This window comes from Canis lupus, chromosome 12 (assembly GCF_003254725.2).
Source record: "Canis lupus dingo isolate Sandy chromosome 12, ASM325472v2, whole genome shotgun sequence".
Lineage (NCBI taxonomy): Eukaryota > Metazoa > Chordata > Mammalia > Carnivora > Canidae > Canis > Canis lupus.
Genome location: NC_064254.1, coordinates 35,578,056 through 35,648,049, shown reverse-complemented (window position 1 = coordinate 35,648,049; position 69,994 = coordinate 35,578,056). Strand labels below are relative to the sequence as shown.

Here is a 69,994-nt window from a genome sequence, read left to right as displayed (position 1 = left end):
GGGTCGCCCTCGGGGACCCCTGGGTCGCCGCCTCGCGGGCAGCCTTCGGGGACCCCTGGGTCGACGCCTCGCGGGCAGCCCTCGGGGACCCCTGGGTCGCCGCCTCGCGGGTCGCCCTCGGGGACCCCTGGGTCGCCGCCTCGCGGGTCGCCCTCGGGGACCCCTGGGTCGCCGCCTTGCGGGTCGCCCTCGGGGACCCCTGGGTCGCCGCCTCACGGGCAGCCCTCGGGGACCCCTGGGTCGCCGCCTCGCGGGCAGCCTTCGGGGACCCCTGGGTCGACGCCTCGCGGGCAGCCTTCGGGGACCCCTGGGTCGACGCCTCGCGGGGAGCGTCGAGGGTCTGCTGGGTCACTGCATCCTGGGCAGGGGCCTTCTCTGAGCCTGCAAGAACAGTGTGGAGACTACCTATGTCCCCATACTCTTCCCACAAAAGGATTCATCGGTATGGGCTGGGGGTTGGGGTCCGGAACATGAGAGTACGGATCAACGTGGCCTTGTAGATCCCTTTGCAAGAAGGAATCTTTCTCCTGGACGGACCAAGAGGATGATGAGACTGCTACCCAGTGACATCCAGGAAGCATCAAGATCCCTCCCAAGGAACCCCACGGCAAGCCCAAGGTGCCCCTAACTTACCCAGTTCCGTTCTTTGTGCCCGGAGTTGGCGATGATAGTCAGCCAAATTCATGATCATCTTGGATACATCTTTCTGGTAATCAGGCCGACCAAATATAAAGATCTCGGCCTCGCCCTCGGGGTCCCACTGATTAACGTGGAGTAGGGTCTGGGACACACACTCCACGTGCGGAATGTACTCTGCTCCTCGGCCTGGGAAGGAAGCAAAGAGGCTGTGAGGGGTGGGAGTTGGGAGGGGAAGGCGGCGGGAGGTGGCCGTGCTGGATTGCAGCGAGGGCCACCGGAGAGGCGTCCCTGGGGGGAGTGGGGACCTCTCTGGCCACCCCTCTCAGACCCACTTACCGAAGATCGCTTCAACTAGCCATGCCTCGAGATGAACTGTCTTCGGACTCTTTAGGTACTCAATGTGGAACCAGTAGGGCCGCTTGGTGAGGTTACCGAGCACCGTGAATAGCGTCCCCTCTCTCTGCTCCAAATGCACGAGCGTCGGAAACCGCCTGGGAGTGGCCATGCTGCTGCACGCCTAGCTGTGCGGCTGCCAACCCGAAGGCCACGGTTGGGACCAGCTGCAGCAAGTTGCGGCCTGGCCAGGGCCTTATTTCAAGGGCTTTTGGCAGGCCCCTCCCCCATCCACGCCCTTTTCATTAGATTCCAGCCCTTGCCTCCCAAACCCGGAGGCTGGGGCTTCTTCCGGAGATGACCGAGAGCACCTGGTCGAGCACCTGGTCGCTCTACGTGGGACCATTGCTCTGGACCCTCCCATTTCCCCAGGCGCTGGGAGCGCCCGATTGGAAGCTCTGTTTGGAGAGCTGGCCTCAGGGAGGGGAGGACGGCCCCAGAAAGGTAGGGAAGATTCGAGGTGGAGACCACACCTTTTAGAGAAGCGAAATGATATGCACGAAGGCACAAGTGCTTTCCAAAGGTTTTAATGCGACCAGCATTCCTGAGGCGTTGGAATGACTTTTTCATGGGAAACCTAATGAAATACATCGAAAAAGTAAAAGCTCAAGGAGTTAAAAAGGTCTTCAAGGGCTAAACTAAGTCCCACTTCCTCCTGAACCCTGACCACTGAGTTCCTTCCCCAGAGGCCATCACATTTCCGAATCTTCTATAACCTGTCCCAGACAGCTGAGCACACCACCCAGCACCAAATGGTCTATGTGGCTTGGACACCAGAGGGGAATCCATTGAAACTTTTTGGAAACTTTTTTGGATCCACTGAAACTTTTTAAAATTCTCTAACACAATTTCTGTGTCTTGTTTTTTATGGTCTACCTTAATGCATTATCCATTAACTGCTACTCAAGAAGGTAAAGCTATATTGCTCTTGAATCAGTAGTTGAGGTGTTAGGCCCAGACCCAGCAGTGAGAGATCCCCAGAACTCAGGCTCATCCTTGTATCCTCCATAGGAGTTCTTTTTTTTTTTTTTTTTTTTCTTTCTCCATAGGAGTTCTGTAGGTCAAAGAAGTACGTGAAAAATTTATAGGTGTCTGTTAAGCCAAAAGTCTTGAGACCGGGGATCCCTGGATGGCTCAGCGGTTTGGCTCCTGCCTTTGGCCCGGGGCCTGATCCTGGTGTCCCGGGATCAGTCCCGTATTGGGCTCCCTGCGTGGAGCCTGCTTTTCCCTCTCCCTGTATCTCTGCCTCTGTGTGTGTGTGTGTCTCTCATGAATAAATAAATAAAATCTAAAAAAAAAAAAAAAAAAGTCTTGAGACCTAAGCAGAATATGAATTGAGAGCAAAAGAAGGGCAAAATTCATTCAAAGGATCACAAGATGGTTATAAATTCCTGTGGGTAGGCGGAATGATTGTGTATGTAACTGACACTCAAGGATCTGGGCTTCAAAACTATCCCATCTGGAGGTTATAGACTCACTAACCTAGCAACTAGAAATTGAATTTTAAGGTCCCGTCAGTGTTGCCAAGAAGAATCCAATCCAGGAAGTATTTGCATGAAAATCTCTAGTCTGAAATCTCTCTCTTACACCAAATGATATGGGATAATACATTGTTTCTTAGTTGGTGTAAGGGGATACTCACAGTTCTATGCATGTTGTCATTTTTGCATATGTGTGTGGTGTGCATGTGTAGAGATCTTTTACTTCGTCGAAGCTTTAGAATTGGGTATAGAGATATTTAAGAGAATCAAAACCATAGTATTAATAATTTTGTTTAAAAGGGATCTATCATTTATATAAAATCCTAGAATATGCAGACTAATCTATTATGCCAGAAAGCAGGGAAATTGCCTGGGGATGGTAATGGAGGGAGGAAGAGATGGGAAAGAGGCATTTGGAAACTTGGGGATAATGGAAATGTGAATTATCTTGATTACAGTGATGATTTCACTAGATGTGGTTTATATGTCAAAACTGGTCAATTGTATGAATTTTAATATAGTTTGTTGTGCTTCATTCTTCAAAGTGGTTAAAAAAGAAAGGAGGGGTGCCTGGGTGGTGCTATCAATTAATCCCCTAACTCTTGGTTTTGGCTCAGGTCATGATCTCAGGGTCCTAGGATGGAACCTGCAGAGCCTGTGTGGGGGTCCTGCTCAGTGGGGAGCCTGCTTCTTTCTCCCTCTGGACCTCCTCCCCCTTTGTTCTCTCTCTCTCTCTCTCTCTCAAATAAATTTTTAAGTCTTAAAAAAGAATCTAGGCTTATTAATAAGATAGTAAGTTTTGAAAGTAAAACTTGAAAGCTTAAGGAAGGACTGAAGGTTTGGTTTTTATGATTTTAGGAAATAAAATATTAAATTGCAAAGAAATCTCTATAAGCACTCTTTTGTGTGCATAGAAATCACCTCCAGGGTTCCAAAATAATAATAAAATAAAATAAAATAAAATAAAATAAAATAAAATAATAAAAAATAATAATACCAACAGCTTTCACCCTCTTCTCGCTTACCTATATATGTATAACAGATTTGGTAGCCTCCTAGTTCAGTAATATGATTTTGTTAGATCAGTGTTCACATTTATGCTATTATGATCTTGTAAGTAATACCTGTAGCTGCAGTAGTTTACTACAATTTCCTTTTTTTTCTCTTTTTTTTTCTTTTTTAGTTTACTACAATTTCTTGCATAAAGTTTTATTTCTCTAGGGCGGCCCGGACAGCTCAGCAGTTTAGCACAGCCTTCGGCCCACGGCGTGACCCTGGAGACCCGGGATCAAGTCCCACGTTGGGCTTCCTGCGTGGAGCCCGCTTCTCCCTCTACCTGTGTCTCTGCCTCCCTCCCATTCTCTCTCTCTCTCTCTTTCTCTCTCTCTGTCTCTAATAAATAAATAAATAAAAAATATTTTAAAAAAAAGTTTTCTTTTTCTTGATGTCATTAATCACTTTGTTGTTCAGGCGCTTTTCTTTTTAAAGTGCTTATTTTTCTATGTATTCCTTTATCTCCACACTCACCAACTGTGTAAATTTCTTCTCTGTACTTTCAAGCACTGCAGGGACTGTATCATTTCATCTTGACAGTATCGCCCCTTCAGTCTTAACTGCTCAAATCCAAGCTAGTTACTTTCAGGCCCACCCTGCTGTGTATTACTAAAGCCCTTCCTGGTGTTGGATCCTGGGCTCTTTGGATCCCATGACTTCCTTTCTTTTGTATGTGTGCATGTTTGGTTTTGTCCTTGTTTATTTTATTTGTTCAATAGATTTTACAGTAGTAGCAAGAGCATTTAGGCAGAAATTATTAAGTTGATATATAATCATCTCCAAGAGGATCCTCATGGTTTTTACCATACTGATCTTTCCAACTTTGTTTCTGGTTAGCTTCCAGGAATCTGAGGATGAGATAGGTGAATTGCAGGAAGGAAGAAGAAAATCAGAGGCGGAGTTGTGGGCACAATTAGTTCGGGCTAAACAAAGAAATAGAGATTGCAAGTTGATAACGAGACTGATGACACATGAACTAGAAGAATTTAAGGCAATTGTGGCAGTAGATGCTAATGTCTAATGTGCCAGGTTTATTATTATTATTATTCTTTTTTCAAATCATAGATTCAAGAGGGTTTTTTTTTTTAATTTTTTTATTTATTTATGATAGGCACACACAGAGAGAGAGAGGCAGAGACAGAGGCAGAGGGAGAAGCAGGCTCCACGCACCAGGAGCCCGACCTGGGATTCGATCCCGGGCCTCCAGGATCCCGCCCTGGGCCAAAGGCAGGCGCTAAGCCGCTGCGCCACCCAGGGATCCCGTGTGCCAGGTTTATTAAAATGAGAAATATTTTTTTTTTCGCTGGAACTTAAGAGCTGTAGGCAACAACAACAACAACAAAAATAAGCTTCAAGTGAATTTTTGAAATAAAATGTTTTCTTTCTGGAACCAAGGGGAAAGGTGGTTTAGAGTTTTGAAGTTCACTTAGAAACTTCATAGCTATCTGTTTACTAGCTATGATGTTCCTATAATTTTCAAAGGCTGTCTAATTGTTTTGACAGATAGTCTCATTCTACAGGACTTTAAAATTATGTTTATGACATATACAGTTATTTCATTATTGTTTATTGCCTCTTCAGTTTTGGAGTCTCATTTAGATAAAAAAATTAGCTTTAAAAAGGAATCTTCAGTACTAAAAAGGTTAACCCTTTTCATTGCTCTTTACTACCTGCCTTAGCCATTTTTTTGTCTGTGTCTGGGGAGTGTATGGGTTGGGGAAGGTAGTAGGAGACTTCAGATAAGGGGTAAGGAATTTGGACTCTCAGTGATAGTTTACACTGGCCTTACTTACCCTGGGCTTCATTCAGCCTGAGAATCCAGAGGTTGTCTCACCAAGTTCGTGGTATTTGAGGCAATAGTTTCATTATTTTGCTTCTCTTCAGAAAGAGACTTCCTTTCATTCCAATGGAGCCAATCTATTTTATTTTTTTAAAATGTTATTTATATTTTTAAAAGATTTTATTTATTTATTCATGAGAGACACAGAGGGAGGCAGAGACACAGAGGGAGAAGGAGGCTCTCTCGGCAAGGAGTCCAATCAATGCAGGCCTCTATCCCAGACCCCAGGATCACGCCCTTGACAGATGCTCAACCACTGAGCCACCCAGGCGTCCCTTAAATTTTATTTAAATTTAATTAATTAACATATTACACATATGTGTATTATTGGTTTCAGAAGTAGAGGTCAGCGATTCATCAGTTTTGTATTACACCCAGTGCTTGTTAAATCACATGCCTTCCTTAATGCCCATCACCCAGTTACCCCATCCCCCCCCCCACCCTCCCTTCCAGTGACCCTCAGTTTGTTTCCTATGATTAAGAGTCTCTTATGGTTTGTCTCCTCTGATTTTGTCTTGTTTTATTTTTCCCTCTCTTCCCTTATGATCCTCTGTTTTGTTTCTTAAATTCCACATATAAATGAGATCATATAATAATTGTCTTTTTCTGCCAAACCTATTGTTTTCTGAGGAAGAATGAATATTTTGAGGCCTTGCATGTTGAAAAATATTTTTATTCTATCCACACAGTAAATTGGACTTTTGGCCTTAGAATTCTTGATTGAAATAATTTTTCCCTCAAAACTTCATGCTTTGGGGCACCTGGGTGGTTCAGTCAATTAAGCATCTACCTTTGGCTCAGGTCATGATATCGAAGTCCTAGGATTGAGCCCCATGTTGGGCTCCCTTCTTAGTGAGGAGCCTGCTTCTTCCTCTCCTTCTGCTGCTCCTGCTTGCTTGTTCTCTGTCAACTAAATAAAATCTTTTTTTTATAAGATTTTATTTATTTATGAGAGAGAGAGACAGAGAGAGAGGCAGAGACACAGGCAGAGACACAGGCAGAGGGAGAAGCAGGCTCCATGCAGGGAGCCTGACGTGGGACTCCATCTTGGGTGTCCAGGACCACACCCTGGGCTGAAGGCGGCGCTAAACCGATGAACCACCCAGGCTGCCCAAATAAATAAAATCTTAAAAAAATAAAGTTGTCAGCCAAAATTAACCCTGAGAGATTAAAATATCCAATTATTTCCCTACTTAATAGAGATACTCAATGCAAAAGGACATAAACATTCTCTAAAAAAGAAAAGCAAATGAATTAAACAATAAGGAAATAAAGCTGGAGTGACAATGTTTAAGTCATATCTAGTAGACTTTAATGTGAATGGCATTAAGCAGGAAAAGATCTTTATGTGAGAACATGTTAATCATGTTGTACCATAGTGTTCTCTTTAAGTGTCTTAGCTATCCAGCTTTCATTACCAATAGAATGCAATGGTGTATGGCTGCTAGAAAGGGGTCCCAAGATGGCAACTGAAATTCAGATAGATTTTGAAATTTTTAAATTCTGATTTCATTGTTTATTTAAAGATGTATTTATTTATTTGGGAGAGAGAATACAAGCAGAGAGGAGGGGAGAATATGAGCAGGGAGAGGGAGAAGCTAACCCCCCCCCATGAGCAGGGGACCCAAACAACGCAGGGCTTGATCCCAGGACACTGGGATCATGACCTGAGCTAAAAAGATACTTAACCGACCGAATGAACCAGGCATCCCCCACTGATTTCATTTTTTAAATTAAACCTTTTTATTTTTGGATAATTGTAAATTCACATATAGTTGTAGAATTTTTTTTTTTTTTTAAGTAGGTGCCACACTCATGGAATCCAACATGGGGCTTGAACTGACAACCCTGAAATCAAGACCTGAGCGGAGATCAAGAGTAGGTCCCTCAATGGACTGAGCCACCCAGGTGCTCCCACATGCAGTTGTAATAAAAAAATACAGAGAGCTCCCATGTACTCTTATTCGGTTTCCTCCTATGGTAACATCTTGCAAACCTATAGTACAATATCGCAACCAGGATATCAACATTGATGCAGTCAAGACACAGAATGTTTCTATCATGAGAATCCCCCATCTTGCCCTTTGCTAGCCATACCCACTTCCTTTCAGTCCCCATCCCCTCTTTGATTCTAGCAACCACTTCTCTGTTCTTCCGTTTAATAATTATGTCATTTCAAGAATGTTATATAAATGGAATTATATAAACTTTTAAGATTGGCATTTTTCTCCCACTTACTATTATTCTGTGGAGATTCATCCAGGTTGTTTCTATTAACTGTTTTATTTTATTGTTGAGTAATATTCCATGGTAAGCTATATCACCGTTTGATTCACTTGTTAAAGGACATGTGTGTTGTTTCCACCTTTTTGCTATTACAGGTAAAGTTGCTCTGAACCCTCTTGTGCAAGTTTTTGTGTAGACATATGTTTTCATTTCTCTTGGGCAAATATGTAGGAGAGTAATTGCTAGGTCATGTGTAACTCTATGTTTAGTTGTTTGAGGAACTGTGAGACTGTCTCTAGAGTTGCTGTACCATTTTACCTTCCCATCAGCAATGTATGAGTGATTTGGTTTCTCTGAAACCTCACTTTAGGGTTGTCCCTATTTTTAATTTTAGTTATTCTGATAGTTGTGTAGTGATATCGCATTTAGGTTTTAATTTACACTTCCCTAACAGCAAATGATGATGAACATCTTTTCATTATTAGGCATCTGTATATCCCATTTAGTGAAATATCTTTGTCTTTTATTTATTGTCTAATTGTATTATTATTTTTTTTAATTGTATTATTTTTTACTATTGAGTTTGAGAGTTCTTTATGTATTCTTGGTATTAGTTCTTTGTTATATATGTGGTTTGCAAATATTTTCTCCCAATCATAGTTTGCCTTTTCGTCTTCTCAACGGATTCTAAACAAACGTTTTTATTTTAGATGAGATCCAATTGATCAATATTTTTTTAATTAATTTATTTATTTATGACAGACACAGAGAGAGAAGAGAGAGAGAGAGAGAGAGGCAGAGACACGGGAGGAGGGAGAAGCAGGCTCCATGCAGGGAGCCCGACGCGGGATTCGATCCCGGGTCTCCAGGATCACGCCCTGGGCCAAAGGCAGGCGCTAAACCGCTGCGCCACCCAGGGATCCCTTTTTCTTTTTTTTTTTAAATCCAACTTTTTTTAAAGTTTTTTTTTTTTTTTAAGATTTCATTTATTTATTCATGAGACACACATACACACACACACACACACACACAGAGAGAGGCAGAGACACAGGCAGAGGGAGGAAACAGGCTCCATGCAAGGAGCCTGATGTGGGACTCGATCCTGAGTCTCCAGGATCACACCCCAGGCTGCAGGCGGCGCTAAACCGCTGTGCCACCAGGGCTGCCCTGATCAATATTTTCTTTTATGGAACAAACTCTTGGTGATAAATGTAAAGACTCTTAGGTTAGCCCTAGTTCCAAAAGATTTACTCCTGTATTTTTCCCTAAAGGCTTTCTGCCTGTAAATTTTATATTTAATCTGCCAATACTACATAGTCCTTGATTACTATAGTTATATAATAATGGTTAAACTTAGGCAGACTGATCATTTTCCCCCCTAAAATTGTTTTAGCTATTGTGGTTTCTTTGCCTTTTTATATAAATTTATATAAATATAATAATTTATATAAATTTAAAAATAGTCCAGTATCTACAAAAAAATCTTGCTGGCATTTTGATAGGGATTGCATTAAGCCTGTATATCAATTTGGAGAGAACTGATAGAGATCAGGATGGAAGCAAAGGGGCTTACTCATCTGGGGAGGTATGGAAGCATCTGAGATGGAGAGAAAGTGGTTGGAGGTTAGACTTGAGGCTTCACAACCCCTTTGGAAACACACTACTTCCTGGAGGCTGAGAATGTAGGTGGATCCAGAAGGCACAACACTCTTTGGAAGTTGCTAATTGATTTCCACAGGCCTAGTGATACCCCACAGGTGTGTATTGTTTTACTCATACCATTTCTTCTTCTAACTTTTAAGTCAGGCTACATTATAGAAATGGGAGATTTCACATAAAAATCAGAATTGGGCAGATCTGGGGCTCAGAACCCTGTATGGCAATTGACCAATTGTAATTAATAGTCTCTTTTTTATTTGGGGACTGGGAGAAGGGATCTGGGGGAGTCAGGGATAAGGCAGGCTGTTTAAAGGATTCTCTTATATTGAAAAGGTATTGATTCCAAGATGTTAAAATGGCATGTATTGTTATACAGAGCTTGAAAGCACTCATTAGAAAACTTGCTAATTACATTTCACTTTTCTATTTACTGGTTTTTATCTTCTGGATGTGATTTTATTTTTATTTATTATTATTATTATTATTTTTATTTATGATAGTCACACAGAGAGAGAGAGAGAGAGAGAGAGGCAGAGACATAGGCAGAGGGAGAAGCAGGCTCCATGCACCAGGAGCCCGACGTGGATGTGATTTTAAATAGATAGTTGAGGGATCCCTGGGTGGCGCAGCGGTTTGGCGCCTGCCTTTGGCCCAGGGCGCGATCCTGGAGACTCGGGATCGAATCCCACATCGGGCTCCCGGTGCATGGAGCCTGCTTCTCCCTCTGCCTGTGTCTCTGCCTCTCTCTCTCTCTCTCTCTCTCTCTGTGACTATCATAAATAAATAAATTAAAAAAAAAAAAAAGATAGTTGAGGTATCCACAACCTTGCTACCCAGAATTGATCTGTTAACTAGCAGTATCAGCATTTCTTGGGAAACTGTTTAAATGAGGACTCTTAGGCCTGCCTCAGACTTAGTGAATCTGCATTTTAACAAGATTCCCAGGTAACTGTTTTATACATTTAAGCTTGAGATGCTCTCCTCTCTAATATTTCAGGGTGTATTACCTAAAAATCCAGGAAACAACAGATTCTAGTTGGCTGGAGTATACATTTTTTTAAATTTATTTTATAATTTTTTTTATCATTTTATTTTTTTCATCATGATAAGTGTACTCTTTAACCCCCATCCCCTGCTTCTCTCACTGCACCCCAACTCCCCTCTGGTAACCATCAGTTTGTTCTCTACAGTTAATAGTCTCTCTCTTTAAAAAAAAAAAAAAAAAAAAGTCTCTTTTTTTTTTCCCTTTTGCTTGCTTGTTTTGTTTCTTAAATTTCACATATGAGATCCTATGGTATTTGTCTTTCTCTGACTGACTTACTTTGGTCAGCATTATACTCTCCAGCTATATCCATGTTGTTGCAAGTGGCAACATTTCATTCTTTCTTTTAATTTTTTTTTTTTTTTTTTAATTTTATTTATTTATGATAGTCACATAGAGAGAGAGAGAGAGAGGCAGAGACACAGGCAGAGGGAGAAGCAGGCTCCATGCACCGGGAGCCCGATGTGGGATTCGATCCCGGGTCTCCAGGATCGCGCCCTGGGCCAAAGGCAGGCGCCAAACCGCTGCGCCACCCAGGGATCCCCATTTCATTCTTTCTTATGGCTGAATAACATTCCATTTTGTGTGTGTGTATATATATCACATCTTCTTTATCCATTCATTTATTGGTGGTTATTTGGGCTGCTTCCATAGTTTTGCTGTTGCAAATAATGCTTCAATAAACATAGGTGTGCATATATCTCTTTAAATTAGTGTTTTTGTATTCTTTGGGTAAACACCCTGTAGTGCAATTACTAGATCATAGGGTAGTTCTGTTTTTTGTTTGTTTATTTGTTTTATTTTTTTTACTTTTTGAGGAACCTCCATACTGTTTGCCACAATGGCTGCACCAATTTGGATTCCTGCCAGCAGAGCAAGAGGGTTTCTTTTTCTCCAAATCCTTGCCAGCACTTGTTGTTTCTTATGTTTTTGATTTTAACCATTCTGACAAGTGGAAAGTAATATCTCATTGTAGTTTTGATTTGCATTTCCCTGATGAGTGATGTTGAGCTTCTATTCATGTGTCTGTTGGCCACCTGTATGTCTTCTGGGAGAAATGTCTGTTCATGTCTTCTGCCCATTCCAAATTGGATTATTTATTTTTTTGGGTGGTGAGTTGTATCAGTTCTTCATATATCTTGGATACTAAAATTTTCTTGGATATGTCATTTGCAAGTATCTTCTCCCATCAGGAAGGATGCCTTTTAGTTTTATCGATGGTTTCCTTTGCAGAAATTTTTATTTTGATGGAGTTCTAATAGTTTATTTTTGCTTTTATTTCCCTTGCCTCAGGAGACATACTAGAAAAACGTTGCTATAGGGACACCTGGGTGGCTCAGCGGTTGAGCGTCTGCCTTCTGCTCAGGGCGTGATCCCAGAGTACCAGGATCAAGTCCCACATTGGGCTTCCTGCATGGAGCCTGCTTCTCCCTCTAATGTGTCTCTGCCTCTCTCTCTCTCTGTGTCTCTCATGAATAAATAAAATCTTAAAAAAAAAAAAAAGAAAGAAAACTTGCTATCGCTGATGTCAGAGAGATTATTGCCTGTGCTCATCTCAAGGATTTTTATGGTTTCAGGTTTCACATTTAGGTCATGAATACATTTTGAGTTTATTTTTGTGTATAGGGTAAGAAGGTGGTCGTTTCATTCTTTTGCATATTACTGTCCAGTTTTCCCAACACTTTGTTGAAGAGACCATATTTTTCCCATTGGATATTGTTCCTGCTTTGTTGAAGATTTTTTTTAAAGATGTATTTATTTATTTATGATAGACATAGAGAGAGAGAGAGAGAGAGGCAGAGACACAGGAGGAGGGAGAAGCAGGCTCCATGCCAGGAGCCCGATGTGGGACTCGATCCCGGGGCATCCCTGGGTGGCGCAGCGGTTTAGCGCCTGCCTTTGGCTCAGGGCGCGATCTTGGAGACCCGGGATCGAATCCCATGTCGGGCTCCCGGTACATGGAGCCTGCTTGTGTCTCTGCCTCTCTCTCTCTCTCTCTCTCTCTGTGTGTGACAATCGTAAATAAAAAAAAAAAAAAAAAAAAAAAAAGAGGGACTCGATCCCGGGACTCCAGGATCGCGCCCTGGGCCAAAGGTAGGCGCTAAACTGGTGAGCCACCCAGGGATCCCCTGCTTTGTTGAAGATTAACTGACCATACAGTTGTGGGTTTATTTTTGAGTTTTCTATTCTATTCCATTGATCTATGTTTCTATTTTTATGCCAGTATCATACCATTTTGATTACTACTGCTTTGTAATATAACTTGAAATCTGGAATTGTGATACCTCCTGTTTTTTCTTTTTCAAGATTGCTCTGGCCGTTCGAGGCCTTTTGTGTAGTTTTATACAAATGTTAATATTTTTTTGTTTTAGTTCTGTGAATAACGCTGTTGGTATTTTGATAGGGATTGTATTGAGGCATTTTATTTTTAAATATACTATTTTACAATAAAATAACTACTGAAGTCCAGCACAAAAATTCTTCCCAATTCCAGCACCCAATCAAGTGATTTTTTTTCTTTCTTTCTTTTTTCTTTTCTTTTTTTTTTTATTATCTTCAATTAAGTATAAAGAGCTTCACATTACTTGGAGACCATTTTACCCACTGCACTGTTTGGCTGCCAGTCTCTTGTCTCTCTCTTCAGCAGTGGTGAGGTAGATACACTTTCTAAAGGGAAGAGAAATTCATGGTTTATTGCCTTTGCCAATAACAAAAGTGTTGGGGAGCTAGGTAGCAAAGATATTGCCACTGGCATCTTTCACATGAACTACATGAAAAAACAAAACAAAACAAAACAAAAAAGGATGTCTCTATTGTTGATCACACCAATTCTTCCCAGGTTAGCACCTCTGGTCACCATATAAAGATTACCAGTATTAAACTTGATGAAATCAGTAATCTTCCCAGTCTATAAGTCAATCTAAATGGTGTCATTCACCTTGATAATGGGATCAGGATAGCTGATACTGTGAGCATCATGGCTCACCAGATGAGGGATTCCTTTTGTTCTTACAAAGATCTTTCTCACTTTACACAATTTATACTTGGTCTCCTTAGGTGTAATCCAATGAACAGAAAAGCAACCCTTGCTGGAAGTTCTCCCCAATCTTATCAATGCTGATGACATCCATAAAACCAGCAGGATAGGTTACTATCAGTTTGGACCTTGCCATCATTCTTAATAAAATGTTGTATACAGATCTCCTTTAGTACATCTTCTGCTAGGGCATACTTAAGTTTGTTCCTTAGGAAAATGATGAGAGGAAGACATTTTCTCAGATTATGGGGACCGGTAGATGAATGAGGAGCAAACACACTGGTCAATTTATCCAGCATCCAGTGGTTTGGAGCTGCTACATGCTTCAGAAGCTTCTTAGGACCATAAGCCATGGTTGTGCTAGGCATGAAAAGAGTGTGGTTTTGTTTTTCAGATGTTCAAAGGACATTTTTGAAAAGCAATAGATCAATAAATAGCCAGAGTATTAAGAATTCTCCTGTCCTTTCACCGATAATTATTTCTGTGGGTCTCCATTTTATATAAATGAGATACTCTTAAATATGGTTAATGAGCCAAATGGTCTTCTGGTTTATTCAAGGCAGTATATAAATGGAAGCCAACAAAATCTAATAGTAAATTTGGATTGAATATTGTATATCAATTCAATATCATAATAGAAGCAACTTAAAATCTTTTGTAAATAAAATGTAAATAGGCAGAGTATCATCTAGTCTATTGAAGAGTTCTCAGTATACTTACTCTGTGTCCTAGCTTGGTTGTCCTTCCCCCCAAATTTGAAGGTGTGGATGCTTGGAGTCCCCTCCCCCATGGGTTAAAGTGAGAAGTCAGATATAGAGTATCTGCAAAAGTCAAGGAAGGATACTAAAAGCAGAAGTCCTCCTTCAGCAAAGTGTCAGTCAGTGATTGTCATTGCTCTGGGATCCGAAAGAAGCCTTGAGGTTAAGCTGTCTGAATAATCTAGGCCTCCAGGGATCCCTGGGTGGCGCAGCGGTTTGGTGCCTGCCTTTGGCCCAGGGTGCGATCCTGGAGACCCGGGATCGAATCCCACGTCGGGCTCCCGGTGCATGGAGCCTGCTTCTCCCTCTGCCTGTGTCTCTGCGCCTCTCTCTCTCTCTGTGACTATCATAAATAAATAAAAATTAAAAAAAAATTAAAAAAAAAAGAATAATCTAGCCCTCCAGGAAAGGGCAGCATTTGCTCTGAGATATAGAGTCTTTTTTTTTTTTTTTTTTTTTAAGATTTTATTTATTTATTTGAGAGGGAGAGGGGCAGAAAGAGAGAGGGAGAGAGATCATGAGCAGGGAGAGGGGTAGAGAGAGAAGTAGACTCTCCACTGAGCAGGGAGCCAGATGAACGACTCCATTCCAGGACCCTGAGATCATGACCTGAGCTCAAGGCAAACGCTTAACACTGAGCTACCCAGGCACCCTGAGTCTTGGTGGGTCACCAATCCCAGGTTTCCCCAGAGCCCCACGAAAAGAGCTTATCTTTTTTTTTTTTTAATTTTTATTTTATTTTATTTATGATAGGCACACAGTGAGAGAGAGAGAGAGAGGCGGAGACACAGGCAGAGGGAGAAGCAGGCTCCATGCACTGGGAGCCCGATGTGGGACTCGATCCCGGGTCTCCAGGATTGCGCCCTGGGCCAAAGGCAGGCGCTAAACCGCTGCGCCACCCAGGGATCCCGAAAAGAGCTTATCTTTCCTCGGACCACTGCCTGGGTAAAGCTGAGGCCGGGGCAAAAGTTGAAATGAAAGTGGATGGGGAAATGGAGGTGGATCCTCCTCCCAGGGTCCCCTTGCTGAAAATACTCTGCAAATGCCAGTTGCATCTGCAGCCCGCACACCCGTGGGTCTACAGGTGACACACCTCCAGGGGTTGCTGCTGGTACTCATCTTCCATGTAAGAAGTGGTCCAGGACCTTTCCCTGGGGGTGAACCTTACATCTGTGCCTCTCATTGCAGTCCTTCCTGAAGTATCAAACTGAGATTAGGGCCAGGCTCTGTGGGCTCCATTCTGCCGCCCTTTGGGACCCTGACCAGCAACCCTCCTCTTGTCAGCCGCCCTGTGGGGGATGCATGCGGGGCTGAGAACCTCTGCCCTCTCCCTCAGCATGCTCTCCTTGGGCTCTTTTGTACTTGAAAGTGGCAGACACGCTGGGGACAGAGACAACGCTGCCTGGGGCACAACAAGCTAGTCAAGGGGCTGCTGCAGATTGTGGCCGGCAGGCATCTCCGCAGCCACTTCCCATGTAAGGGCTTGCAATGTGAAGCTTCTCTCTGCTCCCCAACCCTGCTGCCCTGTGTTGGCACTAGGTCTGGCCGGACATTGTCTTCAGAAGCTGAGGAGCTGGAGACAGGAAGCAAATCCAAAGGCAGCTGCCTGAAAGGGGTCGCTGGGCCCCAGCTGGGGTGAGGGAAGCTGTCCTTATAGCGACAAAAAAAATGCCGGCCTGGGCCTGGAGCCAGCCAGGAGTGACGTCGGTGTACACCCAGAGACAAGCCAGGACTTCTTCACTGAAGCCAAGAAGCCAGGGAGAATTGCCTGGAGGCTGAGTTCTTCTGTGGATGTGTTTATAGCCCCCAAGCCAAAGTTCCTGAGGTTGGGCCATGCTTCCCCTGTGCAACCCTTGGAAAGGCTCCAGGAGATGGGCAAAAATCTTAGCCAAGGGGGCAGAGAGAGGGAGGAGAGGATGGACTGGTCAAGCTTATCTGGGCTGCGGTGACAACTCTGGGCTTGGGAAACCATTTCCTCCAAACTTGTGTAAAATCCCATGCTGAGGATCCCACAGAGATGCTGGCCTTCAACAGCCTTTTCCTGAGAAAGGCAGGGGTGGAATGAGTGTTAATGGGACTACATTTTCTGCTGCAGCAACCCTAGGATTCTTAAGCCAAGATGAGGGTCATCTTGGACAAAGTGGAGGGGCTTCCCAACAGTTCCTGGATGGTGACCACATAAAGGCCACTGTGTGTTTTTAGGTTGGAAGGGTGACCCTGTGAGGACTGGTTGCCAACATCTACTCTGGTGTCTCCTCCAGCCCATAGTGGCATGCCTAGCAGTGGGTGGCGAGAAGCCTTTGGATCCAGGTCCAGGTGTAGCTGACTAGAATGTGCTGCCAGTTTCCAGAAAGCTCAGAGAACAAGCCCTGGGTACCTCTGACACATCTGAATTTTGGCACTTGGCACTTACCAGCTTTGCCTCTGAGGTCCATGGTATGATACAGGACATTCATGAGCCCTCTGCAAATCTCTTTTCACTATGCCATCCAACAGTCTAAATACTCAAAAGTGGGAGAGAGAGAGGTGATGGCGGGTGTGATTGTGGTGATGGCCTCAGAGCCTCTGGATGGGGTTCCCACCTGATTAAAAGGAAAAGCTGCAAAGAGGTAATATTTGGAATTGAGTGAATTTTCTGTGTCTTCATTTCATGCATACTCAGAAAAGTTGTCTGGGCCAGGCTGGAATGCTAAAGGGAGACATGTAAACAATTGCATCCTGGGAGATAACAAAATTACAGTAGATATCCCTCAAGCAAGAAGGAGTTGGTAGTGGCACAATTTTGAGGAGGGGCTAAGGAGAGGGATCTAACTCCCCTTAGTAAATCACACTACTACTAGCCAATCAGACCCCCAAACCAGCAGTTTGTGAATCTACAATCAAAATGTGTAAATGAAAAAGCAGTGAGGCCTCCATAGTCATTTATCCCAGGGGCCAGGCCTGGGATTACTGGGGACTCATTGACAGGAGTGGGGAAACCAGTTCTTATAAGCTGCTGTTGTGACACCTGTGCTGATTTAATTATGCATGAGTTTTTTTTTTTTTTTTAGAAGGGACATTAGTCATTACCATTTAATATTTTTTGATGGTCATACTTTCTGAACCAAAAATTTAAATCGTGGTTATCTTCTAAGTCTGTAAAGTTTTACAAGTTTGAAATAAGTTTGTATAGTTATGAAGGCTTATTTTTAATACCCCCCAAGTTGGATATAATTCCTGTGCCCCTCTGCTTTAAATACTATATTAAAAAAAAAACTATATTGATGGGGTGCCTGGCTGGTTTAGTGGGTGTAGCATGCAACTCTTGACTTGGGGCCGTGAGTTCAAGTCCCATGTTGGGTGTGGAGACTGCTTAAAAATAGAATATTTAAAATATATACGTACTATATTGAATTTCCATTCAAAGAAATGGTGTGTAGGAGGAGGGGGGAGAGTGATTTAAAAAGCATAAGGAAATTCTCACTGAGGAGATAGGTTATACTTTTTTTCCCTCCAGTAAAGTTACTTTTTATTAGCTATCTGACACACAATTACTTCTTCTCCCTTCCTCTAAAATTCAAAACCACCGGGGTGGGAGTGGGGGTGGGGGGAGTGCTGGCTGGCTCAGTTGGTACAGCACAGGACTCTCCATCTCACAGCCATGAGTTCAGGCTCCACTTGGGACTTCAACTCAGGACCCTGAGATTATGACCTGAGCTGAAACCAAGAACTGGATGCTCAACTGACTGAACCACCTCGGCGCCCCAAGAACCCAGTTTTTTGCCTGAATGTGAAGAAGTTTGCCTCAAGAGATAGTCATAATAGCTGATGGGATTGTATATTACCAGAACATGGTCTTGGGAAAAGTCAGCTTCATTTCCACATCTATGAAGCCATAAAACATTGAAATCACACTCTCATTGTATGAATCTAGTGCATCACTTCAAGCAGTATGTTTTTTTTTTTTTTTTTCAAGCAGTATGTTTTTTAAATGAATAAATTATTTGGAGGCTGAAGTCTGGTCTATACAGGAGTGCCGGGGTGACTCTTTTTCTGGCGTAGGTCATGTCTCAGAGTCCTGGAACTGAGACCCACTTTAGGCCCCATGCTCCACAGGAAGTCTGCTTGAGGATTCTCCTTCTCCCTCTGCCCTTACCCATGCTCCCTGGCATTCTCTCAAATAAAAAAAAATTAAAAAAAAAAAAAGAAAAAAAAAATCTACCATCTACAGTTTGGACCCAAGTGGCCAGGTGGGGCACACATGAGTTTTAAAATCAGGATAGATTTAAAGATTCCAGACTTAGCGGCTTCAAAGGAAGGGCAGTTTAGCGACCCTATCACGTTCCTTGCAGATAAGGAATTTCCAAATTTCCTTTTCACCTTTGTTAAATGGCAGTTATTACTCCTGCGTCCTCGGGGGTTGTAGGCGCTGGGCGAAGCGAAGCCTCGGGGTTTGGCCCCCCTCAGGCCCCCGGGAAGTGGAACCCTCCTCTGGAACGTGGAGGCAGGCCCTCGATTTGGCAGCTCCCTGGAGATCTCTCACCCTGCGGCCTTGCACTTTCGTCTTCCCGGGGTTCTGGCCCAGTCACTCGTTCCCAGGGCTAGAGCTGACGCTGCCCTCGTCCCAAGCACTCCCAAGGCCAAGAGCTTCCGGTGTGGAGAAACCTTTGTGAGGTGGGAGAGCGCGGCCCGCACCCGGCGGGAGGTCACGTGCGAGAGCCGCGCAGGCGGGCCAGGCGGGCGTTCAGCGAGCGACTCGGCGCGGGGGCGGGGCTTGCCGTGGGCGGCCCCGCCCAGCGCCCGACTCCCAGCGCCGTGGCCGGGCGACTCGGTCAGGCCTAGCCTCGTTGGCAGCGTGACTGGTTTTGAGGCACGCCGGATGGGGACGCTGCCAGGACGGAAAGATATTCCACCATGGGTGAAAGTTCCGGCAGACTTGAAAGACCCCGAGGTGTTGCAGGTCCAGACGCAGCTCTTGGAAGCTATGTTTGGTGAGTGAGCCCAATCCTGACCTGGGTGCCCTGACGCGGGCGTCTGGGTCTCCGCGGGCCTGAGCGCCCATGTTCTCTATCCCAAACAGGCCCAGCTGGATCTCGAATCCCGTACATCGAGCAAGTGAGCAAAGTCATGCTCGAGCTAAAGGTTCTGGAATCCTCGGGCCTCACCGAGGTCTTGGTTTATGGCTCTTACTTGTACAAGCTCAGGGCCAAGTGGATGCTCCAGTCCATGGCCGAGTGGCACCGCCAGCGACGGGAACGAGGTAAAAGGCCTGGCGACGTGCTTTTGGCATGGGGACTCGTGGGGGTCGTTTTATTTCTTCTCCTGCAGTCCTTCTCACCCCTGCTCTTCTCCCCACAAAAACCCCCACCCCAGGCATCACCCCAGGCTCTTTATAGCTGGGCTGCTGCTGAGACGACTTTAATGCGGTCTGTTGTTCCTAGAGACCGTGGGGTAAGACTAGGATGAGAGGTGGCCTGGCCTCCTAAGGAAAGGTTATCTGAGACCTGTTCCCAGTTCTCCCCCTCCCTCCCAACACTCCCCTCTAGCTTCTTAGGGTAGGTTGGAATGAGCTCACTGGCCCCACCTTCTGATGTTCCCAAGAATTCCAGGTGCAGAATGCCAAGCTGAGAAGTCCCAGAAACCGACCTTGAAAGAGGCTGAGAACTGTCCAGGCTCTTATCTTCTCCCCTTATGCACACTTTGTTGCTTTCTGGTGCAGGGATGCTCAAACTTGAGGATGCCATGAAAGCCCTACAGCTAGGTCCTTGGATGAAGTGAAGCCAGTTTGCCACCAACGTACCTGGAATCAGGATTGGAAGAGTAGATTGTTGTCTCCAGAGCTGGGATGTATATGGTCTGGTTGAAATTCTGCTCCAGCCTGACAGGGAAAAACCAGCTGATTTTGGGTCTCTGCCTTTGTCTGAGTCCTAATGTGGCTTCTCCCCTACCCCCCAAATTTGCTAATTAAAGGATAACATTTTAAATAAATAGTGCCTTGATGTTGTTGAAGTATTGGAGATAACATCACAGTCAAGTTGGCCCTTGAGCTTCACCCTTAATTAAAACCTTCAAAGCTAGAAAAAAAGTCCAAGAGCACCCATGGTTAGGGTTAAAAGGTATAGGAGTTGGGTTCTGAGATGGCAGCTTTGATCAAAACCCAGTCAATTTTAGGGGAAATGTAATAATGTCTGAGCTGACCTGGGTTCTTTTTAAAGATAATTATAAGGTAATGTGCAAAATGAAAAGCAAATATTCTCCAAAACAAAGATAGAAATGTTAGTATTTTCTCAGTGGAGTAGTTTTATATACTTGTAATCCTAATACAAGACCACTAGCTGATATGCAATATAATGAGACGGAACTATGGACTAAGTGGAGAATACTGGTTGTTGCTATATTGGAATAAACAGTATTTTCCTAAGTAACAGTAATATTTACATATAAATTTTGGATACTACATTCAAATGGATCAGAATCCAAAAAATGATAGAAAAGTCTCCTATCCATCCATTTATAAGATTATAAAAGTAGTCTGTATAATTATCCATTTATGCACTCATTTCTACTCCAAAAATAAAAAGCTTTATTTTCTTGTGTGCTCTGGAAGAGTGTTATTTTTTTTAATACAATCACAATCATAATGTAGATTATATAGTTGGGCATGATTCCATTTAATTGGTTCCCTACCAAAGGATTTTTAGGTTGTTCCCAATCTTTGGTTTTTACATAGCTGTGATGAATACCTTGAAGGTCATTGTTTTGCAAGTGTGCACGTATTCTATAGGCTAAGTTAGAGGGTAAATTGCTGGTCCAGAGAGGAAATTGTATATATGATTTTGCTAGATAGTACCAAATTGCCTTCCATGGGAGTTGAAATAATTTTACACCCAGCAGCAATAAATGAGATTGCCTGCTTCTCCACAAGCTTAGTCACAGGTGATTGGCAATCCTTTTTCTTTCTGACCTATTAGGTGCAGTCTTCCTGAGATTAGTACTTCTCGCTTGGGCCAGGAGTTGTGACTCCCTCAAATTACCCTCAGCTAGTGCCCCCTTCGGTCAGTTGGCAATGAATGTGTGTGAAAACGTAAACTGCAGATCTGGGACTTGAAACTCTGCAGTGCTGATGAAACACAGAACTGTCCTTGTCCTTAGAACAGTCTAGATGGGCAGCCTGGGTGGCTCAACGGTTTGGCGCCGACATCAGCCCAGGGCGTGATCCTGGAGTCCTGGAATCGAGTTCCACATCGGGCTTCCTGCACGGAGCCTGCTTCTCCTTCAGCGTGTGTCTTTGCCTCTCTCTCTGTGTCTCTCATGAATAAATAAATAAAATCTTAAAAAAACAACGGTCTAGAAGTTCTGTTTTAAGGGGCAGTACTTGCCAGTGTAGAAAAATTAATCTGTGTAAAAGTAGCAAAATTTGGAAATTTAAGCATATGCCATAAATCCCATGCATGCTCTGCACTGAAGATTTTTCAGCCCTTCAAGACCACACAAAACTGCGAATTCATAGGGAAAGTTTTGGAATAAACTGTAGATTAAAAAAAAAAGGTCTTGGGGTGGCTGCCCTTTTTCCTCTTTGTTTTAAGCTTTTGGCTAGTTTTCCACCCAGGGTAGAGGATTAAGAGAAGCCAAACAGCTTTCATTGTAATGGAGATGAGGGTTCTGCCCTACGGAAAGGCTTCATTAGCTCTGAGGAGATTTAGAGGAGAGTCAGTCTAGGGCGTTGTCCAGGAAAGCATGGATTGCTTGCTTACAAAACAACTGATAAACGAGCAAATCCAATCTAGTGAAATCCTTTGGCCCAAACGTAGTTAACAATAGCCAACGCTGATGGAGAACCTCAGGCCTGCCGGGAACTTCACCGGGCTCTTGGCATTTAGTGACTCAATTCTTTCAATATTAACATTTTACAGGTTAGGAAAATCAAGGCTCATCCATCACACCGCCTCCTCATGATCCATATATTTACATTTGAATGTTACCCAAACTTTGAGGGTCACAAGAAACTGCGTGGAGTGGGGAAGGGGGAGATTCTGAGTGGGGTAGATGCTCCTGGCTGGGCCCAGCTTGGAGTGCGCACGCAGATCTCTGGAGCTCCCACCTTGGGCTCCCCCCGGGGGTGGGTGGGGGGCGGCCAGGACTCCCACCACGGAGGGAGGGCGTTGTGGGGAGTGAGATTCCTGGGCCACCGAGTTGTTTGGAGGAGCTTGACAGTGCTTGAGACTGGACTGAGGCAAAGTCTCCCTGAGGAAGTCAATTCTGGGTGAAAGCCAGGTTATCTGTGAGCAGAGTCTGGCCGGGTGGAAGAGGCTGGAAGAGATGCACGCACAGCCTGGTAGAGAGACCCGGGGAAGCGGCTCTAGGGCCGGCTGTGGCCAGGAGGGTAGCTGAACAGATGTGGTCAGGGCCGGGAAAGAAGGAAGACAGGTTCCCCTGGGCCTCAGACACCAAGCTAAGAGCAGGAGAGTCACCCAGGGGTTTTAAGCTGGTGGTGAGTTGTCTACGATGCTCTCTAGTCCCTCAGAACCCCTGAGAAATTTAGTTCCTGTCTCCCCTCCAGCTAGAATCTGTTTACATCGTGATTTCTCTCTAACCCCTCTGCCTTGCCTCCCCACTGCTCCCATCAGTTTGTTAAAAACTGAAACTTTATTGAGGGTCTGCTTTGCCCCCTCCCAAGAACCTTGCTCTAGAGAGGAAAAAAATGAAGATATGGCCAGGGAGCATTTTCAGGATTTCAGGGAATCTTTCCAGAAAACAAATCTCTGGTATGTTTTTTACATGAACACAGACTCTGAAACATTAAATTGTCATAGTTAACTAATCAGGAATAAGAGGTTTTGTCTGTTTGGCACAGAGAATTTGGAAATTAGAGTTTGTCCAGGGAGAAGCGGCCCTACCAGGTCCATAGCCATGTTGTAATCTCTACAGCAGTTTTGGAAGCACCAGGTTATCCCAACTTGACTCCAGCCATCAGAAGCTGGACCTCATTTCATGGGATTGTCTTCCTAACTTTGACAGAAAGCACGGTTGTTGTCTTGCATGGTGGATATCTAGGATTTAGCTTTATTAAACTGGCAGACTGAATAGTGTTTAGTTGTATTGCTGAAAAAGAGAAATAAGAATATCTAAGTTTCAGAGGACTTCTAGTCGGAACTACCACAGCCATGGGACTTAAATGAGGGACAAGTATGACAAACGAGTGAATCAGGGCTTGAGTCTGAAGAAAGGAGCTAAAAGGGAAAACAGATGGATGATTCCTCTCTTTTTGAGGCTTTAGGAAAGTTTGAGGGAAAGGGGCCCAGGGTCATCTGTGGTGAAGGATAGAGGATAATCAAGTGCGTGTGCCCAGAGCCACCCACTGTGTAGAGGATGGTGGCTTTATGGGTGGGATGTGCCCATTGGAGCAGGAGATGTGCCCATGGAGTACATGTGGGTGGTGAGAGGATAAGAATTGCCCAGGATGGCTCCTCCTCACTCATGTAAACTGACTTTTCAAAATGATTACTTTGGATTAACTTTTTGGCTTTTTCACACCGGGTGATGTGTTTTGTAACTCTGTAGAAAACTTGTCTAGATTGATTTAATACATCATCTTACTCCATTCAACTGGATTATAGTACAATATAATTATTATGTAATAATTATGTAATGAAAAAGCACTTTCATATCTTTATTTACATGAATATAGAACATCATTATTGCTTACTTTACCAATGAGAAAATTCAGGTTGAAGGAGGTCCACTGGTCAGCAGTAGCAGCATCACCTGAGAACTTGTTAAAGCTACACATTTTCAGATCCACCTCAGGCCTACTCAATTTAAAATTCTGGTCTGGGGGACTAGCAACCTGTGGTTTAACAAGCCGCGAAGCTTGAGAGCCATTGGGTTAAAAGAAATTAATTTGGTTAATCTGACTCTTCCACCATTTCTAAATCAGTTGAGAGGGAATGAGTGTTCTCAATTCTTATTTATGTTAGGTTCCTGGACCCAATTGCAACAGGTTTATGTGTGTGTTTTGTGGGGGAGGGGTTCCCCCAACCTTCCAAGCAATTCTCAGGACACCAATTTCCAGACTTCTGTCTTTCAGCGTTCAGTACTCTTCTTACTCCATTCATTGTTCCCTCCCCCACCACATACACATGCCTTTTTAAAAAAGATTTATTTATTTATTTATTCATTCATTCATTCATTCATGATATACACAGAGACATTGGCCGAGGGAGAAGCAGTTCCCTGCAGGAGCCCGATGTGGAACTCGATATGGGATCTCAGAATCAGCCCTGAGCCAAAGGCAGATGCTCCACCCCTGAGCCACCCAGATATCCCTACACGTCATTCTTTTTTTTTTTTTTTTTAAGATTTTATTTATTCATGAGAGACACACACAGAGAGACAGAGACACAGGCAGAGGGAGAAGCAGGCACCACGCAGGGAGCTGGATGCGGGACTCCATCCAGGGTCTCAAGGATCATGCCCTGGGCCAAGGAAGACGCTAAACCACCGAACCACCCAGGGATTCCCCTCCCCCCCTTTTAAAGATTTTTACACATGTCATTGTGCAATTGGTACCTGTATTAAGCAACCTTAAGGAATTTAAAAACTGCCATTCTGGGCAGCCCTGGTGGCTTAGCGGTTTAGCACCGCCTTCTGCCTGGGGTGTGATTCTGGAGACTGGGGATCGAGTCCCACGTCAGGCTCCCTGCATGGAACCTGCTTCTCCCTCTGCCTGTGTCTCTGCCTCTCTCTCTGTGTCTCTCATGAATAAATAAATAAAATCTTTGAAAAAAAAAACCCTGCCATTCTAATATCAACTACCTCTATAAAAACTTAAGTAATCATAAAGTCAAATGGAATACTTATTTAATGCAGATTTTCATACTTACTCTCAGAGCTTTTAATTTCATAGTTCTAGGTGAAGAATTTTTATATTTCCTCTTTGACATTTCAGTTATTAAGTATTGTGGTGTGGACTTCTTTGGGTTCATCTTGTTTGAAGCTCTCTATGTTTCCTGAACCTGCATGTCTGTTTCCTTCCCCAGGTTATGGAAGTTTTTGACTGTTCTTTTTTTTTTTTTAATTTTTTTTAAATTTTTATTTATTTATGATAGTCACAGAGAGAGAGAGAGAGAGAGAGAGGCAGAGACATAGGCAGAGGGAGAAGCAGGCTCCATGCACCGGGAGCCCGATGTGGGATTCGATCCCGGGTCTCCAGGATCGCACCCTGGGCCAAAGTTATTTCTTTAAATAAGTTTTCTGCTCCTTTCTCTCCCTTTTCTTCTGGGACTCCTAAAATGCAAATGACTGTTCACTTGATGTTGTCCAAGTCCTCCCTTAACCTATCTTTATTTTAATTTTTTTTTTTTTTTTTTAAATTAAGCTCCATGCCCAGCATGGAGCCCAACACCAGGCTTGAACTCAGGACCCTGAGATCAAGAGTCATTGGAGGTTTATCCAACTGAGCTGCCCAGGTGCCCCTCCTCATTTAAAAAAAATTCTTTCATTTTGCTGTTTAGCTTGGGTACTTTCCATTACTCTATCTTCTAGATTACTAAACCTCTAATTTACTATTGATTCCCTCTTGTGTATTTTTTATTTTAGTAAATGTATTCAATGCTGATTGGTCCTTTTTTATATTTTCAACCTCTTTGTTGAACTTCTTATTGAGTTCATTCACTCCTCTCTCCATTACTTTTAACTCTTTATCAGGTAGATTTTCTTTCTTTCTTTCTTTCTTTCTTTCTTTCTTTCTTTCTTTCTTTCTTTCTTTCTTTTCTGAGGTTTTGTCTTGCTTTTGTTTGGACCATATTCCTCTGTCTCATTTTGTTTGACTTTTGTGTTTGTTTCTATGCATTAGGCAGAACAGCTACTTCTCCTAAACTTAAAGGAATGATCTTGTGCATAGTCATCCCCTGTGTAGACTGTGCATGTGTGGTGACTTTGGCTGGCCAGCATGGGCTAGGAGTCCTGGGGCACTCTATTCTGAGGCTGCCCTGGTGGGATGAGTGGAGCTGATGAGTGCAGGCTGAGGTGTCCCTTGGCTCTCTGCACACAGTGTACCCTAGTAGGACAGCTGAAGCTGAAGTGGGTGCAAGCTGGGGTGTCTTAGGGTGCTCCACCTGGGGGCACCCTGGTAGGGGAGCTGGAGCTGAGGCAGGTGTGGGTTGGGGTGCCCTGGGGATTTTGCTCCTGGGGTGCCCTGGCAAGTTATCCGGAGCCAAAGTAGTATGGGCCCCCAGTGTTCCAGGGTGCTTTGCACCTGTGTCATCTAGTCAGAATGGCTGGAGCTGCGGTGAGCACTAACTAGGTGTGTTCTGGCATGCTCCATGCTCCAGCTGCCTTGGTGGGATGGCTGGGACTGGTGTGGGTTAAGAGCCTGGGGCTTGCTGAGGTGGCAGGCCGGCTATGGTGCCAGTACCCTGATTTTGTCTGTGCTATTAAGGTGAGGGGGGAACGTAAACTGTTGAGATCACCAGCCCCTCTACCTGGAGACAGTACCAGCAGCTCCCCGGACATTTGGCAAGGTTCTAGGGCTAGTTTCTTTATGTTATAGTTGCCCTTTTTAAACTGCAGCCTTTTTTTTTCTTTTTTTTTCTCTGTGCCCCAGGGCAGAGAAATATGCTCACAGTCCCTCAGTTCTATGCCTCTCTGGCTCCCTCTCTGGTGTAGTTCTCAGCACTGGAGGGGAGGGGTGTGTGTGTGTGTGTGTGTGTGTGTGTGTGTTCCATTTGTTACCATCTCTTGCCGTTCTCTATGGGTCTATTGTGGGTCTGTCTATTGTGCAGAAGCTGTTTAATCAGACCTTAGTTCGTTCTTTCTTTTTTCTTTCTTTCTTTCTTTCTTTCTTTCTTTCTTTCTTTCTTTCTTTCTTTCTTTCTTTCCTTTTTAGGATTTTATTTATTTATTTACAAGAGACCCAGAGACACAGAGAGAGAGGCAGAGACACAGGCAGAGGGAGAAGCAGGCTCCATGCCAGGAGCCTGATGTGGGACTTGATCTTGTTACGATGCTGTCTTTTTAATTCTTGCTTACTTTTAGAATCCAATACCATGTCCTAAGATCATCTGGGCATATCTTTAGTTAGTTCTTTTTGACTTCTACTTTGTGTGCATTTACCACATTTTCTCATCTTTTACCCTAATGATAGACATTTAAATTACTCCTAATTCCTACTTCCACAAACAATGCTATTACAAACATCTTTGTACATGCCCCCTTGTGAATATGTGGGGAAACCTCTCAGGCAATTAACTGGTGGTGTGCTTTCTGTGCTGTAGGTTGTGTTCATACTTCTCATGCTTAACTTCACTAAAAGCTGGTAGGGTGTACATCAGAGTGGTTGCACTGGTCTTCATTTCCACCAAAAGTGCATATACGTTCCACTTTCTTCACAGTGTCACAAAAATTTTATATACTCAGTTTTTTGCTAATCTGACATGAATAAAATAGAATGTTACTGTTTTCTGAAATAAATTCCTTTTTTCTTTCACCACTAGAAAAAACATTCTTATCATTGTTTTGTTTTCTTTTTCTCTTGTCCTTATCTCCTGAATCTAGTCAGTCTTAAAGTTTAGTCAGGTTTTGCCTCTTCCTCAGATTTTGCCTGAATTGCTTCTTTTTTCATACTCCTTTTACTTTCCAAGGTCAGGCCCTTAGTACTCACTTTGAGCTTGCAATCGCTATTGTGATCTACCTCTTCTGTGGCCTCCACACTTGACTCCATTTGATCCATCCACATTGCCACCAAATCTGACCCACTTCCAACATCTTAAACCTTTCAGGATCAGTGGCATCCAGTTCCACGTTATAAAACCTAACCTTCTCAGCATTATATAGAAATTATTTGAATACTTATTTATCTTCTCTTGGCTCAAAAGCACAGACAGAAACCCTGTCTAATCATTTTTGGGTTGATACATAATACAGTTTCTCTCAAAAGCACTTAATTTACCTCTTGAACTGAACTTTTTCTTTTGTTCTTGCCTATCTTGCTTCCAGCACATTCACTGTGCTAGTTTGAGGCATTTTGCTCATGTCTTCAAGACAACTAAGGATGGTTCTGCTTCAAGGAACCCACAGGAAACAAGTCCCTTTGCTTCTCTTTCTATGAAAGTGTAGCCCTTTTTTTTTCCTGAAGATAGTTTCTTGCCCAGAGGAGCTCAAGTAACCAGCAAGCTTCTTGCCTCAAGACTACTTAGGCACAAGCCAGGTGCCACTCCATCACTGAATTCTGGCAACTACAGGTCAAGCTCTCTGCGTTGCACTTTTGAGGTTCTCTCATTTATCTGTATCAAATCTCTGCCAGTGATCAAGCTTCCTTTTATAACTTTAAGATAGGCAATGGGCTGAGGGTTGCCACACCTACTATTCTTTAAAAAGTAGTCTTTAATTTTTAGAGCAGTTTTAGGTCCATTGTGAAATTGAGCAGAAAGTACAGAGAATTTCCATAAACCTGTGCGTGTGTACACACACACACACACACACACACAGTCTCCCTAACTATTAACATCCCTTGCCCGAGAGGTACATTTGTTACAACTGATGAACCTACACTGACACATTTTTATCACTGAGAAACTCCATTTGTTTTGACATAAATATAATGACATGTATCCGCCATTAATGTATCACATAGAATAGTTTTACTTCCCTAAAAATCTCTATGTTCTGCAAATTCATCCCTTCCCTCCCCTTAACTCTTGGCAACCACTTATCTTTCTACTGCCTCATAGTTTTGCGTTTTCCTGAATGTCATGTAATAGGAATCATCCTACTATGTAGCCTTTTCAGATTGTCTTTTTTTCACACAGTAATATGCTTTTAAGTTTCTTCCATAAACTTGGGTTTGATAGCTCATTTCTTTTTAGCACCGAGTAATATTCCATTATCTGGATATACCACAGATTATCCATTCACCTACTGAAGGACATCTTGGTTGCTTTCAAGTTTTGGCAATTATGAATAAAGCTGCTGTAAATATCTGTGTGTAGGCTTTTATGTGGACATAAGTTTTCAGCTTCCTTGGATAGATAAAAAGAAGCATGATTCTTGGGTCATATGGTAAGAGTATGTTCACTTTTCAAAGAAACTGTCAAGTTGTCTTTCAAAGTGGCTGTATCACTTTTTGTTCCCATCAGCAGTGAATGAAAGTTCCTGTTGCTCTACATTTTTGCTAATGTTTGATTTTAGTGTTTTTGATTTTGGCCTTAATAGGTGTGTAGTGGTGTCTAATTTTAATTTTCAACTCCTTTAATGACAATGATCTGAACCATCTTTTCACATGTTTATTTGCCATCTGTATATCTTTTTTGGTGAGGTGTCTGTTCCGATGTTTTGCACCCCCCCTTTTTAAAAAAAGATTTTATTTATTTATTCATGAGAGAGGCAGAGACATAGGCAGAGGGTGAAGCAGGCTCCCCATGGGGAGCCTGATGTGGGGCTCAGTCCCAGGGCCCTGGGATCATGACCTGAGCCAAAGGCAGGCACTCAACCACTGAGCCACCCAGGCACCTCTGTTTTGCCCATTTTTAAAGCAGGGTAATTTTCTTGTTGAGTTCTAAGAGTTTTTATATATTTTGGATACAGCTCTTTATCAGATATGTCTTCTGCAAATATTTTCTTCTAGCATCTTTTGCAGAGCAGAGGTTTTAGTATATGTGCTGCCGAAGCGAGCACCAGAGCAGAGGTTTTAAATTTTAATGAAATCCAGCTTATCAATTATTTCTTTAATGGATTTTATCATTGATGTTGCATTTAAAAAGTCACCACCGATATACACAGTGGAATACTACTCAGCAATAAGAATGAAATCTTGCCATTTGTGACAACATGGATGGACCTTGGTATTATGCCAAGTGGAATAACTCAGAGAAAGACAAATACTGTATGATTTCACTTGTATGTGGAATCTAAAAAACAAAACAAAACAGAAACCAAACTCATAGATACAGAGAACAAATTGGTGGTCAACAAAGGTGAACTGTGGGGGTGAGCAAAATGGGTGAAGGTATCAAAAGGTACAAATTTCTAGTTATAAATAAGCTTTGGGGGTCTAATATATTGTATGGTGATTATAATTAATAGTACTATATTTTTGAAAGTTAAGAAAGCTAAGAAAGTAGATCTTAAAGGTTCTCATTACAAAAAAAGGAAAAAAAATTTGTTGTGCTACGTGTGGTAACAGATGTTAACTAGACTTACTGCGGTGATCATTTTGCAATAAATAAATATGAATGTTGAATCATGTTATATACCTGAAATGAATATAATGTTATATGTCAATTATACCTGAATAAAAATAGTAAATAAAAAGTTATCATGGACCCAATGTCATCTAAATTTTCTCCTATGTTATCTACTAGGAGTTTTATAGTTTTACATTTTATTTAGCTGTATGATGTTTTTTTTTGTATGTAGTTATCCAGTTTTTCCATAACTATTTGTTGAAAAATCTATCTTTTCTTCATTGTGTTCCTTTTACTTCTTTGTCAAAAATAAGTTGACACTACTTTATGTGGGTCTATTTCTGAACTCTCTATTCTGTTTTGTTGATCTCTTTGTCCATTTTTTTTTTTTTTGCCAATGCCACATTCTCTTGATTACTATAGCTTTATAGTAAGTCTTGAAGTCAAGTAGTATTAGTCCTCTGACTTTTTTTCCATCTTATTTTAATATGCACTTCTCAAGTTAGGTAGACCATCTCATATACTTGTAAGTCATTTATTTTCCTTTTCTGTGAATAGCCTAAATGTGTTCTATGTCCATTTTTCTATTGAGAGATCCCTATCCTGTTTTTGTTTATTTGGAATATATATATATATATATATATATAGTTTTCAAGTATTTTCTTCAAATCTGTTATCAATTTGATAACACTGTGTTGTTACTTTTTATTTTTTAAAAAATTGAGATATAACAATATCATTTTTATATTGACATATAACATAATTGATGTATAACATAATAGCTTCAGGTGTACAACATGATTTAGTATTTGTATGTATGTATTGCAAAATGGTCACCATAATAAGTCTAGTTAACATCCATCACCACACATAGTTACAATATTTTTCTTTGTAATGAGAACTTTTAGGATCTACTCTCAGCAACTTTCAAATATACTATACAGTATTTTTAGCTATAGTCACCATACTGTATATTAGATCCCCAGTATTTATTTATTTCTGTAAGGTTTATTTATTTGAAAGACAGAGAGAGTACACTTGTGAGAGAGAGAGTAGGCGGAGAGGGAAAGAATCTCAAGCAGACTCCCTGGTGAGTATGGGCTTGATCCCATGACCCTGAGATTGTGACCTGAGGGGAAATCAACAGTCAGATGCTCAACCAACTGAGCCACCCAGGCACCGCCCTTATTTGTAATTAGAGGTTTTTACCTTTTGACACCCTCACCCATTTCTCCCATCTCCTATCCATGCCCCCTCTAGCAACCTCTCATTTGTTAAAAGAACTCCTTAAGTTTTAGGTATTTGAGACATATATAAAAAATTATTTGTTTATCTAAAATTAAAATAAAACTGGGCATCTTGTATTTTATCTGGCAATCCTGACTATGAGGATTTTCTGTTATTCCAGACCCTCTTCTTTGCAAGGGTTTCCTGTGAAGGACCATTTCTGTCAATATGCTTCTATATTGTAAATAGACAATTCTCTCTTTATATTTAGCTGGGAACCAATTCTACAGTACATGGATAATCAGTCAATTCTCCTTGGGCATCTTTTAAGAGCATAGCTAAAAAGCACAGGCCCTGCCATATTAAACATTTGACACTCTTGTTTTACCTACTGCCCTTTTAACCTAACATAGGGACATTCCCCCCTTTCTGTTAAGAACGGTCACATCTTTGTGAATTTGGGAAATTTCTAGTTTCAGGAGTTAATCCCATTTTTGGCCACTAGGTAGAGCTAAAATATTATTTATGCTGATTCTTACGTACCCTATTTCTAGATGACCCGTTTAAGAGGTAAATGGCCTTTGCCTTACAATGTTTTTATTTTGATTTATTTTTAAACTTTTATTAAATTATTATTTTTTAAGTAAACTCTACCCTCTCAAATTGGGGCTCAAACAACCCTGAGATCAAGAGTCTTACGCTCTACTGACAGCCTCCCTGTCTTACAATTTTTAAGACACTTTTTCCAAGTAGGTGTCTTCTTAAAATTCCCAACAAATCATCAAGTACATAAAAGATAAAGAGGAAAGAGAGGAGCTTTCAAGTTCATCTACCAATCATGTTTCAGTATAATAAGTATCACTTCTTTTTTTTTTTTTTTTTTTTTAAGTATCACTTCTTGTGGGTAAGTCTCACAACTGTGCTCAGCATTTGGGGGAGTTCTGTGTTCAGTCAGCCTTCCTTTGCAATCGGTCTAAGATGGTTTAGGTGGCTTTAGCCAAAGATCAAGAACAGTTCCTTTTCTTTACCAGGAAGAAACTGATTGTTCCTTTTAAAGATTTATTTATTTAAGAGAGAGTGCACACCCCTGTGAGTGGAGGCAGGGGGAGAGGCAGAGGACAGACTCCCCAAGCAGACTTCCTGTTGAGTGCAGAGCCCCACCTGGGATTCAGTCCCAGGACTCTGGTCATGACCTGAGCCAAAACCAAGAGTTGGACGTTCAACTGACTAAGCCACCCTCCTGATTGTTTCTTTTAAAATAGCAGTGAGTGAGTATAAGATTGAGAACTTTATAGACTGATATTATTTAAAAAGTTTTTTTTTTTGTGAAGATCCTTTTATTTGCTACTCAGGATATTATTATTATTATTATTATTTAAATATTTTGTTTATTTGACAGAGAGAGAGCACAAGCAGGGGGAGCAGCAGAGGGAGAGGGAGAAGTAGGCTCTCCGACGACCAGGGAGCCTGATGTGGGGCTCCATCCCAGGACCCTGGGACCATGACCTGAGCTGAAGGCAGATGCTTCACTGGCTGAGCCACCCAGGCATCCCTCAGGGGTATTATTTAGTAATAATTAGATATCTCAACCTGCTAAGTCTAGCTAGTTTAGGTACAATAGCTGCTGAGAACTGTGGCTCTGCAGTAGGGAAGCAGTTACCACAGTGTCTGTTTTAATTCCAAAACAAAAACAAATCAAGAGCAACATCAACTACTAGTGACAAAAAACATCCCAAACTCTGGCATTTTGATTATCTTGGACAGCTTTCTTCTCTGTAAATGTACTTTTGTTGGGCTTTTTCAGCTATTAGAATGTCTTCCAAGATTTCATTACCACCTTTATTTTTTTTAATATATTTTTAAAAATTTTTATTTATTTATGATAGTCACACACACACACAGAGAGAGAGAGAGAGAGGCAGAGACACAGGCAGAGAGAGAAGCAGGCTCCATGCACCGGGAGCCCGATGTGGGATTCGATTCCGGGTCTCCAGGATCGCGCCCTGGGCCAAAGGCAGGCGCTAAACCGCTGTGCCACCCAGGGATCCCTCATTACCACCTTTATGGATCCTAATTTATGAAGCAGTATGCTAGACTGGCAGATAGATTAATTTTCCCTCTGCATCAAAAAATGATGTATAGGGATCCCTGGGTGGCACAGCGGTTTGGCGCCTGCCTTTGGCCCAGAGCGCGATCCTGGAGACCCGGGATCGAGTCCCACCTCGGGCTCCCGGTGCATGGAGCCTGCTTCTCCCTCTGCCTATGTCTCTGCCTCTCTCTCTCTCTCTCTCTCTCTCTGTGTGACTATCATAAATAAATAAAAATAAATGATGTATTTTATTTAAAACAAAACTTTTTCTAAAACAAGATGTGATTGGGTTTTTGTTTGTTTTTTCATTCAGCAAGTCTGTATTACACACTGTTCCAGGCATGTACTAGTAAACCATAAGGCAGGAAACTCATGGGATTTATAGTCTGCTCATTACAAGGAAGACTGTTATTCTGGGTAAAAGATTTAAAAAGACATCTTGAGATTAGAGAATCGACTAAAATGTAATTATTGTCATTTTTAAATGGGCTTTTTTTCTTCTGTAGGAAGTGTGCCAAATTATCCAATTAATGTTGTATTTTTTTTAACACACACATACAAACATAAACAGTACAGAAGAATATAAGATGACAAGTAAATTCCTTTTCCTAACCCACTCTTCTTTTATTTTTTAAAATTTTTATTTATTTATTTTATTTTATTTTTCTAGCCCACTCTTCTTCATAACCTACTCTCAGACTTTTTTTTCTTTCCTATAACTAGGCATATAGATTTAAGTCATTCTTTTTCTTAAACTTTTTATTATGAAAATTTTAAACAAATATATTTGTTGCAGTTAACCAAGAGTGACATGTTATTATTAGATAAAGTACATACTTTATTATATTTAGTTATTATTACTATTTTTTACCTATTATGCCTTTTCTGTTCCAGGATCCCATCCAGGGTAGTTTATATTTAATGATCAGTCCTTAGGCTCCTCTTGACTGTGACATTTTTGCAGATTTTTATTGGTTTAGATGACCTTGACACTTTTGAGGACTACTAGTCAGGTATATTGTAGGCTGCCCCTCTACTGGAATTTGTGTGATTTTTTTTTTTCACAATTAGACTGGAGTTGTAGGTTTTTGGAGGAAGATCACAGAGGTCAAGTGCCCTTTCATCACATCACGTCAAAGGTATATACTATTTTTTAAAAAAGATTTATTTGTAAAAAAAAAAAAAAAAAAGATTTATTTGTTATTTATTCATGAGAAACAGAGAGAGAGAGAGGCAGAGACATAGGCAGAGGGAGAAGCAGGCTCTTCGCAGGAGCCCGGTGCGGGACTCAATCCCGGATCCTGGGATCAGGCCCTGAGCTGAAGGCAGATGCTCAACCACTGAGCCACCCAGACATCCCAAGGTATATACTATTAATATGATTTATGACTGTTGATGTTGACCTTGGTCACCTGGCTTAAGCAGTGTTTGTCAGGATTCTCTACTATAGAGGTATCTTCCCTGCTGTGCTTCCCCCCAACCCCCTTCATGCTAAACTCTTAGGAAGGGAGTAAGCAAGCATAGCCCAAACTTAAGGAGTGAGGAGTTATGTTTAGAGTGAAATATCCACATAATTGTTTTGAAATTCTGCATAGACTTGTCTGTTCTGTTATTTATTTTTTTTAAAGATTTTATTTATTTATTCATACACACACACACACACACACACACACACACAGAGGCAGAGGCACAGGCAGAGGGAGAAGCAGGCTTCACGCAGGGAGCCCTACGTGGGACTTGATCCCAGGTCTCCAGGATCACACCCTGGACTGAAGGCGGCGCTAGACCACTGAGCCACCCGGGCTGCCCTGCGTTTATTATTTTATGCAATAATTTCTGTATATCTGTATAGACTCATGGGTATTTATTTTATACTTTGGGTTATCATCCAATATTTTTTTTATTTTGTTCAAATTATTCTAGCTTTGGCCATTGAGAACTCTTTCAGTTGGCTTTTGTGTTCCTTCAATGTCTGTCTATCTATTTATCTAAAACTTCTTTATTTTCTGGCACTTCAAGGTATTCCAGGCTTATTTTGTATATTTCCTGCCCACCCCTAGAATCAGCCAATTTTCCAGTGAGCCCTTTTAATGGAGAATGGTATTCTATTAGCACATGGGTGCTAATAGAATACCATTCTATTCTAATGTGCACTCCATTAGCACATGGGTGCTAGATGTGCTTGTTGCTACTGGAATGTTGTTTCTTTTAGGCGGTCTCAGTTGACAGAGCAAATAAATGTTTAAGAGTTTACTAATCCTTATGTATATATAAATATTTCTATATTAACCATCTGTATCTATTAAATTAAACTTGAATTCTCACTGATGTCTTTGACTCTAATCCATTACTATATAGATCATTCTGTGTGGTATAGATCATTACTTATTTATAAATTCTTACTCCAACAATGAGAAGCCTGGTTCTCACCATCCACTATCCATTTACTTCATTGTTCCTGTCCAGTATGTATAGCAGTATCAGAACTGTTAATCTGTACCTTCATGGGAAACAACTTTATCAACTAGAGTACACTGCTTGTGTGCAGTTTCTTTTGCTTTTAGGTTTATAGATTTCATTCATTTTCAAAGTTACTTAGGTCAGCACCTTTCCTTCCCTTCCCTTTTCAATGACTTATTTCATACATTTGCAATACAGGTAGATTCTCATGTCACAGTCTGATTTATTTTCTGAGATTTCCCCAACCTCCTAAATTATTTCCTTCTCCTACTTCCTCCTCTCCCTCTTCCTCCCCTTCTTCCCCTCCCCTCTTCTTCTTCTTCTTCTTCTTTTTTTTTTTTTTTTCATGCAAGCAGGGGTGGAGGGCGGGCAGAGAGACAGAGAGAGAGAATCAAGAGAATCTTAAGCAGGCTCCATACCCAGCTCTGAGGCCCATGCAAGGCTCCAATCTCACAGCCCCTGAGATCATGACCTGAACTGACTCTTCCAAGAGTCAGTTGCTTAAGCAACTGAGCAACCCAGGAGCCCCAGTGATTTCTTTTTATTTTTTTTTTTTATTTTTTTTTTTTATTTTTTTTTTTTTTTTTAATTTTTATTTATTTGTGATAGTCACAGAGAGAGAGAGAATGAGGCAGAGACACAGGCAGAGGGAGAAGCAGGCTCCATGCACCGGGAGCCCGACGTGGGATTCGATCCCGGGTCTCCAGGATCGCGCCCTGGGCCAAAGGCAGGAGCCAAACCGCTGCGCCACCCAGGGATCCCTCTTTTTAATTTGTATAAAGGTCCATTCTTTGTGCTATCAAGTTCTGTGGCTTGACAAATGAATACTGTCATACATCTAGCTTTATCATATCATACAGAATAGTTTCACTACCCTAATAATACCCTGTACTTAATCTATTCATCTCTTCCCCAAACCCCTTGCAATCACTGTCTCATAGATTTGCCTTTTCCAGAATGTTATATAGTTAAAATCATACAGTGTGTCACATTTTCAGACTCGTTTCTTTCACTTAGCAAAATGCATTTAAGGTTCCTCTGTAGCTTTCTGTGGCTTGATAGCACATTTCTTTTCATTGCCGAATAACAGTCCATTGTATGGAGGGACCACAGATTTTGTTGCTTTCTAATACATTGTATAGCTCTATTCACTCATTTTCTATGATGGACATGTAGGCTGCTTTCTTTGTTTCTTCCTTGGTTCTCCTTCCTGAAGGAGTATATATACTTCCTACTCTATTCATGTCACATGTCAAAGCCTAACGTCTTTTGGCCAACAAAATATGAAGATGTTTCCAGAGCTATTACATGTATCTGTCTTCTCATCTGCCATATGACCGGCATGTCTTATATGGAGGCTGTCCCTTTTGGTAGATCCAAGAGTGAAGACAACTTACAGATAAATATGAAAAAGAAAACTTTGTGGTTGTAAGTCACTGAGATTTTGTGGTTCTTTGCTACACATATAGCAAAAGGAAGCTGACAAACATATCTCCAACTTTGCTTTTCTATTCTAGTGTCCCCTCCCCTCATCTTAGATTTTATTATTCTTTTGGAAAGCTGTGTCTGTAATTCATTCAGTAGAGGAGACATTAAAAGGTTATTTATTTATTTATTTATTTATAAGATTTTATTTGTTCACGAGAGACACACAGAGAGAGGCAGAGACACAGGCAGAGGGAGAAGTAGGCTCCATAACAGGAAGTCCAATGTGGGACTTGATTCCAGGTCTCCAGGACCACGCTCTGGGCTGAAGGCGGTGCTAAACCACTGAGCCGCTGGGGCAGCCCAGGATTTCTATTTGATATCTTGTTATTTAATTTTGGATTATTACATGTTTATAAAAATTTTTCTAAAGTATAAATCTATGCTTTTTAATTTTTTGGGAAGGGGTGGGTAATGAATTGCTTAGAGTTGCACTAATATAGTAGCTACTAGTCACATGTGACTATTTAGATTAAATTAAAAACTTAATTCCTGGGGTGGTTGAGTGGCTTAGTTGGTTAGCATCTGACTCTTGATTTTGGCTCAAGTCATGATCTCAGGGTCATGGGATTAAGTCTGGCGTTTGGCTCTGCACTCAGTGGAGAGTCTGCTTGGGAATATCTCTTCTTCTGCCTCTGTCCCTCCCCTGCGCTCTCTTTCTCTCTCTCTTTCAAATAAATAAATCTTAAAAAAAAAAGAAGAAACTCAATTCCTTATAGCAATAGCCATATTTCAGGTGCTCAATAGCCATATGTGACTACTGGCTACCATATTGGATAACACAAATATATAATTCCATCGTTGCAAAAAGAGAAAGTTCTCTTGGACAGTGCTGCTTTAGTGAGTTTGTTTGAGTTAATATATGCAAATTTGAGACCTGCACAGATTCCATGTCTTTAGTATGGCTCTCAAGTAAATCCCTTGCTGTAGTTAGTATGATGTATTTTATTTTGGGGTAAGTGTCTGACCTTGAAATAACTGAAAAATTATAAGCCTACAAAATTATGTGATTGCCTTAATTAACTTTGACCTTGGGTCCTAGACCCATTAACCTATGCAATGTCAAGCAGCAATGCCAGGAGAGAAGATAATTTTTAAAAATATATTTTAGTGCCTTTGGCTCCGAAATGCTATATCTTAAAAGTAGCTATTGTAAATGCATGAAGGCAAATACATTAAAGAAGAAGCTGCCTCTCTCTTTTCTTATTCACCAATGGATATGTATGGGGGTGGGTGGGTAGGAAGGTAGGGGGAGGCATTTTTCCATGAAACATTGACATATAAAGATAATTCCAGCAATAGTTTAGGCCTAGTAGTCCTCAAATACTTGAACTCTTTTTTTTTTTTCTAATTCTTGCAAGGAAAAGATGATTATTTTCCTTTTTAGGATGGAAAACTCAATCTCATATAAGTAAGTTGCCCAAGATCAACCAAGTTGACCAATTAGGACTTTAAGATCAGCCTAGTCCTATCCCATATACCACTTTCCCAATTAGTTCTTACTTCCCTGCTCTTTAATAGTTCTGTGATGGACTGTGAAGGCTGTTTGGGCCCTTCTAGTAGTCCTGCAGGTGTGCCAGGAGCCATCCAAACCCAGACCTGCAAATCAGGGGCTGCAGTGTTTATCAATAGCTGTAGCTCAGGCTCTTGGGCCACAATATAAATGGTCATACCTAGACCTGAAAATTACAACATGGTTGCAAGGAAAGAGAAAAGGTAAGGTGAAGGCCCAAAGAAAGGAGTGAAAAAGTGTGCTGGTGATTGAAAAAGTATTTTGTCTAAGGTGAGGAGGCCTCTTGCCTTGCAAGGCAGAGGAGGAAACTCAGAAATATTTAGTTTTGTTTGAATGTAATAGGAAACATAATCAGTGCTAAGGAGAGTAGACCAGGTATTTGATAAAGACAAGGTCCAGGAAATTAAATACAGACTCTGCAAAAAACTTCAACACTTAACCCTGCCCATCAAAATAGTGTCACTTATGTGTGAATTACAGCAGTTACACAACCACAACACAAACACTGCATATGTGTGTTTCACAAAGTTGATTAGAGGTTTATTTTTTAAAAAGATTATTTATTGAAGGGTGAGGGGCAGATCCCCACGAGGGGCTCTATTCCATGCCCCATGAGATCATGACCTGAACCCAAACCAAGAGTTGGTGGCTTAACCAACTGAGCCACCCAGGCACCCCATCCGCGGTTTAAAGGCAGATGAGAAATTTTACCCAAATCCACCAGGCTGGAACCTGGCACAACCTAACGCTGAGGTGGTTCCAAAGAGCCAGGAATGGGTTTCACTCACAGCTGGGCTCAGTCCCCATCCTGCTCTGAGTCTGGAGGTACCGATGATCGCCAGGGATTACCTGGCGCCTGGGTGAGAGAAGCGAAGGAGGCTAAACCTGCTGGGCACCCTCAATGTTGGGAGCTGCCCAGGCGCAGAGCACAGGAGGGCGCCTGGGGGTTGGGGGTTGGACGGGTTAAGTGGGCTCAGGGCGGAGCTCATCGGCCTCTGAGGTTCCAGCGGACCTGCCTTGTCCTGGCATCATCAGCCTTCTGTTCACCTCCCTCTGGTGGAAGTCTGAGTCTGTAGTAGAGAATGCCCAGGTGGGGAATGTGGGGTCCTGTGGACAGCCCAGACCTTCCAGCCACAGGGCCTTGGGCCCAAGTGCAAATTCCCCTCTTTGAGCTTCAGTTCACTCCTAGCTGGTCACGATTTCAGCCGACTGGCCTCTGTCAAACTGTCGCTCAGTCAAGTCGACGCTGCTCAAGTCCTGCCGCCAGGATCTGCCCCCCGAGGCAGGTGTTCCTGTGGCTGCGGGAGAACAGGGACCGGGGAGGACGCTTTGAAGACGGCCGAGTTCTAAGAGGCGGCGTGGATGCCGAATCATTCTTAAGCCGCCTCCCTTCTCCCCCTGTCCCCGATTCCGGACTCCGGATTCCCCGCCGGACACCCCAACCAGCTGGCCCCTCGGTGCGCGCGGCGCTTTCGCCCTCGGTTCTCCAGTCGCAGCCGTGTCGGCCTCGCGCGGCTGCACAGCAGGCCAGAGACCCTCGCAGGCGCGCGGCCAGGCGGGCCCGGGGGCCGTTCGGGACCCCCAGACGGCCGAGGGGGCGGAGTCCCGGCGGGGCCGGCGGGGAGCGCTCGGGCGCGGGGCCGAAGGAACCCCGCGGGGCGGCCGGGCTCGCGCGAGCAGGTGCGGGTCGGAGGCGCGGCGGCCGAAGGGCGGGGGGCGGGCCCGGGGCGCGGTGACCCGCCGCGCGGCTCCTGCTCCCCGGCGGCGGCCTGAGGCTCCCCGCTCCCCGCACCCCGCTCCCCGCCGCGCGCCCCGGTTCCGAGCCCGTTGCTGGGCGACGCTCAGAACGCGGACGGGATGTCCGTCGAGTCCGGGATGCTTCCCACGTTGCTCGGCGGGGGCGCGCGGAGCTCCTGCCCTTCCGAGTCCTGCCAATGCATCTTTTCGGGGTGCCTGCCCTCGTTACCGCCCTCACGGGCTGGGGGCCTTAATCCAGGGGCTCTCGAAATTTCCTGGAGCTCTAAGCTATACCGTGATGCAGCCTGGATGGATTCCGACCCCGAGTGCTCCTTTCCTTCGTCACCTAAAGCCCAGAGCTGGTCCTTTCCCGCCGCGGGCTGTGCACCCGGAGCCGTGGGTGCCGGGGCTTGGCGTCCCCTTCCCTTCACAGGCCTGGAGGGCGAAATGCTGACGGCGGCCCAGAGGTGGTTCGGGGTCTTAATCGTGGTACACGTCATCCCGGGATGCGGAGCGCCGGGCTTCATCATTGGGTGGCCCTTTTACCAGTACCTTGCGACGCTCCTGACTGCGACAATGGCTTGTCAGCTTCGGATCCGCCAAAACCGAGGTAAGCAGCTTCAGGGGCCCTGGCAGGGCGCCCCACTTGTCCAGGGATTTCGCTTCCCGCATCTTTCTGGCTCACTTAGCTCTTTAGTGTGAGGGTCTGGGACAGTTCTGAAAGCAATCGCTAAACCTAAAAATCCCTGGGTGCGGGTCCTGGCGCCTGAGCAGGAAGCAGGAGATGCAGCTGGGAAGGAGTCTGTAGCTGGACCCAAATGAGGAAAATCTAGGATATCTGTGCATTTGGGCGTTAGAAGTCCCCAGTGAGTTCTCTGGGCAGCTCCTTTAGGGGGCCATCTTTTACCAAATCTCTGTTGTGGTCCCGTCCCCAAAAGATATACTAGGGCAGCGGATTTTAAAACGTAATCCACGGGACCCACACAGTCAGGGTCACCTGGAACTCGTTAAAAATGCAAACTCTGGCGCCCAACACATACCCACAGAATCAGGAACTCTAGAGGTGGGGCTCTGTAATTTGTTTTAACAAGCCCTTCAGGTGATTCCGATGCATGCCAATGTTTGAAAACCACTGCTCTAGGGATATTTCCACAAAACAACACAACCAGGTGGTATTATTTATTTATTTTTTATTTTTTTAGCACGAGCTCGGACCAGTCGGCTGCTATTTTCTGCGTGCTGCTAATTTCTGTGCAGACCTCGGGGACACTCAGTTTAAAGCTGGGGCCTATCCAGAATTCCTTATCCATAAGACATGCTTGTGGCTGACCTCAGACAGGAATGGCATTGCTGGGAGAAGTGTGGCCTGGAGATAGGAGGCCAAGGCTCCATCCACTTTTTTGTACAAAAGACAAATGAAGATGGGTGTGGGGGCAACTCTTTTTAATTGTGTCACGTTCAAGTTTTTGCAAACTGGAATTTTTAAAGAGACATTTCAATGGTTTTATAATAAATTATTTTCATTGGCTTAGTGTTGATCTGTGCTCCTTCCAGATTGTGATGGGAAGAAAGACAAAGATGTTTTCAAAAAGTGGTTTCAGCTTCTCATAGTTTGAGGGGCCTGTGTGAAAATTTTTTTGGAGTAGTTCCCCAATCCCTCCTGCTCTAGAATCAATCTTTCATGGCTGGGTCCCTACCAGTAAGACTGGAGAGTTTAAAAAGAGGGACTTGTCTGTTGGGAATACTGCCCAGGAGTCTAGTCAGATGAGGGCAAAGAATTGCTCCTTGATAAATGTACACAGAGCTTTCTGATAGCTTTTGTAGAACAGTTCAGTTACTGCTGTGAGGTTCTTTCTTAGAAACTAGATTGGAATGGGTTGAAGAATTTAGAGATGCACATGAAGTATGTATAGTGGACTTTTTTGGTAAGCAGAACTGATTTTTTTTCTTTGTAAATAAAATAAATAGATTCATTCATTCATTCATTCATTCATTCATTCATTCATTCATTCATTCATTCTAGACACAGAGAGAGAGAGCCAGAGACACAGGCAGAGGGAGGAGCAGGCCCCATGCAGGGAGTCTGACGTGGGACTAGATCCTGGAACTCCAGGATCACGCCCTGGGTGGAAGGAGCCACCCAGGCTGCTCTGCTCTTCTCTTCTCTTTTCTTCTTTTTTCTTTTCTTTCTTTCGTTCTTTCTTTTATTTCTTTTTTTTTTTTAAGATTTTTATTTATTTGAGAGAAAGAGCATGGGGGGAGGACGGGAGGGGAGGGAGGGACAAACAGACTCCCTACTGAGCAGGGAGCCCCACTCAGGCTTGGGGCTTAATCCCAGGACCCCAGGATGATGACCTGAGCAAAAGGCAGACGCTTAACTGACTGAGCCATCCAGGTGCACCAAAACTTGGATACTTTGTGTTGTTAGGGAACAAAGAAATAGTTGGCAATGCAGAGTGAGCTTGTCATTTGCTGTGGAAAAGGGTAGAATGTTAGGTGGGGGCAGGGATGATAATCTAGAGGCAGATGGAGATAATTGAGGCCTTCAAGCCTCTGTGAAAGCAAGAAGGATGTAACCCAGAGCCCTGATGGAGGGACTAGCTCTGGCAGATATAGGAGCATATGTAACAGGAGGCCGGAGGGTGAGGATTCAGGGGGCTTTGTGGAGATTCATTCTCCCTGAAGAGAAAATACTCATATATACCTGTTTGATATCTGATTACTTATTCTAACATTTCTCTAAGAAAACTAAATACTTATATACTACTTCATAACTAATAAGCCAAATGTATTTACAAATGTAATCTCAAATTTTATATTAGATATTTTGAATGAAACTTCTAAAATTTTATTAAGTTACAGATCTAATATTTTAGATTCTCTTATATGCTAAAAACTTTAAAAAGGAGCCAAAAGGTTTTCAAAATACATTGGCTAGCATTTGAAAGTTTAAGTGCTAGGTATGTTGTTTTAGATGTGTGATCTTATTCAATATTTAAAACCATCTCATAAGATGGGTCCTCTGATCAATCTCTTGAAACTTAGCAACAGAGAAACTCTCAAAGAAACTAAGCAACTTGCCCATGGTCACACAGCCAGTGAGTGGCAGAGCTGGAATTGGATGTAGGCTCGTATATTGTCTTGCCTTCTAATTACAGTAAATGCAAAATAGCTTATACTTGTTTCATTAAAACCAGTTAGAGGGATCCCTGGGTGGCGCAGCGGTTTAGCGCCTGCCTTTGGCTCAGGGCGCAATCTTGGAGACCCGGGATCGAATCCCATGTCGGGCTCCCGGTACATGGAGCCTGCTTGTGTCTCTGCCTCTCTCTCTCTCTCTCTCTGTGTGTGTGACAATCGTAAATAAAAAAAAAAAAAAAGAGAAGTGCTAGTATCAGGACTTTAGTTTTTTGATTATCTCTATACTTATTTTATTTTTAAAGATTTATTTATTCATGAATGACACACAGAGAGAGGCAGAGACATAGGCAGAGGGAGAAGCAGGCTCTTTGCAGGGAGCCGATGCAGGACTGGATCCCAGATCCTCGGATCACGACCTGAATCGAAGGCAGCGGCCTAACCGCTGAGCCACCCAGGTACCCTTACATACTTATTTATTTATTTACTTTTAAAAAGATTTTATTTATTTATTCATTCATGAGAGATACAGAGAGAGTGAGGCAGAGACACAGGCAGAGGGAGAAGCAGGCTCCATGCAGGGAGCCCGACGTGGGACTCATGGGACTCAACCTCGGGTCTCCAGGATCACGCCCTAGGCGGAAGGCGGTGCTAAACTGCTGAGCCACCGGGGCTGCCCTATACTTACTTTAATACCTGAATGGGGGACAATTGTTTTATATATAATATTATATATATTCTCAGAGTTGCCATAATAATTACCAGGAAATATGTTAATGCTCTCTTTGGGTTTCAGTAAATTTTTAAGATCCCAAAAAGAAAATAAAATCATCTGAGATCAGACATACTGGTAACTGATGGATTCTGGCAGAAAACTGGACCTTGTTTCATAGGGTAGTTCTGTGAAATCTGAACCCATCATTAGGCTCACTGTCTTTCTACAGTCAAATCTAGCAACCACTCATTATGTCTTTGACCTCACAAAGATTTTACTTAAAATTTTAGTTTCGAGGAGTGCCTGGCTGGCTCAGTTGGTAGAGCATGGGTTTGTTTGTTTGTTTATTTATTTTAGAGCATGGGATTCTTGATCTTGGGGTGTAAGTTTGAGTCCCATGTTCGTTGTAGAGTTTACTTAAAAATTAGTCTCAAGGGACACCTGGGTGGGCTCAGTGGCTGAGCATCTGCCTTTGGCTCAGGTCATGATCACAGGGTCCTGGGATTGATTCCCGCATCAGGTTCCCCCCAGGGAGCCTGCTTCTCCCTCTGCCTAGGTCTCTGCCCCCCCCCCCCCCCCCACTCCTGAGCCAAAGACAGACATCCAACTGTTGAGCCACCCAGATGTCTCCCTTAAAGATTTTTAATTTTGACGTAATCTCTACACCCAATGCGGGGGTTTGAATTTATAACCCTGAGATCAAGAGTCACATGCTCTACCGACTGAGCCAGCCAGACACCTCTCTGCTAATGTAGTTTTTCTGTCTGAAGATCCAATTTAGGATCCCACATCATATTTAGTTATCAAGTCTCCTTAGTTTTTTCCCATCTTTGAGAGTTCCCCAGGCTTCCCCTTTCATGACCTTGACACTTAGGAAGAATTGCAGTCATTTTGTAAAGTCTCCCTCGGTTTGGATTTGAATGTTTTTTCATGATTAGATAGTTGGACATTATTGGGAATGATACCACAGAGACAATGTGACTGTATTTCTGTCATATTACATCCTATCAGGGAATATATGATGTCAGGATGTGCTACTGGTAAGGTAAACCTATCATTTGGCTAACCAATCACTTGCCTAGCTTCTCTACTATAAAGAGCTTGCAAATGGAAAAATAGTGATTGCTAAATATTTGAGGGGAGATAACACAGACTATATAAATACCTTGTTTCTGATTAAACCTTCACTTTCTAAGTTTAGCATCTGTTGGTAAATCTTGTCTGAGGCAATGATTACTGTGGTGTTTTAGTGATTTCTTATTTCTCTCATTTTATCTACATTTATTAATTGGAATCTTTCTGAGGAGTTGTTTGCAATTTATATTTGTATAGACTGTGGATTAAAAAGTTTTTTTTTTTGGGGGGGGAGGGCAGCCCGAATGGCTCAGCGGTTTAGTGCCACCTTCAGCCCAGGGCGTGATCCTGGAGACCCGGGATCGAGTCCCACATCGGGCTTCCTGCATGGAGCCTGCTTCTTCCCCTGCTTGTGTCTCTGCCTCTCTCATGAATAAATAAATAAAATATTAAAAAAAAAAGTTTTGGGGGGTATAACTCAATTAACTCAATACTATCTTATTTTTGTTGCTTTAGTTATCTCCCAACTTTGGCCATTTATTTCAGGTTGGCCGTGTTTCAATATATATACATTTCAATATATTTCCTTTTTTTTTCACACTTCCTTACTTTTTTGGCACCACAAGATGTTAAAATATTCAAATGAGTATATTTTTGCATATGCATATTTTATATATGCACATATATCAATATGTGGCAACACATTTTATATATTGATCTATATATTTTATTGTTTTTAAATTATTTTATTTCAGAGGAAGAGAAAACATTCAGAAATGTGGGGGGGGGGGAACTGGGGAGAGGGAAAGGGAGAGAATCCCAAGCAGACTGTGCTGAGCACCAGCTTGAGGTGGAGCTTCATCTTATGATCTGAATCAAAACCAGGAACTGGACGCTTAACCAACTGAGCCACCCAGAAGCCCCAGGAATTCCCTTGTGTTGCCCTTTTTATAACCACACTCACCTCCCTTTCCCCTTCTCTAAATCGTTCTTTGTAAGGTTTGAAGTAGGATCACATTTCTTATTTCCTTTTTTATTCAGTTATTTAAAAGTTACATTTATTGGGGCACCTATTGGGGCTCAGTCTGTTAAGCATCTGTCTTCACCTCAGAACATGATCCCAGGGTCCTGGGATCGAGCCCTGCATTGGGGCTCCCTACACAGTAGGGAGTCTGCTTTTCCCTCTCCCTCTGCTTCCCCTGCTTGTGCTAATAAATAAGATCTTTTTTTTTTTTTTTTAAAGTTGTTTTAAGTAATCTCTACACTCCACATGGGGCTCAAACTCACAACCCCGAGATCAATGCTCTTCCAATGGAGCCAGCCTGGTGAACCTTTTCATTTCCCTTATAAATGATATGTTCAACTGCCCTAGCACCATTTATGTAAGACTATCCTTTCCCCACTTCTTTGAAGTGCCTTTTCTGTTGTAAATCAAGTCTCCAAATGTGCTGTTTTTTTTTTTTTTTTTAGGGTTCTTTGTTTTATTGGTGCGCGCGCGCGCGCGTGTGTGTGTATATATTTAAGATTTTATTTATTTCTTCATGAGAGACACAGAGAGAAGGCAGAGATGTAGGCAGAGGGAGAAGCAGGGTCCCTGCAGAAAGCCCGATGTGGGACTTGATCCTGGAATTCTGGGATCACGCCCTGAACCGAAGGCAGACACTCAACTGCTGAGTCATGCAGGCATCCCATTGGTGTATATTCTTACACCAGAACCCACTGTCCAAATTATTGCAGTTTTTGAAATGTCTACAAGGGTCTAGATATATAGTAGAAAAGCTCTACATTCTTATTTTTCTTCTACAGGAGTGTCTTGCTATTCTTAGCTCCCTTTTATTTCTAAATACTTGTAGAATCAGCTTGCCATTTTCTACAAAAGGACCTACTGTGTTTTTGAATAATGTTGCATGATCGGCTCTCTCAAATGGCACTCCTAGTCTGAATTTTTCTGGTACTCTCTATTCTCTCAAAAACTAATTTTCACCTCTTTTACTTTTAATGCTTGGCCAATGTCCTTGCCTCATCCTCCTCAGAAGTCACCAATCTGCATTTCTCTTACCCTCCTTCCACCAACTCTTAAGATTTATGATACCTCATTCTATAAGAAATATAGTGAATTCACACTGAAATTATTTTTTCTAGCTCTATCACAAAAAGCAGCACCTGCAGTTTGGTCCCTATCGGTATTCCTATGAACACCTACCTCAGGTTTGGGTCTCTATTACTCTTCTGGAAGGGGCCAAGACACAAGGACACAAGGAGAGTGGCCTTTGACTCTGTTACATCCTGCATGAAATAAGGAGTGGAAATGCCTAGCAGACAATGTCCAGGTTTGATTTTTTTACCCTCTATTTCTGACTGGAAGTGTGCAACACCAACTTGGTAACTAGTGATCTCTGAAAGATCTGAGGCTGAGTGGCTGTTAATGAGAGTGCTGAGAACCCTGGGCTGTCTTGCCTCACCAAGAATTACAGTTTGGGTTCCTGGGAAGCAGACTCTGTGATGCCTATCCATGTGCAGGTGCTCATCAGGGATCAACATTTGGGGAGGGGAGGAAAAGGAGGCCAGATGGGGCAGATGGTACTCCCCCCTGCATCAGGCAGTGGATGTGGGATGCCTTGGGAAAGCATTCCTCTGTGAGGCAGCTCTCTTCACTGGAGGCTGGACCCATATTGTTGACAGCTGAGGGCTTTCTGCCTCAAGCTCTTCAGCCTGGGTTCATTCTTGAAGGATGATTGGATTGACATCATCCAGAGCTCATCACATTGAAGTTTCTTCCTTCATTATGAATAAACACAGGCTTTGTCTAATGCCACTAACTGAGCCTAGAAAAGCAAGATTTATGCTGGGCACTTCATGAAAGATTAGACAAGTTTAATACACAGGAGGAGGAATGTGGGAAGGTGAAAGCAACATATGGTTCTTCAAAATACTTATGTACTGCTTTTTGTCATGAAAAGTTCTGCATGCTTGTCTTTAAGATTTCTTTAGGGAATAGAAGAGACAGGACTCTAGGTACCTTAACTGATAAATAAAAAGTTGATCTTGTGAATGACTGTCATTTCAGGTATAAATGAGGGGAGAAGTTCATAGTTCTTCACAGTTCTGAATGTTTATATAGTTCAAGATAAGAAATCCTTAAGAGCAGAGAGTGAGAAGTCGGTGTGGGTAATATCTAATTATTACCACTATCTAAACTATGTAAGGGACTATTTTAGATATCCCCTTTGATATATTTGTCAGAGCTCTAAATTTTTCCTTTACTGCTCAAAGAAACAAATGAACAAACAACAGCAATAAGTAAACTAAACTAAGCAAGAAACAGGGTCTCTTACTCCCTGTGATGTTCTGGTATCATCTGGCTGCAGGGTGTCTGGGAGTAGGTACAGAATTCTCACTGGCTACTCAAATGGGTGTAAGTCTGGCCTTTTTTGAGTAGGAGGTTTTGCCAAATTGTGTAGATACATAACCTTAATAGTTTTTCCCTTTCTCTTTTTAAGTATGGTTATCCACAGTAAATTAAAAAAAATTGGACAGCTTTGGAAACAGCCTAAACTCACTGAGCCAAAAGGCCTTTCATTTACCTTTAAAGAACTAGCCAGGAATGTGATTAAGATAAGACTTCATTCTGGGCACAGGAGGCTCAATGGTTGAGCACCTGCCTTTGGCTCAGGTCATGATCCCAGAGTCCTGGGATCAACTCCTCCATCAGGCTCCTCGGATGGAGCCTGCTTCTCCCTCTGCCCATGTCTCTGCCTCTCTTTCTGTGTCTCTCACAAATGAATGAATGAATAAATAAATATCTTGGAGAGAGGGGTGGAGACTTCATTCCACCTGGTGGCTAACTTTGGGATCAGGTCCAGGAACTAAGAATTGACCAAGTTTGGAAATGTCATAATTATTTTTAAAATAATTTAAAAAATAATCAAATAATGACAGGAAAAAATTGTAATAAGCACACAAAAGGGCAGAGGCGCCAAACCATGAGAATCTGTGTACAGTCTTTGCCAGGGCTTGTGCGGTTCCTGCCAAGACTTTCAAAGGAGATCAGTAACATAGGTACAACATAGTTGTCTTTCTATGGCAAAATGAGCCCTGTGGAAATTTAGAGAGGGATACTTAAAATGCTGATCCTCATCTTTCATAAGCAGTCTTTGAAAAGAGGAAGGTTTCCAGTGGTGGTGGAGCCTAATATCTCAAGAGAAAGGGCAGCCAAGAGCAGATCTGAAGTCTGACATTTATGCCCTGTGGAGGAAGCCACTGCCACCCAGCAGTGGTTCTAGAGCTCCAGAGATCCTTGAGTGGGTGAACGAGGGGTGTGCGTGCATGTGTGTGTGTTTGGGGGAAGTTGTAGATCCCTTCTGTTCTGCAGTTATCAGAAAGAATGAAAACAAAGGAGATCAACATTCAACTCTAAAAATCAGAGAAAACAAAAAAAAATAAAAAAAAAATCAGAGAAAACAGAATGGATAATCTTGAAACAAAGCAAATAAAATGGTTAAAGCAGAAACTAATGGAATATGAAACCAAAAGCTGGTTTTTAAAAAGACTGATAAGAGAATCTATATTGATGCAAATAAATGACTGAATAAGTAAATGAGGGAGAAGAGACAAATCTTTTTTTTTTTTTTAGAAGAGACAAATCTATGTAGAACTCCAAGTAGTTTATCCAGATACTGTGCCTGTGGGAAGGTGAACATAACTCCTTGCTCTGTAAGTGTGGACTGCACACAGTGACTTCCTTCCAAGCGTACAGTATGGGAAGGGGGATGTGTGAGCAGTGGAGAAGCCTGTCAAAGACAACCTCAGCTAGGTGATCAAGGCCAACATCGAAAGTGAAGTCATTTGATAGCATGTACATTTGAGACGATGTGACAAAGTGGCAGGTTACCTCTGTAGTCTTTCCCCAAACCTGTAACTCCAGTCTAATCTTGAGAAAAAAGAAAATCAGACAAATTACAATAAAGGGGCATCTAATAATATACCCGGCCAGTACTCCCTAAAATTGTCAATGTAATCAAAAGCAAGGAAAGTCTGAGAAACTGCAACAGTCATGAGGAGCCTAAAGTGAAATGATAACTAAATGTAATGTGGAATTCTGGAACATAAAAAGGACATCTGGTAAAAAATAAGAACATCCAAATGAAGTATGGACTTCAGTTAATAATAATGCATCAATATTGACTCATCAATTGTGTTAAAAAATAAACTGAAGCATATTAAAATTTTAATAATAGTTTGAGTAAAAATTCGAATCAGGCAGCATCTAATCTAGCAGATAGAAAGGAGCTCTATGGAGCTCTACAAAATCAAAGACTCTGGGATGCCTGGGTGGTTCAGCGGTTTAGCGCCTGCCTTCCACCCAGGATGTGATCCCAGGATCGAGTCCCACATCGGACACCCTGCATGGAGCCTGCTTCTCTCTCTGCCTATCTGTGTCTCTCATGAATAAATAAAATCTTTAAAAAAAAAACAAAATCAAAGACTTTTATGGGGTGCCTGGGTGGCACAGTTGGTTAAGTGTCTGTCTTCAGCTCAAGTCATGATCCCATGGTTCTGGGATCCAGTCTTGTGTAGTGCTCCGGGTTCATCAAGGAGTCTGTTTCTCCCTCTGCCTTCCACCCACCCCTCCGCCCCTTTGCATGCTTGCGCTCTCTCTCAAATAAATAAAGTTTCAGTTTGGTGACATGGAACTTAGCATAAGCAACTTCATTTTGGACCTGCTGTCTTGTTTTTAACAACTACAATACATATATCATACTAATAGATGTTAATAGGGGAAACTAGGATAAATCATCTTTGATTTTTCTGTATGTCCAAAATTAGTCTAAAAATTATTAAAAAAAAAAAAAAAAAAAAAGTAGGGCAGCCCAGGTGGCTCAGTGGTTTAGCGCCTGCCTTCTACCCAGGGCATGATCCTGGAGGCCTGGGATCGAGTTCTGTATTGGGCTCCCTTCATGGAGCCTGCTTCTCCCTTTGCCTCTCTCTCTCTCTTTCTCTCTGTGTCTCTCATGAATAAATAAATAAATCTTTAAAAAAATTAAAAAAAAGGAAAAATTCTGGCAAGCCTTACCAAAAAAGAGCAAAGATACAGGTAAGACCTAGTATGAAGAGGGGTAAATATTGACAAACACCACAGGACTTAAAAAAAATTAGACTACCTTTCCAGGAAGCATGGGACTCTGTGCTACCCCATGGCTGCCATGGGCCTCAGGAAAGGATACAAGGTGACTGAGAACGTGAGCTAGCCGAGGCACAGCTGCTACTACCATGGGGGCCTCACCAAGCATATCAAGTTCCTGAGACAAGATCTGGGAGGTGTGTAGCTTTGCTATGCCACTGGAACTAAGGACAAGCCGGCCTGGGGATTCATCTAGAAAACAGTAAACACACAACTGCAGGAAGAGAGTGGAGCAGAGCACTGTCCTGGCTATGTGAGGAAAGCAGCTGCCAAGGACTAAGCCCTCTCCCACCTCTGTGCATAATAAAACCTTTTCAGGAGAAAAACAATAAGGCCAAGCAAAATTCATAATTAGCAGTGGCAACCAGACCCTCTAAAATCTTTAAAGGGCTAAGAGAGAATAAGTCAGTAGAAGACTGTTTATATAGGAAAACTCTCCTTTTAAGAACACAGGTGAGGGATCCCTGGGTGGTGCAGCGGTTTAGCACCTGCCTTTGGCCAGGGCACGATCCTGGAGACCCGGGATCGAATCCCATGTTGGGCTCCCGGTGCATAGAGCCTGCTTCTCCTTCTGTCTGTGTCTCTGCCTCTCCCTCTCTCTCTGTGTGACTATCATAAATAAATAAAAAAATTAAAAAAAAAAAAAAGAACACAGGTGGAATGAAGGTATTTTCCAGGGGAAAAATAAAGAGTTTGTCATCTAATAAGCCCTCATGAATGGAACTTTTAAAAGGATATACTTTAGGACAAAGAAAAATGTTCCCAAGCTGGAGGTTCCAAGCAAAGCGGCAGATGGAGCAGATTATCTAATTTTACATTTAAAACCCCATTAGATTCCAGTAGTAAAGAGATTAAAATAAAAAAAGACATGAAACCTAAGAACTAGGGAGCACATGATAGAAGAAAATGATATCTTGAAAGGTGAAGATGGATGGACTAATTGATTTAGGATTAGCTTTCTCAAATAGCTAAGCCAATCCAACTTGTGTTGGAGTTTTAAAATGTCCAGGACCTGGAGGTTGCTGGGGGTTGGAGATAGCAGCATTTAGAATTAAGTGAAAGGTTTTTGAGAGTTCACCTCTCTGATCCCTGCTGTTACACCAGGCAGCTGTCCATCTTCCACTCTGGGAGGGAACTACCTTTATTCTCTGGGGAAGGTAAAACAAAGGGAGAATTAGGGTGCAGACACCATACCTTAAACAAAAGGATTACGTGGGCAACTGCTTACTGATTACTCAAAGCTGAGATACTTAGCTTTCTTCCCTTAACTGGCTCCCAGAACTTTGGAGCTGAGCTTTTACTATCTAGGTAGGATACTTCAGGATTCCCCTCCAGGGAATCTGATGAGCTCATGATACTGACATGAGGGTTGTTCCTCAGCCAAGGGAACATTTTACAGTGGAGCTCAAAGTTGTCAAGTTGTACCCATGGGCTAAAGGCTTTTAATCTTGAGGGGGAGCAGAATATGCTACCCCAGAACATACCACTTTGACATAGAGTGCTTTAGGTTGGAGGTAACAGACCCCGCAGACTTTTCACCTCCCCTTAACTGTCTAAAAGAATTTCAGTAAGGTGCCCATACAGAAGAGAGCTTATTACCAGAGAGAACTTTTTATGCCAGAAAGACTTATCTATAACGCACGGCAAACATTTGTTTACCAAACATTTGCTCCTCTAGTTATTTTCCTATGAATTGTCTTCCAATCCTTTAAAGCCTGAGACCCCTTGGACAGCCCGGGTGGCTCAGTGGTTTAGTGCCGCCTTCAGCCCAGGGCGTGATTCTGAAGACCAGGGATTGAGTCCCACGTCGGGCTCCCTGCATGGAGCCTGCTTCTCCCTCCACAGAACATTCTCTGTGGCAAGGGGCCAGTTTCAGACCCCAGGCTCTAGATGACAAGGTCTCAAGGAACCTGAATGCTGCCCTAGACTGAGACTACCTTAAATCTGATTTCCTAAGAGTCTGTCTGATGCTGGCCAAGCTGAATAATACGGAGGATCATTAACTTTCCACATTCAAGCCTGGGTAGGTCTTTAAGGCCTTACCGGGTTCAAGTGGTAGCCCATTGCTGAGGCCCAACGTGAAGCCTGGCCTTTCTCCCCTAGGTCATGTGGCATGAACCAGAGCCAGAGGAGCTTCCCTAGAGCCTCACTTACTATGCTGATAGGCTAGTGACTAATCCTGGCCACTCCTGACAGGGCTGCATGGGTGGGCCCTAAGCAGCTATTGCCAGAGGCATTTAAAAACGCAGCCAGTTGCTTCCTCAGATTTTAGGCTGAATCTGGAGTACCATGTTATTGTTAAGGGAAAGGGGAAAAAATGGTTCAATAAATTTTCCTGACTATATTATTATGAAACTTAAGCAAGGACTTTTCTTGACATTGTACAGAACGTACAGGGATTCATATATGGTCAAATGGCCACGTGGTAGACCTGGTTTTTACTCATTAACACCATTATTTGCATTAACCAGGGCCCAGTGGTTGGTAAACAAGACAATCACTGTTAACAGTCAATAACCCAGTGTTTAACTATGTGCCTAGGGTCTTGGGGTAAAAGAAAATTGAAACATCATGCCTAATGCCACAAGGAGGTTATAGTGTAGTGTGAAAATGTTATCAACATGAAAAGTGACAAAAAAGCAGGATACCCATTATTTGATGTCTCCACCCTGCCCCTTCCTCATCCATAAAATGGGCATAATCACATCTATTTTCAGAGACTGATTTCATAGAATTATTATGAAGATCAAGTCAAATAATGTATGTAAATGCTTAACAAAACCTGGTCCTACACCAAATGCTCAATAAATGGATTCTTAGGATCTAACCCAGAAGTAATTGGTTAGTGAACCCAGGAAATGCAAACTCAGTTGGGCTGTGATAGAATCCGTTTTCTTTTATGTATGGTAATACTCTGAGAAAGCGAAATAACAAAATTATTTAAATAAGGAAATCTATTCTATTTGGAATTACAGGAATAATGAAGAAACATAGATGCTTTTGTTCCAGTCATAATAAATTTTGTACTCGCTAATGTGTTTTGACATTTAAGCTATTAAAAAAGATGCAACAAAGAAACATTAACCGACTTCTTTTTAACTAAAAGCCAAAGAGAATGGAATCAGCTTGTCATCAATGTTTCAATACTTACTGATTGGGTTTATAAAGCTTGTTTATTTTTTATTTTTTTTAAAGCTTGTTTAATATCAAACATTTTTTTTTTCAAAATTAGTATTAGTGAAAGAATAAACAGTAGTAAAGTTCTTCCTTATGGACAAAAGGTCCCTGGAACATTAAAGATCCCAGCCATACCCACCTCACACAAAACACTATGAAAAAGCAGAACCAACCATTTGCTAATTCTTAGCATTTTCCCATCTTGGAGCATGCAAAAGCAAGATTGCCTTTCTTGACACTACTAATCTATATCTATGTATATATCTATGTTTTTTAAAGTTTATTTTTTATTGTAACTCACATTTGAATCTTTAAACAACTATCTATGAAGGAGGAAGGTGGATAGACCACCGACAATACTTGTTTCTCCTTAGCCACAGGAACAAAGGCAGAGTTCAGACCGGGCCTCTGAGGGTAAGGCTCCTGACCCAAACCGTCCCCCCTGCACTGGGTTCCTAATCACAAAAATTACACTGTTTTGGTAACAGGTTCCTGGACAGTCTCCTGACCTATTTCCAGGGACTGCATGGCTTCATCCAGGCTACTCATCATAGCGGTGGAGAGGAAATCATCAGAATGAACATTTTCTCTTTCAAAAGACTTCATGGTTTCTAGGCTGAACATCATTGTGCCTGGAAGTAAAGCATGAAATTGAGCAAGTTTAGTGCCCAGGCGAACATACAGGATACACAGGGAAAGTGACTCCACAGAAAATACTGCTGAGTTTACCTTACTGGTCACCTTAGAGCAGACCGCCTGCATCAGAATCAGCTGAACAACCAATAAAATGATAGCTCATTTATCTAGTATTTTCTATGTATTCTAAGTGCATTATTGTCTTCATTCATTTAATCCTTGGAAAAAAATTTATACGGAGGCTACTATGACTAGACCCATTTTATAGGTAAGAAACAGAAAGGTTTTAGTTTGCCAATATGCCTAACTCCTGGCTGGAGTTAGAGGGAAGTCATCGTGAGCAATCTGCATTTTTACCGTGCTCTTGGATTCATTCTAAGTCTGAGAATCACTGAGTACAGGACGTCCTAGACTCGGTTTTATCTCAGGAAGTGGGATCCAGGCGGTTCCTTCCCAGCTTCTGAAAGGGGAGACCAGACAGGCGGGAAGGGCCTGGGGTGAGAGGTTCCTTATGGCTCTGGCTCTTCCTTCCTTGGGTTTGCCAGCTGTCTCCCACAGTGCTCTATTCCCGAGTTTCTGGGATTCTCCCGGAAACCCCGGAATCCCAGCATCCCAGGACACGAAGGAGCCCCAGGTTGCGGGAGGGGAGTGGCGGAAGTGAAAGCTCCCTCAGCACCGCGCAGGGCGGCGGCACTCGGAGCCCAGGCACTTGGCGCTCCTCACCTCCATAGCGTTTCCCTCGGGGCTTCGCCGCCAAGATGCGAATCAGCCTTTTGGCACGCTTCCGGTACCGGCGCCTCCCCATGATGAGGATCTCAACCTTGCCCTCGGAGTTGGGCTCTCTCATCTGGAGCAGGACCTTGAACTCCCGTTCGAACCCCGGGACGAGGGCTCTGCTTGGTCCTGTGGTGAATGGAAGGTTCCCGAGAGATTAGCGTGGGGGCGGGGCGAGGGGGGGATGGGACAAGACTCGTGGCGTTCTGGGGGACAGGCGAAGGAGGTCCTGGGACACTGGCAGGACACCAGCCACTGCCTTGGGCCTGCGCTGGGACGCTCGGGGTGGTCACCGGAGACCAACGTGGGGCCGAGTGGTAAATATTCGAGCGAACTCACCGAAAATCTTCTCCAGCAGACGGGCATCCACATGAAGCACGGATGGCTTGAGAAAGTGCTTAAACCTACACCAGTACCGTTGAGTGTGGACAAGGAGCCAGTTCTTGGAGTGAGAATACTTCTTGCTGGCTCCTGAGCCGTGCGATCGGTGCAGGGTCTTCATCACGAAGGGCGCCATTGCCGTACCCTGGACGGAATCCGCAGGAAGAGACACCCCACGTGGCCGGGAGGCGGGACGAAACTGCTCGCCGTCAGCCCACCGGCCTGATTGGTCCCTTCTCAGGCCCCGCCCCCTCCAGGAGCCCTTGCTCATTGGCTCCCTCAAATCCGGGCAGGCCGGCGGGGTCCCAGCAGCGCCTAGCGCCTACCTCGGGCGGGCGGCTTGCTGTTGGCGCGGTCTAGGAGGGAGGAGCCCGGATTGAGCGCGGGCCCTCGAAGAGTTCCCTCGTTTCCCTGGTAATAAGTGCTACAAAACAGTGGGATGATAGAAGGCACGTTGCTCACCAACATTAGGTGGAGTTCAGAGAGATTCATGTTCCCCAGCACTGGACGTACCTGTGTGAGGATCGCTTCCGTAGTGCCAACCCGCTCGTGTGACTGAAATTGTGGCCTCAGTACCTTATAACATCCCCGTGAGGAAGATACAGTTGTTTTTTTCTTCCATTTTTTACATAGGAAGTGTAAGTGATGGGACTGGGACAAAAATGCATACATTATATAGTGACCGTAGATTCCAAACAGAATTTAGACTCCTTTATCCTTCATCAGGTTGCTAATCCTTGAGGAAAGGACAACTTAAAAACCGTGGTTCTGACTGAACAGGGCCCATCTCCCTCCCAGGTACTTTGAAGAGAATTCTGTTTTATTCAGAAGTTATTTATTTGGTTGGATTTCATTTCTAACAATACAGATATCGAATTATTACGTCATACGCCTGAAACTAATATGTTGAACATCAATTACATCTCAATATAAAATAACAGTCCCAGAGGCGACTGGGTGGCTTGTAGGTAGGTTAAGTGTCTGCCTTTGGCTCAGGACGTGATCCCGCAGTCCTGGGATCAGGAGCACGGTGCCTGCATCTGGCTCTGCTCTCAGCCGGGAGCCTGCTTCTCCCTCTGCCCCTCCCCACTCATGCTCTCTCTCAAATAAATAAATAAAACTTTTTCAAAAAATGATGTCTCCAGATGCCTTTCAAGGTTATATGCTAGAGTGTGAGGTCCTTCAATTGCAGGAAACATCTGTGGGTTCCAAGGTTCTGCAAAGTGCCCTTACAGGACAGAATCAATAAATATCTATTGAATAACCAACAAAATCAAAATGTACAGTGAAATACATGCAACTTTTGTCAACTATGCTTCAATAAAGCTGCAGCGGAAACCCCATGATATGTAAATTTAAATGGGAAAGAAAATATTGCCAATAACAGTTAAGTCCAAGGATATCAGATCAGTGCTCAGATTCAGTTTCTGTGTATTCCTCTCCTCCCACTTCATATCATGTTGGCTTTATCTTCAGGCTGGTGGCAAGATGCTCATAGCACTTTTCCAAATCGTATACAGTCCCAACCACCAGGAGAAGAGGAGGGGCAAAATCTTTTTTGTGACCCTTCTCAGAAGTGAGAAAACCTATCCTGGAAGCCTCCTTAGGCTTTGCCTCATTTCAAAATTAGGTCACGTGCCATATTCTAAGTGGGTCACTGGTAAGGGAAATGAGATTATCATGCTTAGTCTGAACATACGGAGTTCAACTGATATTAGGAGCTGCTCGCAGCATCACTATGAGATTCTTTTTCTATATTTTGAAGTCATCTGGGAGTCGAAAATGTTTCTATTGTCCTCCATTGATTGGCAGAGCGATAGAGATACTGAATAAGAAATGAACTTACCTGTAAGTCAATCGGAGAAGGACAAATATATGGTCTCATTCATTTGGGGAATATAAAAAATAGTGAAAGGGAATAAGGGGGAAAGGAGAGAAAATGAGTGGGAAATATCAGTGAGGGTGACAGAACATGAGAGACATCTAACTCTGGGAAACAAACGGGGTGGTGGAAGGGGAGGGGGGCGGGGGGATGGGGTGACTGGGTGACAGGCACTGAGGGGGCACTTGACGGGATGAACACTGGGTGTTATGCTATATGTTGGCAAATCGAACTCCAATAAAAAAATATACAAAAAGAAAGAAAGAAAGAAAGAAAGAAAGAAAGAAAGAAAGAAAGAAAGAAAGAAAGAAAGAAATGGACTTCCCTGAATGATTTGGGAACCTGAGAAGTCATGTTAAATGAAACCTATAAATTGGAAGCTGTTTCTTATAGATTTTCTATTTGCCCAAGTATGAGGAACCTCCAGAACGCAATGTGGTAGAAAAAAATATTTCTTTTGAACGCATGTTTGTTAACATATTTTCTTATTTTTAAAAACTCTTCATGGGGATCCCTGGGTGGCTCAGCGGTTTAGCTTCTGCTTTCAGCCCAGGGCGTGATCCTGGGTCCCGGGATCGAGTTCCACATCCAGCTCCCTGCATGGAGCCTGCTTCTCCCTCTGCCTGTGTCTCTGCCTCACTCTCTCTCTCTCTCTCTCTGTGTCTCTCATGAATAAATAAATCAAATCTTAAAAAAAAAAAACAAAAAAAACTCTGCAATCAGAACATTGACACTTCTGGCTTCAGATATGGCTATCTTGCTGTGAGTCCACATCTATCAGGAGACAGGCAAACCCAGGAGCATTAGGGATCGTGTCCTTCTTGTTAGGCATACTCATATTAAATAAAAGTGACCACTTCTTGTTATACTTGCGACTTTTTTTTACTGCATAAAGATTGAGCATTATTGGCATTGGATAATCAACTGCACAGTGTCTGACTCCTGTTTCTGGTTGTATCCTGGTAACTTGGATAATATTTGTGTAATATTGCATGAACATATTAAAGTTTTTTTTTTCAAAATGATATTTCTACATTGAGTCTGATCTTTTTTAATCCTCACCACGACAGTGAAGCAGTTGTTTTATTTCACCAAAGGGTGACATTTGGGAAAGTGAATATCAACATGTGTACCAAGTTAACTAGAAGGTTAATTTTCTCGAAGTAGAAACTGAAGCCTCCTGATAACACTGGCATCAGTGTTTTGTAAAATCTTTTGCCCTCCCTTCCCCAATAAAGGCCATACCAGGGAACCTCAGGAAAGCAATAATCTATTTTTAAAGAAACCCCTCAAAGCTCAGGCAGGAACACATCATTAACACTGGTGCAACACCAAGTAGGCTCACAGGACAGAAGCAAACAGGAGAAGTCAGATGTTTGGGACTTAAAAGCAACAGCAAACACTTGAAATTGGTTTGGATTGTTGGATTTTTTTTTTTAAGACTTTATTTATTCATGAGACACACACACACACGCACACACACACACGCACGCACACACACGCACGCACACACGCACACACAGAGAGGCAGAGACACAGGCAGAGGGAGAAGCAGGCTCCATGCAGGGAGCCCGACGTAGGACTCGATCCCAGGTCTCCAGGATCCCCCGGCGCTAAACCGCTGGGCCTCCCGGGCTGCACGATTGTTGGATTTTTGTTCCATTTGAGGGAATCAAGTGAGAGTTAAGTCTCTTGCAAGGAGATCACGTCAAACTTGAGGCTTCCCCTCCGAAGGCGGTGGCGAGCCGTGGTTCCCGTAAGGACCCGACTTTCCTCAGAGGTTGTGTTCTAGCTTCTTTCTCTCCCCCACGCCTTTGCTCTGAGAAGAGGCTACCCCTCCAGGAGGAGCAGGAACCCCTGTGCGCGCTTAAGACGGGAGAAGGGGTGCAGCCCGGGGGGCCGGGGAGGGGGGGCTTAGCGGTGCAGCGCGGCCTTCAGCCCGGGGCGTGATCCTGGAGACCCGGGATCGAGTCCCACGTCGGGCTCCCTGCGGGGAGCCTGCTTCTCCCTCTGCCTGGGTCTCTGCCTCTGTGTGTGTGTGTCTCATGAATAAATAAATAAAATCTTTTTTTTTAAATAAATAAAATCTTAAAAAAAAAAAATACGGGAGAAGGGTGCAAGAGGTGGAGGCGGGGGAGGGGAGCTCGGGCTCGGGCACCCAGACAGAGGCGAAGAGGAAGGAAGGAGCCAGAAGACGCGGGACTCCCGGACGTTTGCGTCTGCGGCGCTGCGCAGCCTTGTGCGGGGGATTCGCAACAGGCCGCTGCCCCCCGCCCCAGGTTTCCTCCAGCTAAGGAAATAAACACAGGAAACCTCATTTCTAGCGGAGTGGGGGTGGCTAAGCAGGAGCTCACACCCTGGAAGCACCTTGCAGCCCACGGAAAGGCAGCGAGTAGGAAGAGAGTGGCTCTTTTCCAGGTTGGCACAGTGCACCCCAAGTGCGGCAAGAAGCAACCCCCGGGGGCGGGGGCGGGGGCGGGGGCGGACTCGGGGCGCAGGCTGGCCCGGGAGGTGGTGCGAGTCGTCTCCGCTGCCCCGCGGCCGCCCGCCTGCGCTCTAGGACTGGAGGCTGCGACGCCAAAAGGGGGGGCGGTATGGGAAGGTTTCCAGGGTCCCCAGCTGCTGCCAGCTGGCTATCTGCACCCTACACACAGCCCTTCAGGGTGCTGAGCCCCCGCCCCTTAGCCGAGCCCCACCCTGGAGGGGTGTGGGGTGCGGGCCGGGGGCAGACTCAAGTTGCCTCGGCTGCTGGAGTGGAAAAACGGGGTGTGTGTGTAGAGGCTCTGTCTCAAAAAATTTTTAAAAAGTATTTCTTTGACCCACTTGCCTAAAATCATAAAGTTAGAAAATCTATCTTCAAAATACACCTCAAATCCATACATTTCTGCTATTTCAATGACTAGCACTCTTGTTTAAGTACCTTTTTTCCCCTAACATGCTGGCCACAAATCTGAAATAATCAAACTTCTAAAATACCTTTTCTTTTCTTTTTGCTCTTTTGGTTTATAAAGGAAAGAACAGAAATACTCAGGTTTGCTTGACATTATTAAATTTTGAGTAACTCAAACATGAAATTTTTTTGGTTACCAAATTGGGATATAAAAAACTGACAGGGACGCCTGGGTGGCTCAGCGGTTGGGCGTCTGACTTGGGCCCGGGGCGTGATCCTGGGGTCTGAGGATCGAGTCCCGCATCGGGCTCCCTGCATGGAGCCTGCTTCTCCCTCTGCCTGTGTCTCTGCCTCTCTCTGTGTGTCTCTCATGAATAAATAAATAAAATCTTTTTTTTTTAAACTGACAAATCAAAATAAAACTTGAGTTTTTCTAGGTTAATTATCATAAAATGTGTACTTCTAAAGTGAGAAGAAAGAAGAACCGTTGTTCATTATATAGATTGACACAGTAACTGTCAACACATTGATTTTAAAAAAGAAAATTCTTGTAGATTGGGGGCTCTTTTAGAGTTCCTGGAGCCAATTCCAATCTTTGTGTGGGGGGTGGGTTCCCTCACATACAACACAATTCTTGGACACCAACAGGGTGTCTAATCAACCCAATTCTGACATATATACCAGGAGATAACTTCAGATCCGCCAAGTTAGGGATTCAGTCCCACAGGACTACCCCCTTCAGATGCCAGTAGTAAACCCCAGGCTGTTACCTGTGCTTCTGACAAGCCTGCTGCAGGTTGAAGGTTTCAACCACCTCTTCTTTAGGTTTGATTAATTTGCTAGAGTGGCTCACAGAACTCAGGGAAGCATTTACTCTTAGCAGTTTATTAAAGGATATGATAAAGAATACAAATCAACAACCAGCTGAAGAGATACATAGGGCGAGATCTTTAGCCAAGGAGATTCTGTTCTCATGGAACTTGAGGCCTGGCTCACTAGCATGTGGGAACTTTCTGGTTCCCCAAGTGTGGAAGCTGTCAGGGAAACAAAAAGGACCAAAATAGCTGTCCACTTGGGTTTTTATGGAGGCTTCATCACACAGTCATTATTGACTAAGTCACTGACATTGGCTGATTCAACCCCTAGCCCTTCTTCCTTCTTCAGAGGTTGTCGATGGAGGGGGTGGGGCTGAACATTCCAATCCTTCAGTCTCCTGCTTGGTCTTCCTGGCAAGCAGTATCTGCTCTTGAATGGAGTCCAAAAGTCACCTTCATTAATAACAAGACACCCATTTCTCTTTTATAGTTCTGAAGTGTTTTCAGGAACTGTGGATGAAGATAAAATATATCTGGAAAATACATATTTGGTCATCTGAAGAAGGCTACTTCGGAGTGTGATGACCCAGAATTCCAAGGTAATACCTTAGCTTACCACTATGCTAAACAAGCTTTGACCAAAGCAGTTGCCCCAGTGGTGGTGTATATGCTGGCTGTTGTTTTTTTCAGGTTGGATTGAGGATATTCCTGATGCATAGCCCAAGTTCTGATGGTAAGTAGCTTGATTGTTATTTTGGATCTAAGGAAATTAACTGATTTCTTTGGTGATGTGGAGTACACATTTCACTGTGATTGTTACTAAAGAGCAGCTTCAACATGTGCTTTATGAAAAGGCCATACCAGGAACCCCAGAAAAGTAATAATCTAATACTTTATAACTGCAAGCTTGCAATTGTTAAGTATTACAAAGGATTCATTTGATGTGCCCAGTAAGTATAAGCATCTTTCCCCAAATATCCACCCCAGCAGCCTTTGCATGATGGGAAACTTGGAGATTTAGTTTTTTGAGAGAAACTAAACTTGCAAAAATCAAGGGAAGATTACTTGTGGCTTTAGTTGAAAGATTTCATTGGGAAACCATAAAGGATTCTTCTGTGTCCTCCAGGAATAACTGATCTTTGGAAGAAGACTACCAAACCAAGAACTTCAGATCAAGCCAATGAGGAGGTGGAGAGCTTCAACTGAAGGCAATAAAACAAGATTCATTTTTGATATCTCTGCCCTCCTTTTTCAATTTTGCTCTACTTCTCTTTGTACTTTGGTGCCCCCTAGAGGGAGACCAAAAAATTTCATAATTCTTTCAAGGAGCTATATTTTTTTCTTTTAAGGTAGAAACCACACCCAGCATGGAGCCCAACACAGTGCTTGAAGTTACCACCCTGATATCAAGACCTGAGCTGAGACCAAGAGTTGGATGCATAACTGACTGAGCCACCAGGCATCCTCACATATCTACATTTTTTTAAAAGATTTTATTTATTTATTCATGATAGTCACACAGAGAGAGACAGAGAGGCAGAGACACAGGCAGAGGGAGAAGCAGGCTCCATGCACCGGGAGCCCGATGTGGGATTCGATCCCGGGTCTCCAGGATCACGCCCCGGGCCAAAGGCAGGCGCCAAACCGCTGCGCCACCCAGGGATCCCCATATCTACATTTTTAATCTCAATCCTCTGTCATATTTCTTTGCCACTCGAGGAAAGGCAAAACTCTTGTGTATATATGTGTGGGTTTCCAGACTATAGCTATTGTTATAAATTTGATTAACGGATTTGTCATTCTCTACCTGATTTGACTAACAAAAATTTAATAGTTGTTCCCTTCACACTTCAAAAGATAGATTTTCTTCTGCTGGTCTCTTCTGGAATTTGAATCTTCCTCACAGTATTTTTTTTTAAAGATTTTATTTTATTTCTTCATGAGAGATAGAGATAGAGAGAGAGAGAGAGAGGCAGAGGCATAGGCAGAGGGAGAAGCAGGCGCCGTGCAGGGAGGCCGATGTGGGACTTGATCCCGGGACTCCAAGATCAGGTTCTGAGCCGGAGTCAGATGCTCAACTGCTGAGCCACCCAGGCATTCTCTTCCTCACAGTATTAATTCTGACCTTTGGTTCTATCAAAATTGGACACTGAACCCAAAATACTTATGCTTATTACAAAATATTTATGCTGACTCAAGAAGTAGACACAAATATTGAGGCTGTCCTTGGTTTATTAGTCTCTTATCTTCAGGGATTCCCCAGCCTCCACTCAAGGAATCTTTACATGTTAGAGGATTAATTATTGTCCTGATTTCATTGTGATCAATGATACTTGTACTCTCCATTCAATTTGTGTAACAGTAAGGTACTACTTTTTATGTGGACATTATTTTACACAAGCCTATCTTGTGTATATGGAGTAACTTTTAGAGAATTTGCAAAACTTATAACATCTACTTCTACAGGAAACTGTTTTTCTGAAAAAGATATTCAGAGACCTAAAATGAAGAAAGCATGGACGATTTGGGAGAGCTCCCAGGAGAGATAACTGACTCCCTCTTCATCTATACTCTGGGTGCTCCAGTTCCAGTAGTAAGAATAATACAACAAGAAAAGCTGGTGCAAAATTTGTCTTTGACCCTAACAGAAGTTGTAAATGACACTACCTCTGCTCTGGAGGCCCAATGAACTAGTTTAAATTAAAGTTTAATGGTGCTTATGCATGATTAAATAGACTTTGTTTTCTTCTTGGCTGGGTAAGAACTTTGTTTTATAGCAAACACTGCTTGCAGCATCTACCTAAAACACTATGGGTTAGATAGAACAGTTTGTAGTTAAATTAAAAGAAGGACTATCTGGCTCTCTAGAACAGATTCAGATGGGTTTGGGGACCTGATTTCATGGCCTGGTTTTGGCTCTTTCCTTGGCAACCTATTAATAGGACTAATGATCACTTTGTTTCTGGTAATTTCCTGTATTCTGGTTGACCCATGTATCCTGTCCAGTCTTAAATGAGACTGTGCAGTCATTATGTTTTTAAATGGTTCAACATCTCATCTTGCAACAAAAGGCTCATGTGAGACTAACTGCAGTGCAAATGCAGACAGTGTTCTCCAAATAGCCTGTGAACAATGGATTCTGATGATGGTATGGATCTGAATCATGCATATGAATGTCCTAAGGGCTGGCCAATGTTCTTTGGCCAAAAGGAAAGATTGACAAGTAAAAAAAAAAAAACAAACAAAAAAAACAGACCTAGGAACTTGCAGCTGGAAGTTGACAGGTAAACTCTAATGTTCCCTACTACACATAAATAACTCTTTCAGAATTCTTTAACCAGTGAAGACCACTCAGCGATCGTGATGCAAGATGTAGCAAGGACATTTACTCTGTACATTTAAAATCAGACGGAGACAATGACATTCTTCAATCAAGACCACATTAATCTCCCTGCCTCCTACATAATCCCCAAATTGCCTCATTTTTACAAAACTGGCCTCTGCTTCTCTAAACAGTCCTTAGAATCACCCAGCCAAATCCTATAATAGGCTCCCCACAACTCTTCCCTATAAAGAGGCTTTATGTTCCTGGATTGTTGCTTCTCTCCTGAACCAGTACATCAAATAAACTCAACTTTGTCTAACTACACATGTGTAATCATTGGTTGGCTGATAGTAATTGCTATGGTCTGAATGTTTGCATGCCCCTCAAATTCACATATTGAATTCCTAACCCCCAAGGTGAGTCCTTTGGGAGGGTTCCTCCTCATTAATATGATTTGTGTCCTTGTAAAAGAGGCCCAGAAAGCTTAAGCACCCCTTCAGACATGCAGCCATGTAAGGACCGTGAAAAGAAGGCTGTCTATGAACCAGGAGGACCTCTCTAGATACCAAATCTGCCAGTGTCATGATCTTGGACTTCCCAGCCTCTAGAACTGTGAGGAATAAGTACTTGTTATTTTAAACCACCCCAGTCTATAATGTTTTGTAGTGTGAACAGACTAAAACTGCCTGTCCAAATCTAGGGAGCCATTTTGGAACCTACATGTTCTAGTATTTTCCATCCCTCAATCCCTGCTCTGGCTCATACCCAGTTGATCAGCTCCAAAATCTTTTGAAATTAGAATGAAGATAATTTTGGAATGGATTTTATTGAAAGGATCTGTAAGCAAAAGCCACCCCTCCTTAAGGCGGTCCAAGATGTGGAATTGTTCAGATGCCAATATTTAACACAGATCCCTGGGTCTACCCTGAGTTCTTCCAATTTCTTCTTTGACAGGGTGTTTGAGCTTGCTTCTATTCTGAATCAAGTAGGAGCAATTTAGGACATGGAAAGGAGGGCTTGCAGCAAGAGGCCATGGTGGATTGTATCTGAGAACTTTTACCTTCCATTAGTATTTTACATGGAAGAAGACCAGGAGGAGTGCATCTTTGGTAGGTGGCCCTTGCCCACATCTCCTCCCCAGTTTCCAGCCTTCCCCTACTTTTCCATCCCCATCTTGTCCTGGAGCAGCCCTCCCTGGCCTGCCCAAGAGGTAGAGGTTCATGAATCCCTCCTCCAGTTGCAGGCCACCTTGATGCATAGAGGTGCACAGTCATACCTTTATTCAGCTGCAGAGATGGTTCACAGCCACAGGCCAGACCCGAGTCATTGTAGTTGGACTGCCAGAGGCAAGGTGGTAGCTGTTTGATACGATCTGGAGCTTGGGGAGCTGGAACTCTGACCAGCAGGCCCAAGGTAGGTGTCCCTGGCTAAACTGTGGAGCTGCGTGGCATCTTGGTTTCTTCTGGGATTGTGGGATGGCTGGAAATCCAGGTGCTTCTGTGAGTCCCACAGAGAGTGCCCTTGAGCTACAGCCATGCTTTTGGTCCACCGTAATTACAGGAAGGTAGCCGGGAGGTGTGCGGATGGGGCAACTGGGAAGGCCTGGGTTGGATAACCCCTCTTAATGTCTCCTTGGGGGTTCTGGCCTGCCCTGGGATCCCAGTTGCGAACCCTCCCTCACCAGGGCATTGTCTTCACAGGCCTTGAGATGCTGCAACTAGTCTGGAGCCAGCCCCTGACCAAGGAGGACCTGGCCACCACCCCCAGCATGCAGCTGTTCGCCAGGGCTGTCTGCCTGCCAGGGTGGGCGGGACTGTCTCTGTGAGGTTTTCCCAGGCTTCCTATACTAAATGGTAGGTTGTCCTGGATTCCCTTAGATTTCACTCTATTAGTAATAAAGGACTGATCTCTCCTGGGCAGGTAGGAGGGGAGGGAAAGTTCTGGCTTTGGTGAGAAATGGCATTAATAGAAATTTGAATTTGTGACCTAGTCATGTTCCTCTTGGACCTTCTAGGCGTATGTCTGAGACATGTCTTCTATTTTTTTTTAAATTTTTATTTATTTATGATAGTCACAGAGAGAGAGAGAGAGAGAGAGGCGCAGAGACACAGGCAGAGGGAGAAGCAGGCTCCATGCACCGGGAGCCCGATGTGGGATTCGATCCCGGGTCTCCAGGATCGCGCCCTGGGCCAAAGGCAGGCGCCAAACCACTGCGCCACCCAGGGATCCCTGAGACATGTCTTTTAAATGTAAGAAAGTGTTCAATAGGTGAAGATATCCCACAAAATAAGGGACCCAGCGTGTAAAGCCTCTGACGTGCAGTCCTCTTTCTTTTGTTTTTTTTTATTTTATTTTTTTTATTTTTATTTTTATTTTTTTTAGTCCTCTTTCTTTTGGATAGGCTTACCGGGCCCCAGAAGGGCCTCCAGCGGGCCCAGCACTGAGATCTGTGGAGCCAGGATGAGCTAGCTCTGCTGCAGCCCAGCACTGGAGGATGAAACAAAACAGCTCTTGCACAAGCTGCTTCTCTCACACCTGGAGCCTGTTCAGGCTGCTCTGGGTTGAATGAAGACAGGGGCTTCTAGAAAGAAGGGACCCTCTCTGGCATATCCCTAGACCTAAAAGGTAGATAAATGAGAGGAGAAATGTGTGTGTGTGTGTGTTGGGGGGAGGTGGAGGGTCTAGATGGGGACAGAAACTGGATCTACTCCAACTGCCTGATGAGATGGGCATCCAGGCAGCCCAGTAAACCTTAGGTCTTCGGGCATTGTTCCTGATTGCTAGAAGTTTGGGGGTGGTGACAGGGTGTTCTGGGAGCAAAAGATCCTGAAGTCCTGTGAACTATGAATAAATTGAGAGGAAGGCTTTCTAAATCCCCTTTCCAGAACCTTACTCAATGCCAAATCCACATTTGAATCTCTCTAGCCAAGAGTTTGGCAAGCTAAACCTGTCCTCACTTGAACTCTTCCTGTTTAAGCTTCTCCTCTAGCAGCCTGTATCTCAACCGTGAGGGATTGCAGGTGAGAGAAGCCGGTACCCTGGACTACGGAGAAGTGGTGGAAGTGCTAGGAAGTGGTTGAATTTGGAATATAGTTTATTTTATCTACGTACTTTTTATCGGAGTTCGATTTGCCAACATATAGTATAACACCCAGTGCTCATCCCATCAAGTGCCCCCCTCAGTGCCTGTCAAAACCCAGCAAGATTTGTAATTTCATAGATTTCATTAATTTCACTCACAGAGGGGTTTTTCTGTGGTATTGAATGGTCGTGGGTGTGATTGTCATACTGGCTGGTGGATGGATGCTGTGGGCATGGAAATCCCTTATTTCTTTTCTAAGTATTTCAGTTCTAAAGGGAAGGTGAGATGTTGGGAAAAATAAAGTTCTCAATGATTGCTGGTAACGGGGAAGCCTACTCATGTTTATGAGGAGAAAGAGTGAGAGTCAGATGTGGCAGATATGGGGGAAAATAGGGGATGGGGATTACCCCACCCAACTGTGGAGCACCCTGAGCTGTAGCATGGGGATGAATGAGTACCCTGTTACTTGGGATCATGGTGACAGGCAGGGATTGGCACTCCAGAAAGGGAGTCATGCTAATGTAGGCAAAGGAAAAGAAAAAAAAAGCAAGTAATAGGAGGGATGAGCATCACTAAACATGAGAAAAAAGCCGTATAATTGGAAAAGTAGGTGTAGGTATTGTGGCAGTGTGTCGAGAATGCCACTAGAGCACATTGGACTTAAAATAGTCACCAAAATTATGATAGACATATAGTGAATCATGTGAATGGGCAAAGAGAAGTCATACCAATGTACCTTTGGATTTTCTATATTTATTTGAACAAAAACATTTTGCCATTTACCAGTTTTGTTGTGCTCTAATTTCCAGGGTGGTGCCTAAATCTATAGTTTATACACAATATGTCTGATAAATTTCTGCTCTGAAATGTATGTAGTAAAATCTTCAATAGTTTGCAATTACATAGACTCAGGTGAAGTCTTGCCATAATTAAAATTTAATTAAACCCAATTTGCCCTTCCACCACATTTTTGAAGCAGTTAAATCCAGGCTAATAAAAGTTGCCACTTCATGGTATGGGAACCTATTTTTATCAATGGTTAAAGTAGAATTGTTGTCCTAAGTATATTCTGTGTTTAAATAGTAGGGGTGAGAGGTTGGGCCATAAACTGGTTCAAAAGTGTTTGGA

At 43.2% G+C, this 69,994-nt stretch overlaps 5 protein-coding genes, 1 long non-coding RNA gene and 1 pseudogene across 9 annotated transcripts in view; 4 read left to right on the top strand and 3 right to left on the bottom strand.

Annotated features, from left to right (window-relative positions):
• The window catches only part of KHDC3L (KH domain containing 3 like, subcortical maternal complex member), a 1,692-nt gene extending 437 nt beyond the window's left edge, over positions 1 to 1,255 (bottom strand). The window contains exons 1-3 of the mRNA XM_035697464.1: positions 976 to 1,255; positions 607 to 825; positions 1 to 381 (exon numbers count right to left, since the gene is read on the bottom strand). The exon at positions 1 to 381 is cut by the window's left edge and continues 437 nt beyond it. Of these exons, the coding sequence (XP_035553357.1) occupies positions 1 to 381; positions 607 to 825; positions 976 to 1,144 (769 nt within the window). The 5' untranslated portion in view covers positions 1,145 to 1,255. The remainder of the gene's footprint in view (positions 382 to 606; positions 826 to 975) is intronic.
• Positions 1 to 3,942, top strand: part of LOC112658512 (oocyte expressed protein) — an 18,394-nt gene extending 14,452 nt beyond the window's left edge. The window contains exon 4 of one of the 2 annotated variants that reach the window (XR_007401212.1): positions 3,735 to 3,942. The gene's annotated coding sequence lies outside the window, so the exon portion shown is untranslated. Of the gene's footprint in view, positions 1 to 3,696 lie in introns of both variants that reach the window. The other variant, XR_003135753.3, reaches the window with a different exon arrangement.
• Positions 3,943 to 12,390: 8,448 nt separating this feature from the next.
• On the bottom strand, positions 12,391 to 18,832 carry LOC112658507 (40S ribosomal protein S4, X isoform-like; annotated as a pseudogene).
• DPPA5 (developmental pluripotency associated 5) lies at positions 18,830 to 21,401 on the top strand. Of its 3 annotated transcripts, none has more exons than XM_025444745.3 (3): positions 18,830 to 19,098; positions 19,188 to 19,367; positions 21,079 to 21,401. In XM_025444745.3, the coding sequence occupies exons 1-3, from the start codon at positions 18,987 to 18,989 to the stop codon at positions 21,213 to 21,215; spliced, it is 429 nt and encodes a 142-aa protein (XP_025300530.1). In that variant the 5' UTR covers positions 18,830 to 18,986; the 3' UTR covers positions 21,216 to 21,401. The 3 variants fall into 3 exon arrangements, with proteins under 3 accessions (XP_025300530.1, XP_025300532.1, XP_025300531.1); XM_025444747.3 differs by lacking the exon at positions 21,079 to 21,401 and adding an exon at positions 19,709 to 19,849 and having other exon boundaries at positions 18,844 to 19,098; XM_025444746.3 differs by lacking the exon at positions 21,079 to 21,401 and adding an exon at positions 19,827 to 20,095 and having other exon boundaries at positions 18,851 to 19,098.
• A 19,454-nt stretch (positions 21,402 to 40,855) lies between these two features.
• Positions 40,856 to 67,631, top strand: KHDC1L (KH domain containing 1 like). Its single transcript, XM_035697463.2, is given in 5 exon segments — positions 40,856 to 41,409; positions 56,449 to 56,939; positions 66,785 to 66,897; positions 67,028 to 67,130; positions 67,469 to 67,631. Coding segments are annotated over 5 exon segments (1,338 nt in total). The 5' UTR covers positions 40,856 to 40,919; the 3' UTR covers positions 67,610 to 67,631.
• LOC112658508 (oocyte-expressed protein homolog) lies at positions 55,347 to 57,214 on the bottom strand. Its single transcript, XM_025444744.3, has 3 exons — positions 56,831 to 57,214; positions 56,441 to 56,620; positions 55,347 to 55,713 (listed from the first exon to the last, which is right to left on the bottom strand). Exons 1-3 carry the CDS (start codon positions 57,141 to 57,143, stop codon positions 55,550 to 55,552), a joined length of 657 nt encoding a protein of 218 aa, XP_025300529.1. The 5' UTR covers positions 57,144 to 57,214; the 3' UTR covers positions 55,347 to 55,549.
• LOC112658510 (uncharacterized) lies at positions 60,938 to 66,098 on the top strand. Its single transcript, XR_003135751.3, has 4 exons — positions 60,938 to 61,172; positions 62,950 to 63,058; positions 63,150 to 63,192; positions 63,586 to 66,098. It is a non-coding gene; the product is annotated as an uncharacterized LOC112658510 (long non-coding RNA).
• Positions 67,632 to 69,994: the final 2,363 nt, after the last annotated feature.

Bases quoted from the DNA above. Each gene is read 5' to 3' on its own strand.
- DPPA5 (XM_025444745.3), top strand. From the start codon at position 18,987: ATGGGGACGCTGCCAGGACGGAAAGATATTCCACCATGGGTGAAAGTT. The intron at 19,099-19,187 runs GTGAGTGAGCCC...TATCCCAAACAG, and splicing joins GCTCTTGGAAGCTATGTTTG to GCCCAGCTGGATCTCGAATC. The intron at 19,368-21,078 runs GTAAAAGGCCTG...CTGACCTATTAG, and splicing joins CCGCCAGCGACGGGAACGAG to GTGCAGTCTTCCTGAGATTA.
- LOC112658508 (XM_025444744.3), bottom strand. From the start codon at position 57,143: ATGAGCAAGGGCTCCTGGAGGGGGCGGGGCCTGAGAAGGGACCAATCA. The intron at 56,621-56,830 runs GTGAGTTCGCTC...CATTCACCACAG, and splicing joins TCTGCTGGAGAAGATTTTCG to GACCAAGCAGAGCCCTCGTC. The intron at 55,714-56,440 runs GTGAGGAGCGCC...CTTTACTTCCAG, and splicing joins CCGAGGGAAACGCTATGGAG to GCACAATGATGTTCAGCCTA.